The sequence below is a fragment of the Hemiscyllium ocellatum genome, chromosome 51 (assembly GCF_020745735.1).
Source record: "Hemiscyllium ocellatum isolate sHemOce1 chromosome 51, sHemOce1.pat.X.cur, whole genome shotgun sequence".
NCBI classification, from domain to species: Eukaryota; Metazoa; Chordata; class Chondrichthyes; order Orectolobiformes; family Hemiscylliidae; genus Hemiscyllium; species Hemiscyllium ocellatum.
In genome coordinates, this window is record NC_083451.1 from 2,470,400 (window position 1) to 2,542,488 (window position 72,089).

At 44.4% G+C, this 72,089-nt stretch overlaps 1 protein-coding gene and 2 long non-coding RNA genes across 4 annotated transcripts; 1 reads left to right on the plus strand and 2 right to left on the minus strand.

Moving 5' to 3' along the window:
• Positions 1 to 4,740: 4,740 nt before the first annotated feature.
• LOC132805663 (uncharacterized) lies at positions 4,741 to 35,895 on the plus strand. The gene is made up of 3 exons (XR_009640928.1): positions 4,741 to 4,903; positions 35,137 to 35,253; positions 35,391 to 35,895. It is a non-coding gene; the product is annotated as an uncharacterized LOC132805663 (long non-coding RNA).
• On the minus strand, positions 8,916 to 34,761 carry LOC132805664 (uncharacterized). Its single transcript, XR_009640929.1, has 4 exons — positions 34,503 to 34,761; positions 20,087 to 20,267; positions 17,401 to 17,476; positions 8,916 to 14,932 (listed from the first exon to the last, which is right to left on the minus strand). It is a non-coding gene; the product is annotated as an uncharacterized LOC132805664 (long non-coding RNA).
• A 3,535-nt stretch (positions 35,896 to 39,430) lies between the features above and the next one.
• LOC132805662 (zinc finger protein 271-like) lies at positions 39,431 to 55,311 on the minus strand. Of its 2 annotated transcripts, XM_060820851.1 has the most exons (3): positions 54,606 to 55,311; positions 49,356 to 49,518; positions 39,431 to 42,532 (listed from the first exon to the last, which is right to left on the minus strand). In XM_060820851.1, the coding sequence occupies exon 3, from the start codon at positions 42,154 to 42,156 to the stop codon at positions 40,936 to 40,938; it is 1,221 nt and encodes a 406-aa protein (XP_060676834.1). In that variant the 5' UTR covers positions 42,157 to 42,532; positions 49,356 to 49,518; positions 54,606 to 55,311; the 3' UTR covers positions 39,431 to 40,935. The 2 variants fall into 2 exon arrangements, with proteins under 2 accessions (XP_060676834.1, XP_060676835.1); XM_060820852.1 differs by lacking the exon at positions 49,356 to 49,518.
• Between the last annotated feature and the right edge of the window lie 16,778 nt (positions 55,312 to 72,089).

The following is a 72,089-nucleotide window of genomic DNA, read 5'->3' on the forward strand; positions in this document are numbered from 1 at the left end:
TTTTAATTTTTTGTCCTCTCACCTTCAAAATTTGTTCCCTAATCTTGAAACCCCATCCCAAGGGAAAATACACCTGCCATTCACGTCATCTATATCCCTCATGAATTTATCAACCTCAGTAAGGTCACCTCTCAACCTCTGATGCTCCATTGAGAAAGGTCCCAGCCTATCCACCTAGATGTCAGTAGATTCATATGCATTTATGATCTGTTCAATGCTGGTGCAGGCTTGAAAGACCAAACGGTCTTGTGTTGCCACCAATTCTCACACTCTGAGTCCAGGACAGTAAGAGACCATAAGACATAGGAGCAGAAAGTAGACCATTCAGCCCATCAGGTCTGCCAAGACCACACAGTTGTGTTAAGTTTCTCAACCCCATTCTCCCACTTTCGCCCCATAATCCTCAATCCCCTTGATACTCGAGAACCTACCTACCTCAGTGTTAAATACACTCAGAAACTTGGGCTCCACAGTCTTCTATGGCAATGAATTCAACGATTCACCACTTTCTGGCTGAAGATGTTTCTCCTTATCTTCGTTCTAGGAGGCGATCCCTTTACCTGAGGTTCCCTTTACCTGAGAACCCAGTGCCCTCAGGTTCTTGTCTCTCCTACCAATGGAATCATCTTCCCAATGTCCAGTTTGTCCAGGCCATTCAGTATTCTGTTGCTTCAATTAGATCCCCCTGAGTGTGGATATGTTAATCAGCATGAACCAGACCCTTCAGGATGAGGTACAGCAGGGATTAGCTTCAGTAAAGTGAGAATTGGAGGAAGAGTGTGTGGAATGGAGATTTTCAGCTTTGAATGAATAAGAGAGGGAAGAGACTTTGCTATAAATTAGAATTAATCAGTTGGGTTATTGGGCTGAGGAGTGGCAGATGGAATTTAATTTGGACAAGTGTGAGGTGTTGCATTTTGGTCAAGCAATCCAAGCAGGACTAACACAGTTAAGGGGAGTGTTGCAGAACAAAGAGACTTTGGAGTGCACATGCACAGTTCCTTGAAAGTGGAGTCGCAGGTAGCTAGGATTGTCAAGGCAGTGCTCGGTATGCTTTCCTTTATTGGGCAGAGCATTGAGTGTGGGAGCTGGGAGGTCATGTCACGGCTGTACACAAAATTGGTAGGGCCACTTTTGGAATACTGCATTCAGTTCTGGTCTCCTTCATATAGGAAAGATGTTGTGAAACTTTGAAAGAGTTGGAAAAGATTTACAAGGCTGTTGCCAGAGTTGGAGGGTCTAAACTACTGGGAGAGGCAGAATAGGCCAAGGATATCTTCTCTGGAGCATCAGAGGCTGAGGGGGGAGCCTTACATACGTTTGTAAGGGGCATGGATAGGGTGAATATCCAAGATCTTTTCCCCAGGGTAGGGAAGTCAAAAACTCGAGGGCACATGGTTGAGGTGAGAGGGGAATGATTCACAAGTGTAGTTGTGAAGACTGGACTTTCAGAGCAGCTTCCAAGGATGTTTTGCCCTGACTGGGATCAGAAGTTGTTACAATGAAATCTTTCATTTGTGAGCAAACAACTGAGTACATCCCTGATTTTGGTGGGAAGTGGGAATTCATTGCACTGTGGGGATGCAGCCCTCCCCTATCCAGTCACTTCTCTTGGTTGGTGAGACTAGGCCTCAAGATTAAGGGGAGCAGCTTTCTATAGAGATGAGGAGGAACTGATTTTCCCAGAGAGGAGTGAATCTATGTAATTCTCTGCTCAGGAAGGTATACACTTCATTAAGTATATTCAAGACACATTTGGATGGGTTTTTGCATGGTCAAGGAATTAAGGGCAGTTGGGACAATGCAGGGATGAGGAGCTGCAATGATGGTTTAATCAGCCCTGATCTTAATGAATGGCGGAGCAGCCTGGAGAGGCCAAATGGCCTACTCCTGCTTCTATTACTATGAAACTATAACCCTGCATTTCCCATGGTTAACCCAGCTAGTTTGCACATCCCTGGACACTATGGGCAATTTAGCATGGCCAATGCAAATCAAGGCAGGTGAGATATGCTGTGATGTGGAAAATGAACATCAGAGAATGATAGCAAGGGACAAGGAGAGTAAATGTCTCAGCAATCAAATCTGGATTCTGAAGATCACAAAAATGGAAACTAAACATGGTGTGTCTGAATGTGTGCTGCATTGTAACAAAAGTGAATGAATTGACTGCACACATTGAAGAGAATAATTATAACCTGAGACTCCTTACAGAGGCATGGCTTCTGGACGACAAGGATTGGATCCTGAATATTGAAGGGGTTGTCAAATGGGAAGCTAGGTAAAGCACTGCTAATCAAAGCACTGATCATAGGGTAGTCTGGTGTCAGCTAGGATTTCAGGTCTTGATTTCTCTAACCTCTGTTGATCTTCCTGTTCCCTCAGAATAAGATGTCAGTCTGTTCTAAGCTCTGATGGATTTCTGCTGAAGCTTTGAACCCAGTTCTCACACCATCTGGAATAATGCAATATTCAGTAAGTCGAGACCCAACCCACCATCTCCCAGCCTGTCAACCATCCAGATGGAGTGTAGTCATAGCAGGGAATCAAACAAGAAAAACGAAACAAAATTAGAAATAAATAAGTGCTCATGCTTAATGTTTGTTCATTAGTATGTAAATCAGAATAGGATTCTCCCAGGATTCTTATAGGCCCTATTTGAGGAATTCTCTGTCCCTTACATCTAACTATTAGGACCCAGCTATGATTTACAACAATATTTACATCAACAGAAATAAAGCATCTGTTATCTCTATATCTATTTGATGTGCAGCACTGAAATAGACCTTTTCTCTTTCATGCATGTGCACGCACACACACAAGTCCATGGCGGTGAATTTGTATTTGCAGCATTATATTTGCTGATACGTTCTATTTTGCTCCTAAAATGAACAATTTCCAGGCAGTCAATACATTTAGCATTATGTAACTACCACTTTGGAAGTAGAACCAGTATGACACAAGGTTGGGATACAGCAGACTCTGACCTCACACCTTTAATGCATTGTCTGAGCTGGGATAGAGTCGTAGAGATGTACAGTACAGAAACCATCTAGTCCCACCTGCCCGCACATGTCCCACATCCCTCCAAATCCTTCCTATTCATATGCCCATCCAGATGCCTTTTAAATATTGCAATTGTATTAGCCTGCACCACTTCCTCTGGCAGCTCATTCATGGCGCTGCATGAAAAGGTTGCCCCACAGGTCTCTTTTATATCTTTCCGCTCTGACCCTAAACTTATGCCCTGAGTTCTGGAATCCACCAAATCCTAGGGAAAGTTTCACGACATGTGGTAGGAAAGAGACCAGAATTGCATGCAGTGTTCCAACAGTGGCCTAACCAATGTCCTGTAGAGCCACAATATGACCTCCAACTCTTGTACTCAATACTCTGACCAATAAAGGAAAGCATACCAAATACCTTCTTCACTATCCTATCTACCAGCGACTCCACTTTCAAGGAGGTATGAATCTGCACTCCAAGGTCTCAACACTCCCGAGGACCATACCATTAAGTGGCTGAGTCCTGCTCTGATTTGTTTTTTTCCAAAATGCAGCACCTTGCTTTTAGGTAAATTAAACTCCACCTGCCACTCCTCAGCCCATTGGCCTATCTGATCAAGATCACGTTATGATCTGAGGTAACCTTTTTTTGCTATCCACTACACGAGTGGGCGGCACGGTGGCACAGTGGTTAGCACTGCTGCCTCGCAGCGCCTGTAGACCCGGGTTCAATTCCCGACTCAGGCGACTGACTGTGTGGAGTTTGCACGTTCTCCCCGTGTCTGCGTGGGTTTCCTCCGGGTGCTCCGGTTTCCTCCCACAGTCCAAAGATGTGCGGGTCAGGTGAATTGACCGTGCTAAATTGCCCGTAGTGCTAGGTAAGGGTATGGGTGGGTTGCGGGTCGGTGTGGACTTGTTGGGCCGAAGGGCCTGTTTCCACACTGTAAGTAATCTAATCTAAAAAAAAACCTCCAATTTTGGTGTCATCTGCAAACTTACTAACTATACCTCTTACGCTAACATCCAAATCATATAGTAGCAGATCCAGCACAGATCCTTGTGGCACTCCACTGGTCGCTGAGTCTACTGGTGAAAAATGTCACCTTTTGTTATAAAACCTGAAGTTATATCAAAGGTACCTTGTAGCGAGTTCTGGGAATTACATATTAATGATGCTTGCAACACATTGTAAAAGAAGAAAGGTTTAACAATCTAGGTTTGTTCAAAACATCATTTCAGTGGCATGACACAGTAATGTTCTTCCATAAATTCTGTGCTTTTATCCTCCACAACCACATGGAGGAGTAACGCTCCAAATGCTACTCCTTTCAAATAAACTTGTTGGATGACAACCTGGAGTTGTGTGATTTTTAACTTCGTCCAGGCTAGGGTGAATTGGCCATACCAAATTACCCATAGTGCCAGGGATGTGCAGGTTCAGGTGGATTAGTCAGGGGTCAATGTGGAGCAATAGGTATAGAGGAATGGGTGTGGATGGGTTGCCCTTCGGAGGATCGCAATGGACTCGTTGGGCCAAGTGGCTTGCTTTGATACCGTGGGAATTCTCTGAAGGGACTTTTCCCAACTGCGCAGAGCAGTGCCGCCGTCCGTCCGGAGCAGGCGTACTGAGGGCCAGCCGGACGCCGGCCATCCGGAGCAGGCGCAGTGCGGGTGCCGGGTGTCGGCCTCGCTCCGCCCTTTCGATTCGTTATTGGCGTCACAACGCGGAAGTGACCCAGTCAGTTCCAGAGTGAAACTCCCTTCCTCTGAGCAACTCTTCATCCTGGGGACAAGCAAGCGAGGGACATCTGTTCACTCTAACAACTGGAGTGACTCCAGGGAGGGAGCAAACTCAGCTGTGTCTAAGTTACCCGGGAGAGTGGAGATGGAAGTAAACGGTGAGGCTGTTTTTGTGAGGGGGTGGGGGGGTGCCCTTATAGATCTATATAAAACCATCAGTGGCATGGACAGGGTAAATAGACAACGTCTTTTGCCTGGGTTGGGGGAGTCCAGAACTAGATAGTAACAAAGTGTAGAGTAAGGGCGGGTGGGGTGGACCTTTAAAAGTATCCTTCGGCTCAACTTTTTCACGCAGAGGATGGTGCGAGTTTGCAATGAGCTGCCAGAGGAAGTGGTGGAGGTTGGTACAATTACAGCATTTAAAAGGGTGTATGAATAGAAAGGGTTCAGAGGCATATGGGCCAAGTGCTGGCAAATGCAACCAGATTAATTTAGAATACCTGGAAGAGTTTGGCTGAACGGTCTGTTTCTGTATTGTATATCTGTTATGACTCTGGCTTTCCACTAATGTTTGCCACATCTGTATGTTCAGTTTCTCTCTGGTGTCAGTGATGTCTCATTTTGCTCCCTACTTCCCAGGGACGTTAACCATTTCATGGCTGGTTGTTCCTCGAGAAGCACAGTGGCAAGCACTGCTGCCTCACAGTGCCAGAGACCCGGGTTCAATTCCCGCCTCAGGCGACTGACTGTGGGGAGTTTCTCCCTGTGTCTGCGTGGGTTTCCTCCGGGTGCTCCGGTTTCCTCCCACAGTCACAAAGATGAATTGGCCATGCTAAATTTCCATAGTGTAAGGTAAGGGGTATGGGTGGGTTGCGCTTCGGCGGGTCGGTGTGGACTTGAAGAGCGATACCGCCTGGAAAGAAGAATTAACAGCGGTGAGGGGTATACACATGTTTGTGTGCAGCTGAAGCTTCGACCATGGAGAAACCCGAGCAATCTCAACCCGTGGAGAAACCTTGAAAGAAGGGTGACTGTGGAAAAGGCTTGCGTGTCCCATCTGCCCTGGAGACTCATCAGCACAATCACACCAGGGAGAGGCCATTCTTCTGCAGAGGCTTCACCCAGGCCTCCACACCTGGCACCATCAGCAGGTCCACACAGGGGAAAAGGCCTTTCAGGTGCCGAGAGTGCAGGAAGGGCTTTACCCAAGCCTCCATCCTGCTGACTCAACAGTGGGTCCACACATGGGAGAGGCCCTTCGCTTGCCCAGAAAATGGGAAGGGATTCAGTCAAGTGGGCACCATTTGATTAGATTAGATTACTTAGTGTGGAAACAGGCCTTTTGGCCGAACTCCAGACCGACCCTCCGAACAGCAATCCACCCAGACCCATTCCCCTGCATTTACTGTTCACCGAACACTCTGGGCAATTTAGCACGGCCAATTCACCTAACCTGCACTTTTTGGACTGTGGGAGAAAACCGAGCACCCAGAGGAAATCCACGCAGACACTGAGAGAATGTCCAAACTCCACACAGACAGTTGCCTGAGGTGGGAATTGAACCCAGGTCTCTGCCGCTGGGAGGCAGCAGTGCTAACCACTGTGCCACCTCGTGGAAGCACCAGCTACTCCACACCAGGGAGAGGCCCTTCAGCTGCCCAGAGTGCAGTAAGGGCTTTAGCAATTCATCCAGTTTCCAGACCCACTGGCGGGTCCACACTGGGTCAGGCCGTTCAGTTGCCTGAGTGCAGGAAGGCCTTCACCTGCTCCTCCCTCCTACGGAGGAACCAGTGAGTTCACATGCCATTGCAGGGGGATTGAAGGAGTGACGGCAGACTGCCATTATCAACTGGACGAACAACCCAGTTCCAGGGACTCCCGGGTTCGAATCACACCGCAGCAGATGGCGGAATTGGAATTTGGTCAGACACCTGGAGTTCAGAATTTAACGATGAAACCATTTTTGGGGGTGAAGAAAACTCCCATCTAATTCATTCATGTCCTTTTGAGGGAAGAAAACTACTATTGGGGGAAAGAATTCATTCAGTCATCCCAGCTGCATTCTTTACCTGGGCAAAAGTGCGTACTGCAGATGCTGGAAACCAGAATCTAGATTAGGGTGGTGCCTAATCACCGGCACCAGCCCTCACCTCTTCCTCCACTACATTGATGACTACATTGGCGCCACCTCGTGCCAATTGAGCAATTCATCAACTTCACTAACATTGACCTAAAATTTACCTGGACCATCTCTGGCACCGCCCTCCCCTGCCTGGACCTCTTCATCTCCATTAATGACGACCGACTTGACACTGACACGTTTTACAAACCCACCAACTCCCACAGCTACCTGGATTATACCTCTTCCCACCCTACCTGCTGCAAAAATGCCATCCCGTATTCCCAATTCCACCGCCGTATCTGCTCCCAGGAGGACCAGTTCCACCACAGAACACACCAGATGGCCTCCTTCTTTAGAGACTGCAATTTCCCTTCCCACGTGGTTAAAGATGCCCTCCAACACATCTCGTCCACATCCTGCACCTCCGCCCTCAGACCCCACCCCTCCAACCGTAACAAGGACAGAACGCCCCTGGTGCTCACCTTCCACCCAACAAACTTTCACATAAACCAAATCATCCACTGACATTTCCACCTCCAAAAAGACCCCACCACCAGGCATACATTTCCCTCCCCACCCCTTTCTGCCTTCCACAAAGACCGTTCCCTCCGTGACTACCTGGTCAGGTCCACCCCACCCCCCACAACACACCCTCCCATTCTGGCACTTTCCCCTGCCAACGCAGGAACTGTAAAACCTATGCCCACACCTCCTCCCTCACCTCTATCCAAGGCCCTAAAGGAGCCTTCCACATCCAAAGTTTTACCTGCACATGCACTATTGTATTTATTGTATCCGTTGCTCCCGATGTGATCTCCTCTACATTGGGGAGACTGGGCGCCTCCTAGCGGAGCGCTTTAGGGAACATCTCCAGGACACCCACACCAGGGAGTCACCCACCATTTCAACTCCCCTCCCACTCTGCCGAGGACATGGAGGTCCTGGGCCTCCTTCACCGCCGCTCCCTCACCACCAGATGCCTGGAGGAAGACTACCTCATCTTCAGCCTCGGAACACTTCAACAGTTTCCTCATTTCCCCTTTCCCCCACCTCACCCTAGTTCCAAACTTCCAGCTCAGCATTGTCCCCATGACTTGTCCTACCTGCCTATCTCCTTTTCCACCTATCAACTCCATCCTCTCTTCCATGACCTAGCACCTTCATCCCCTCCCCCACTCAACCATTGTGCTCTATGCTACTTTCTCACCACTCCCACCCTCCTCCAGCTTATCTCTCCACGCTTCAGGCTCACTGCCTTCATTCCTGATGAAGGGCTGTTGCCCAAAACATCGATTTCGCTGCTCCTTGGATGCTGCATGAACTGCTGTGCTCTTCCAGCACCACTAATCCAGAATCTGGTTTCCAGCATCTGCAGTCATTGTTTTTACCTGGTGCCTAATCTGGTCTGGCCTACATCTGACTCCGGACCCACAGCAGTGTGATTATCTCTACACTGCCCTGCCCCCACCCACCTCTGCTAAGGAGCGGGGAGAAACTTGGATATAGGGTATGGGTTGAAATTGCCGAGTGAGGCAATACTTCCTACAGGTTAAGGCTGTACCAAGGTTCCAGTTACAAAGGATAATAATAAAGGAAGTGTGTAATGCGTTGGTTTTGACCTTGAGTTGTTTAAAAAAAAAATCAGTTATTTTTTTCTATGCCATTTTGCTGAGGGGATGTGAAGCTGTAACCAAGTTTGGTCACAGTAAAGGTTACCTGAACTTACCCCTGGGCTCAGACTCTCATTGAGGGCTTTGAGCTCAGAGATTTTTATTTTAAAGCTGCTCAATTCCTTCAGCCTCCTGCACTAAGTTTCCAGTGTCATCTAGCAAATGAAGCAGCGAATGAGGAGCTCGTGCCATTAGGAATTGTAAATTTTTTTTTAAGAGCGCAGGTAATGCATCGTTTCATTAGCATTGTAAAGTTTACTGGCAGCAGTGGGAGGTGTGGGCTGTATTGACTCGAAACGTGTGAAGCAGCAGATCTTGGACTGGAGTGGATAAAGTTAAAAATCACACACAAACACGTTATAGTCCAACATGTTTATTTGGAAACACAAGCTTTTGGAGCACAACTGTTCCTTCAGGCACCTGTGGAGCAGGATCATAAGACACAGATTTTATAGCAAAAGATCACTGTATTATGCAACTGATAGGATACATTGAACAAACCTAGATTGCTGTTAAGTCTTTCATCTTTTCAAATTGGTTGCAGGTTTCCTTAATATATAAATTTCAGAATTTCTTTTAAATCACATTCTCGTGATGACTTAAGGTGCTAATAAAAGTAGGTGACATCTCAGCTGAGACGATGCATGACAGGTGAGACTTGAGTCCGCATGCATCCTAATCCCGAATCAGACCGGTTCCACTCCCAAAGTAGGAGCTTATAACATACTACATGGATTGGCTGCCTGCATATTGTGTGCTATTTGAGCGAAATTGCATGTATCTGCAAATATAATTCAGCAAATGCCAATTCACCCCATAGACTTATGTATGTGTGCGTGCATGTGAGTTTGTGCATCAGAGTGCATGTAAGAGAGTTTGGTAAAGTGAGTTTGTTCGAGTACAAGCCTTAGAGGTCGAGGGTTTTGGGGGCGGGGTGAAAGAGAAGAGGATGTGTGTGTGTGTGTGTGTGTGTGTGTGTGTGTGTGTGTCTGACAGTGTGCGTATGTGAGAGGGGTATGGATAAAAGCAAGGGCTTGCATTTTGCTAAAACAAAGTAGTGTAGGACTTGTACAGTTAATGGGCCCTGGGTCATGTTATAGAACAGAGAGATCTGGCAGAGGTTCAGGTACATAGTTTGTCCTTCAGAGGAAGAATAATATTGGACGGGGTTTGGAAAAGATGTGCCAGGACTGGAGGGTTTGAGTTATAAAGGAGAGGCTAGGACTTCTTTCACTGGAGCGGAGGAGGTTGAGGCCTGTGCCCAGTGGAGTGACCTTATTGAGATATGCAAAATCATGAGGTGTAGGAAAGGAGATTAGCAAAAATAGCGAGGAGCATGCGTGGCTATGTCAAGCCACAAGGGGAAAAATTATGGCTTTACCTTTTATTCACCTATTGGCCTTTGGACAGATACCCCAGAACTCTGAGAAGCTAGGGAAGTGATTGTTGGACCCCTTGCTGAGATATTTGTATCATCAACAGTCACAGGTCAGGTATTAATATGGTGCCTTTTAATAAAGGTGGTAAGGATAAGCCAGAGACCGATGAGCCTGATGTCAGTGGTGGGCAAGTTGTTGGAGGGAGTCCTGAGCCTGGAATCAAACCTGGGACTCTGGTGCTGTGAGGCAGCAGTGTTAACCACTAAGCCACTGTGCCATGAATGTAGGGGAATAGATGATGATATCTTGAAAAATGTCCAAATTACAGATTAGGACATGTTGGATGTCTTGAAACCCATAAAGGTGGATAAATCCACAGGACAGGTTTTACACGTATTTGGACAGGCAAGGACAAATTGGGGATAGTCAACATGGCTTTGTGGGGGGGAAATCATGTCTCACAAACTTGATCGAGTATTTTGAAGAAGTAACGAAAACAATTGATGAGGGTAGAGTGGTTGACATGATCTATATGGAGTTCAGTAAGGTGTTTGAGGTTAGACATCATGGAATACAAGGAGAACTAGCCATTTGGATACAGAACTAGCTTGAAGGTAGAAGACAGAGGGTGGTAGTGGAGGGTAGATTTTCAGACTGGAGGCCTATGCCCAGTGGAGTGCCATAAGAATCAGTGCCGAATTCATTACTTTTCATCGTTTATATAAGTTATTTTGATATGAACATAGGAGTTATAGTTAGTAAGTTTGCTGATGACACAAAAATTGGGGGTGTAGCGGACAGCAAGGAAGGTTACCTGAGATTTACAATGGGCTCTCGATCAGCTGGGCCGATGGCTGAGGAGTCGCAAATAGGGTTTAATTTAGAGAAATGGGAGGTGTTGCACTTTGTAAAAGCAAATCAGAGCAGGACTTATACACTTAATGGTAAGATCCTGGGGAACAAAGAGACCTTGGAGTGCAAGTTCATAGCTCCTTGAAAGTAGAGTCGCAGATGGATAGGATAGTGAAGGCAGCATTTGGTATGCTTTCCTTTATTGGTCTGAGCATTGAGAATAGGAGTTGGGAAGTCATGGTGTGGCTGTACAGGATCTTGGTTAGGCCACTTTTGGAATATTGCATGCAGTTCTGGTCTCCTTCGTATTAGAAGAATGTTGTGAAACTCGAAAGCGTTCAGAAAAGATTTACAAGGATGTTTCCAGGGTGGAGGCTGAACTGTTTCCTCTGGAGTGTCAGAGACTGAGGGATGACTTTGTAGAGGTTTAGAAAATCGTGAGTGGCATGGATAGGGTAAATTAGACAAAGTCTTTTTCTTGGGTGGGGGAGTCCAGAACCGGAGGATTTTAGTTTAGGGTGAGAGGGCAAAGATGATAAAATTCCCCTACCATAACCACATTATTCTTAACAATAACTGAAATGTCCTTATGAATTTGTTTCTCAATTTCCCACTGATTCTTAGGTGGTCTATAATACAATCCCAATAAGGTAATTATCCCTTTCTTATTGCTCAGTTCCACCCAAATATCTTCCCTGGATGTATTCCCTGGAATATCCTCCCTAAGTACAGCTGTAATACCATCTTTCTATCCTCCCTATAGCATTTGTATCTTGGAACCTTAACCTGCCAGTCTTGTCCATTCCTGAGCCATGTTCCTATAATTGCTATGATATCGCTTGCCCCGAGTTAATCTGCATCCCAGGTTAGGCTTCTTGCTTTGAAGTAAATGCAGTTTTACTTACCAATCCTAACTTGTTCTCTGCTTTGTCCCTACCTACCCTGACTGTTAGACTGATTCATTTTCCCAACTGTACCAGTCTCAGATTGATCTCTTTCCTCACCTTAATGGTTTAACACCACCCAAGCAGCTCTCGCAAGTTTTCCTGCCAATATATTAGTGCCCTTCCAATTCAGGTGCAGTCTGTCCTTTCACAAGTCACTTCTACTCCAGAAGAGATTCCAAAGATCTAAAAATGTGAACCCTTCTCCCCCGCACAAGCTCCTCAGCCATATTCATCTGCCCTATCCTCCTATTCCTACCCTCACTAACTCAAAGCACTGGGAGTAACCCAGATATTACGACCCTCGAGGACTTCCTTATTTAGTTTCCTGCCTATTTTCTTTATTCTCCTTTCAGAATCTCACCCTTTTCCCTTCCTATGTCGTTGGTTCCAATGTATACAATGCTGGTCCCTCTCCACTTTGAGAGCATTCTGTACTCAGACATCCTTGATCCTGGCACCAGGGAGGCAACACACCATTCTGATTTTTCACTGCTGGCATCAGAAATGTCTATCCGTGCCCTATCACAATCGATCGCTTGGAACCCGACATACACCTCATTACATTAGAGCCTGTTTCAATACCAGAAACTTGGCTGTTCGTGCTACGTTCCAGAGAGTCCATCACCCCCCTACATTTTTCAAAACAGCCCAAGTGCTTGAAATGGGATCGCCACAGAAGACTCCTGCACTACCTGTCCACCTTTCCTACTTTTTCCGGAGTTACCCTATCCATCTGATTGCGGCTTTTCTCTCTTCCTAGTTCTTGTAAACTCCAAATTGCCTCTACCATCGCTCCAACTAACCCATTCGATCTGATGAGATTCGCAACCAAGAACACTTTGTGTAGACATAATCCTCAGTAACACGGAAACTATCCCTCATCTCCCACGTCTAATAATACGACCATATCACACTACTAAAGGCCATCTTTGCTCATTCATAATCTACAGAACCAGAAAATAGCACCGTCTTTTTGCTCTTTAATGTGCTCCAGGCTAACTTAGTACTTATAGTTTATATTTTCAAAATTTAATCGAGACAGATTTCAGTAAAACATATAATCAAGAAAGAACCCACTCTACACTCTACTGTAGACTTACAGCAAGGTTACACATTAAAAACTATACAATTATCTGTTCCTGTGCTAAGAGCTCTCCCACACTGGTTCCCCCAAGACCAGCTGTGAATTTCGCTGTTTGTTAATTTTTCTGAGGCGTACACCGATGTCCAGAGGTACGTGAATTAAAATAGCAAACGCAGTAACTACACAGATTCACTGTTGTGTCAGTTAGCAGTGTAGGCTTCTTTCTCTCTTTCCCTCACTGGCTTTGTGCTTGCTGCCTTTGTCTGCCTTGCTTCATTTTAAAAGGGTCTTGTTTTAATTTTTTTCTCCCCCAAATGTTTCAGAACAACTCAACATCACATAAACCAGTAATTGCTGTTCCTGGAATTAGAGGAAATCACCTCCTACACCCAAAATACCTCAAAGACACAGCAGCTCTTCCAGCCACAATGCTTTCCCGTTCTCCATCTTGAATGAGTTCTTGGTGAACATTCCCATCTCAGAGGTTACAAATTTATTATTCAAATCATCTGCCTTTCTATTTTTGCTACCAAAGTGGATCACCTCACATTGATCCACACTAATCTGCACCTATTATACATTTGCCCACTCACTCAGCTTGTCCAAATAACATTGCATCCTCTTCACAGCTCACCCTTCCACCCAGCTTTGTGTCGTCTGCACATTGGAATATTTCCAATTAGTTCTCTCATCTAAATCATTGGCATATATTGTGAATACCTGGGATCCTTATCCTAATCATAAATCATTATAAAACATGGATCTGACTGATTCTCCCTGACTGACCATACAAAATAGCAGATGCTAGCCTGATGTTCATAACTGACTGACATCCGATGAGCAATTATGAACCATTGAACTACTGAAGCACAGAAGCAGGCCATTCAGCCCACTGTGTCCTTCAGTTCTCAATGACCTTTCTGACCTGGTACCATTTTCCTGACTTTTCCTTGGAAGCTTGTACATTGCTTGTAATCAAATAATTATCCAATGCCCTTAATTGAACCTGCTTAAACTACTGTTCCATGCAATGCATTCCAGATCTAGTTACTCAGAAATTTCTTCCTATCATCCCATTTTCTTCCTTGTCATGTATTTGAAATCTGCATACTCATTCTCAATTCTTTCACCATGGTGAACAGTTTGTCTGTTCTGGGTAGACCCCTCGTGATTTTCAAAACTTCATTTAAATCTTGTCTCAGCTTTCTCCAATCTAACTTTAGGGCTGAAATTTTCTCACTGTTGGAACTATTCATGCGAAGGTGGTTTCCCTAAACCTCCCAATGTTCCTTGCTGAGGATGTGGTAGATGCAGATACAAGTTAGAGCATTTAAACAACATTTGGAAGGGAAAAAAATAGAAAGGTTTAGAGGGATATGTGCCAAATGCAGGCAAGTGGGACTAGTTTAGTCTGGGAATCCTGGTTGGACTAGTTGGAGTGAAGGGTCTGTCTCTGTGCTGTATACCTCTATGAAGCAGAAGTGACCTGATTGAAACCAGTAGAATTCTGAAAGGGACATGACAGGGTAGATGCAAATAAAACGTTCCTTTGTTTGAGGGGGGTGGGGGGGAAAAGAGTCATAGACTCTTGACAATGTGGAAGCAAGCTATTCGGCCCATCCATTCCACTCTGGCTCTCTGAAGAGCCACCCCCTTACTCTATTTCCCATGGCTAATCCATCCTGACTTGCACATCCCTGGCAATGGGACTCTGTGTGAGAACCTCTCCAGCTACATTGAAGGCTACAGATTTCTTACAGAAACTCAGCACCATGGACCAGTCAAATCGGAACATTCCTCGTCACAATGTTCATTTCAGCACTCTACACCAGCATCCCCCACAATGATGGCATCATGGCAACAGCCTCAGTACTCAAACCCAAGAACTGCCAATCTCGAAGAACCGCCCTACAACTCATTTGCTTTATCCTCGATCGCAACGTCTTCACCTTTGACAATCAGTTATTCATCCAGACACATGGAACAGCCACGGGGACCAAATTTGTATGTTAACATACCAACATTTTCATGCAGAGGTTCAAACAAGACCTCCTCTATACGCAGGAGTCCAACTGATACTACACCAAGTACATTGACGACATTTTCTTTTTCTGGACCCATGGAGAGGAGTTACTGAAAAAGATACACAGATATCAACAAGTTTCATCCCATCAAACACATCATGGACTAACTCTACTGTCTCATTCTTGGACACACGCATCTCCAAAAATGGGTAGCACCTCAGCACTTCACGTAACCGCAAACCCACAGATAACCTCACTATGCTACAGTTCTCCAGCTTCCACCCAAAACATATTAAAAATAGCCATCCCCTATGAACAAGCTCCACGCATATACAGGATCTGTTCAGATGAGAAGGAACATGACAGGCACTTGGAAGCACTCAGGGATGCCCTCATAAGAACAGAGTACGATGACCATCTCATCGTCTGCCAGATCCAACATGCCGTGGTGAACCATGAGAAATGCAGGGTAATAGTAATAGAAAGAGGAGTGCCATTTGGCTCATCCAGCTTGCTCCACCATTCATTAAGATCATGGCTGATCTATCCATTGTCTCAGCTCCTCCTCCTTGCATTGTCCCAACTACCCTTACCATGCAAAGGCCATCCAACTGTATCTTCAATATACTTAATGAAGCTGCCTCTACTGCTTCCTTGGACAGAGAATTCCATAGATTCACTACTCTCTGGGAATAGTGGTTCCTCCTCATCTCTGTCCTGAACCTACTCCCCCTAATCTGGAGGCCTGGTCTCATCCACCAGCACAAATGAGTGGATAGGGTAAGGCTGCATTCCCACAGTGTAATGAATTCCCACTTTCCACCAACATCCCGGATGTACTTACTTAATCTCACAAATGAAAGACTTTACTGTAACTACTTCTACTCCCAGTAAGGGCAAAGGCTCTTTGAAAGCTGTTCTTCATAACCACATTTCTACTTTCACCGAAGACGATTATAGAGTCATACAGCATGGAAACGAACCCTTTGGTCTAACTCGTCCGTACCAACCAAATATCCTAAATTAACCTGGTCTCGTTTGCTAGCATTTGGACCACATCCCTCTGAACTTTTCCTATTCATGTACTCAGCCAGATGCCTTTTAAATGTTGTAATGGTACCAGACTCCTTCACTTCCTCTGGTAGTTTGTTCCATATATGCATATATCTGTGTGAAAAAGTTGCCCCTCGGATCCCTTTCCCTACTCACTTTAAACCTATGCCCCTCTTGTTCTGGACTCCCTTACCCTGGGAATAAACCTTGGCTATTCACCCTATCCATGCCCCTTGTAAACGTCTAAGGTCACTTCAGTCTCCAATGCTCCAGGGAAAACATCCCTGGTCTATTCGGCCTCTTCCTGTAGCTCAAACTCACCAACTCTGGCAACAGCCTTGCAAATCTTTTCAGAACTCTTTCAAAGTTTCACAACATCTTTCCGATAAGAGAGACCAGAACTAAATGCAGTATACCAAAAGTGGCTTCCTGTACTGTCTCAACATGACCTCCCAACTCCTATACTCAATCCACTGACCAATAAAAGAAAGCATACCAAACACTTTCTTCACTACCATCTCTACTTGTGACTCCACTCTCAAGGAATTATGAACCTACACTTCCTGGTCTCTTGGTTCAGGAACACTCCCAGGACCTGACCAGTAAGTGTACACATCCTGCCCCAATTTGCCTTTCCAAATGCAACCCGTCACATTTCTCTAAATTAAACTCCATCTGCCACTCCTCAGCTCATTGGCCTATATGATCAATTCTAATTTATAGCGAACTCTGTTTCCTCTCTTATTCCCCAGAAGCTGAAAATCTCCAGCCCACACACGCTCTCTCCATTTTCACTTTGCTGAACCTCATCCCTGCTGTACCTCATCCTGAAGGATCTGGTTCATGCTACGGTCTCTATCATGCCGAAGACAAGGCCCACACTTAGGGGGATCTAACACTGAACAGCCTGGTCAGAGTGGACATTGGGAAGATGTTTCCATTGGTAGAAGAGATTAGAACCCGATGGCACAGCCTTAAGAGTAAAGGGAAAACAGTTCAGAATGGAGGTAAGGAGAAACCTCTTCAGCCAGAGAGTGGTGAATCTATTAAATTCACTGCCACAGAAGGCTGTGGAGGATAAGTCCTGAGGATATTTAAGACAGAGAGATTGGTTCTTGAGTATCATGGGGATTAAGGGTTACGAGGAGAAAGTGGAGGCCAAGTCATTGATTATATTTAAGAGTGAGACATATAGGCTCTTGAGTAATAAAGGGATCAACAGGGAAAAAGCATGAGAATGGGGTGAAGAAACTTATCAGCCATGCTTGAACAGTGGAGTAGACCCAATGGGCTGAATGGCCAAGTTTCTGCTCCACTGTCTTATGGTCTCTGACTGCCCTGGACACAGAATGAGAGAACTGGGAGCAGGAGTCAGCCATTTGGTCTTTCGAGTCTGCACCAGTATTGAATACATCACTCTTGCTCCCCCTCCGTTCTCACTCGGCTCTAACTACTTCGCCTGAAGGTGCAGATTCAGGATCTTACAGAGGCAGAAAAGCAAAAACATTAAGTCTGACAACTTACTGAATTTTGGAGAACTTCACATTTGAGTTAACATTTTGCACAACAGTGGGATACTGCTGAGTGAGCAGGTATGATTCTGGAAAACAAAAAAAAGTGTCAATTCAGGGTGAACCTGCCACGCAGCTTCTTGAGGAACAACCAGACATGACATGGTTAACGTCCCCAGGAAGGGGGAATCAAAATGAGACATCAAGGCATTAACACTGACACACTACAGTCAAACTCTTTGGCTCCCAGTAAGGGCAAAACATCCCTGAAAGCTGTTCTGAAAGCCCAGTCTTCACAACTAGATTTCTGCTTTCACCGAAGACATTAGAGTATACAACACGGAAACAGACCCTTCAGCCCAACTTGATCGTGCCAACCAGATATCCTAAATTAATCTAGTCTCATTTGCCTGCATGTGGTCCACATCCCTCTTAACTCTTCCTATTCATATACCCATCCAGATGCCTTTTAAACGGTGCCATTGTACCAGCCTCCACCACTTCTTCTGGCAGCTCGTTCAATACTAGCCCCTCAGATCCCTTGTATATCATTCCCCTCTCACCTCAAACATATGCTCTCTAGTTTTGGACTCCTGTACCCTGGGAAAAGACCTTGGGTATTCACCCAATCCATGCCAGTTATATCCATTAGGATATCCATTAGGTTACCCCTCAACCTCTGATGATCCATCAGTCCACCCTTCAGCCTCTCATGCTCCAGGGAAAACATCCCTATAGTTCAAATACTCCAACTCTGGCAACAGCCTTGTAAATAATTTCCAACTCCTTTCAAAGTTTCACAACATTTTTCGAATAGCAAGGAGACCAAAACTGAATGTGGTATTCCAAAAGTGGCCTAACCAATATGTTGTACAGCTGCAACATGACGTCCCAACTCCTATATTCAATGCTTTGACCAACAAAAGGAAAGCATACCAATGCTTTATTCACTATCCTATCTTCCTGAGACTCTGCTTTCAAGGAACTCTGAACCTGCACTCCAAGGTCTCTTTGTTCAGCAACACTCCCTGTAAACGATTCAGTTCTGTCTAGATTGCTTGACTGAAATGCAACACCTCACATTTGTCTAAATTAAACCCCAACTCCCACTCCTTGGCACATCTGCCCAATCAATTCTATTTTACATCAAACTCTTTCCTCATGCCCAAACAGCTGAAAATCTCCATCCCACACACTTTCCCTCCATTCTCACTTTGCTGAACCTCACCCCTGCTGTACTCATCCTGAAGGATCTGGTTCATGCTGATTTTCAGACCCACACTCGGAGATCGAATTGAAACATACAAAGTACTGAATGGCCTGGACAGAGTGGACATTGGGAAGATGTTTCCATTGGTAGGAGAGACTAGGACCCAAGGACACAGCCTTAGAGTAAAAGGAAGACCTTCAGAACGGATCTCAGGAGAAACGTCTTCAGGGAGCGGTGAATCTATGGAATTCATTGCAACAGAAGGCTGTGGAGGACAAATTACTGAGGACATTTAAGACTGAGACAGATCGGTTCTCGAGTATCAAGGGGATTGAGGGTTAAGGGGAGAAAGTGGAAGAATGGGGATGAGAACTCATCAGCCATGATTAAATGGTGGCTCAGAGCTGATGCGCAGAATGGCATAATTTCTGCTCATATGTCTTACGGTCTGTTGATGTCCTGGACACTGTCAGAATTGGGAGCAGAAGTGTGCCATTTCATCTTTCAAGACCAGCATTGAACAGATCCTAAGTGGATATGAAGCTACCTCCATCAAAGTGGATAGGCTGAGCTTTTCCACTGGAAGAAAGTGAGGGCTGAGAATGCTGGAGATCAGAGGTGAAAAGTGCGGTGCTGGAAAAGGAATGCAGGTCAGGCAGCATCCAAGGAGCAGGAAAATCGATATTTCGGGCATAAGCCTTATGCCCAAAACACAAATTTTCCTGCCACTCAGATGCTGCCTGACCTGCTGTTCTTTTCGAGAACCACACATTTCAGCTCCAATCTCCAGCATCTGCAGTCCTCACTTTTCCACATCACCATTTAAACAATGCACCTCCTTTCTGCTTTTTTTCCCCCCACGGCAAAAGCTTTAAACCTCTCAGAGTGGGACTGTATTTGCCATGTGTTTGCCAATTGTGGTCTTCTCTACACTGGGGAGACTGAGCGTAAACTTGGGGGAACAGTCACCACCCATTTTAATTCCCCATCCCACTCCCTTCCTGACATGGCCATCTTAGGCCTCCTTCATTGCCACAACGAACCAACCGCAAATTGAAGGAACAGCACCTCAGGCAGCCAAAAGCCAAAGGACTCAACATGGCATTTTCCAATTTCAAATAACCTCCCCTTCCACTCCTCCTTGCCATCAACCAGATTCCTTACACCCATTGACCAACCAGGCTATACCGTCTACCTGTCTCCACCTATCCCACGTCACCACCCTGTCCCCAGCACACCCTTGTTCTGCAGTTCTCCCTACATTCATAACATCGACTTCTCCACCTCCTGATGCTGCCTGGCTTACTGCGTTCTTCCAACCTCCTGCTGGTCTATTTTGCCAACTGAGACACAGACCTGGACCAGCACTTTCCGAGTCTGCCCCTCCCAAGATTTGCTCCATTTCCATTTGGTTCTGCAAGTCAACAATTGAACCCTAGAATGAAAAATAAATAGAAAAAGGGGTGAGAAAAGAGGATGTTGTACTCACAGACGTTAGACAGAAGAAGGAAGTCGCAGTCTGGGCTGAAGCTCAATCTTAATTCTGAGAGAGGGGAGCAACAGCAACTTCCGAAGCTCATGGTCCACCTTCCGCTTTCAGATAGGGGAGCTCTGATTGACAGGAGGACAAGTCTCCTTGCGGTCCTCCAAAAGAAGATCTCGCGTCTTTTCTGCTGACATCAAGATACATGCCTAATGTTTTGGTGACACCAGCAAACATGTGCCCTGCTTGTTGACACCAAGGAGCGCATGCAATATGCTCTGTTGTAATGCTAGTGTTATTGACAGATTTTAAGTGTTCAAATGCCAAGAGGAGAAAAAAGGGTGGAGCCACAGTTTTTTTTCCCACATGGCTTGACATATTATTACTTTCGCATTTTGTCTTGTTGCTCAACTTTTTTGTTTTTTACCCCAGCGTAGGGGTGAAGTTCAGAACATAGGTACTTTCTATATCTTTCTGCTCTCAACCTAAACCTAACAGGCAAAGTTTCCACGCTGTGTGGTGAGTGTATGGAAGGAGCTGCCAGAGGAACTGGAGGAGGCTGGTGCAATTACAACATTTAAAAGGCATCTGGATGGGTATATGAATAGGAAGGGTTCAGAGGGCTATGAGCCAAGTGCTGGCAAATGGGACTAGATAAATTTAGGATATTAGGAGAAAGTGAGGACTGCAGGTGCTGGAGATCAGAGTTGAGTGTGCTGGAAAAGCACAGCAGGTCAGACAGCATCCGAGGAGCAGGAGAATTGATAGTTTGGGCATAAGCCCATCATCAGGAATCTTTTGATTCCTTTTGGGCATAAGTCTGCCTGATGAAGGGCGTATGCCCAAAACGTCAATTCTCCTGCTCCTCGGATGCTGCCTGAGCTGCTGTGTTTTTCCAGCACTACACTCTCAACATTAATTTCAGATATCTGGTCAGCATGGATGAGTTGGACCAAAGGGTCTGAACAACATTATGACTCTAAAAAATAAGAAACATACTTTGACAAATAATCAACTACTGTATATCCAGGTTAACAAGCTTTAGTACTCCTCATGCTTGACAAAAGACTTTCAATGGGTCCTGGCCCTTCAGTGACTGAGGAACATATTCATGCTTGTGCATAATCTCCTTCACTAGTATTTACACACCAGCTTAAGCAATCGCACAAGCGACAGAAAGCGCAAAAAGCACAAGGATCTTGAAATGAAAAGTAAGAGTAGAAAGCACAAGGATTTAAACAAAAGTGAGGGCACAAAGCACAAGGTTTTTTAAAAATAATGGTAAAAAGCACAAGGATTTTAAATAAACAGTGATGGTAAAAAGCACAAAGATTTTTAAAGTGAGGGTTAGAAGCACAAGTATTTCAAAAAGTGAGGGTAAAAAGCACAAGGATTTTAAAAAAACAATGAGGGTAAAAAGCACAAGGATTTTTTAAAAAGTGTAAAAAGCCCATCGATTGTAAACAACACTGATGGGTAAAAGGGGAGGGTAAAATGCACAAGGATTTTAAAAAACAGTGAGGGCAAAGAGCACAAGGAGGTTTGAAAAAAACGTGAGGGTAATAAGCACAACGATTTGTTAAAACAGAGTAAAAACACAAAGACTTTCAAAAACTGAGGGTAAAAAGCACAAGGATTTTAAATAAAATTGAGGGCTAAAGCACAATGATGTTAAACAACAGCGAGGGCAAAAAAGCACAAGGATTTTAAATTAAACAGTGCGGGTAAAAGCACAAGGTTTTTAAAAAAAGGATTTTTTTTTAAAACAGTGAGGGTAAAAAGCACAAGGATTTTTAAAAAAACAATGAGGATAAATAGCACAAGGATTTTTAAAAAAGGGGATGGTAGAAAGCACAAGGATTTTAAAAGAAGAGGGTAAAAAGCACAAGGATATTTAAAAAAAACAGTGAGAGCAAAAATCCCAAGGCCTTAGAGTTTCATAAAATCATGAGTGGTATGGATGAGGTGAACGGTGGGTGTCGTTTCCCTAGAATAGAAAAGGGGCTGAGAAGAGGGTGCTGTACTCACAGATGTTCGACAGAGGAAGGAAGTTGCAGTCTGTGGTGAATCTAAATCTTCATTCAGAGAGAGGGGAACAGCAGCAGCTTCAGAAGCTCATGTCCACCTTCTGCATTCAGACAACAGGGAGATTCTGACCGACAGGAGGATCAGACTCCTTCTGGTTCTCCAGCACTCCTCATTGGCCCATCAAAAACAATGTAGTGCCATTTTTGCGGACAGCTACAAACCTGCGCGGTTTTTTGTTGACACCAAGGAGTAGTAGACTCTGTGGAGATGCTGGTGTTACTGACAGTTTCTAACTGTCCAAACGCCAATGGGTGAATAAAAGGTAGAGCCACAATTTTTCCCCCAAGTGGCTTGACATAGCCACGCATGCTCCTCGCTACTTTTGCTAATCTTCTTACCTACACCTCTCATGATTTTATAAATCTCAATAAGGTCACCCCTCAACCTCCTCTGCTCCAGTGAAAGAAGTCCCAGCCTCTCCTTCATAACTCAAACCCTCCAGTCCTGGCACATCTTTTCCAAACCCCCTCCAATATTATTCTTCCTCTAACATCATCCTGTACAACCGCAACATGATGTGCTGAAAATGTGTTGCTGGAAAAGCGCAGGTCAGGCAGCATCCAAGGAACAGGAAATTCGACGTTTCGGGCATAAGCCCTTCATCAGGAATGAGAAGAGTGTGCCAAGCAGGCTAAGATAAAAGGTAGGGAGGAGGGACTTGGGGGAGGGGCGATGGAGATGTGATAGGTGGAAGGAGGTCAAGGTAAGGGTGATAGGCCGGAGTGGGGTGGGAGTGGAGAGGTCAGGAAGATGATTGCAGGTTAGGAAGGTGGTGCTGAGTTCGAGGGAATCGACTGAGACAAGGTGGGGGGAGGGGAAATGAGGAAACTGGAGAAATCTGAGTTCATCCCTTGTGGTTGGAGGGATCCCAGGCGGAAGATGAGGCACTCTTCCTCCAACCGTCGTGTTGTTATGGCCTGGCGATGGAGGAGTCCAAGGACCTGCATGTCCTCGGTGGAGTGGGAGGGGGAGTTAAAGTGTTGAGCCACGGGGTGGTTGGGTTGGTTGGTCCGGGCGTCCCAGAGGTGTTCCCTGAAGCGTTCCACAAGTAGGCGGCCTGTCTCCCCAATATAGAGGAGGCCACATCGGGTGCAGCGGATGCAATAGATGATGAGTGTGGAGGTGCAGGTGAATTTGTGGCGGATATGGGAGGATCCCTTGGGGCCTTGCGGTTGCAGGGGAAGGTGCCGGGAGTGGAGGTTGGGTTGGTGGGGGGTGTGGACCTGACGAGGGAGTCACGGAGGGAGTGGTCTTTTCGGAATGGTGATAGGGGAGGGGAGGGAAATATATCCCTGGTGGTGGGGTCGGTTTGGAGGTGGCGGAAATGACGGCGGATGATACGCTGTATATGGAGGTTGGTGGGGTGGTAGGTGAGAACCAGTGGGGTTCTGTCCTGGTGGCGGTTGGAGGGGCGGGGCTCAAGGGCGGAGGAGCGGGAAGTGGAGGAGATGCGGTGGAGGGCATCGTCGATCACATCTGGGGGGAATCTGCGGTCCTTGAAGGAGGCAGCCATCTGGGCTGTACGGTATTGGAACTGGTCCTCCTGGGACCAGATGCGGTGGAGACGAAGGAATTGGGAATATGGGATGGCGTTTTTACAGGGGGCAGGGTGGGAGGTGGTGTAGTCTAGGTAGCTGTGGGAGTCAGTTGGTTTATAGTAGATGTCTGTGGTGATTTGGTCGCCCGAGATAGAAATGGAAAGGTCTAGAAAGGGGAGGGAGGAGTCTGAGACAGTCCAGGTGAATTTGAGGTCGGGATGGAAGGTGTTGGTAAAGTGGATGAACTGTTCAACCTCCTCGTGGGAGCACGAGGCAGCGCCGATACAGTCATCGATGTAGCGGAGGAAAAGGTGGGGGGTGGTGCCAGTGTAGTTGCGGAAGATGGACTGTTCCACATATCCAATGAAGAGGCTGGGGCCCATGGCAACTCCTTTGGTTTGGAGGAAGTGGGAGGATTGGAAAGAGAAGTTGTTCAGGGTGAGGACCAGCTCGGTCAGTTGGAGGAGGGTGTCAGTGGAAGGGTACTGGTTGGTACGGCAGGAAAGGAAGTGGATGGCTTTGAGTCCTTCATGATGGGGGATGGAGGTGTACAGGGACTGGATGTCCATGGTGAAGATAAGGCGTTGGGGACCGGGGAAGCGAAAATCATGGAGGTGGTGGAGGGCATGGGTGGCGTCCCGAACATAGGTGGGGAGCTCTTGGATTAAGGGGGACAGGACCGTGTCGAGGTATGCAGAGATGAGTTCGGTGGGGCAGGACAGGCTGAGACAATGGGTCGGCTGGGGCAGTCAGGTTTGTGGATTTTGGGCAGGAGGTAGAAATGGGTGGTGCGGGGGTGTGGGACTATGAGATTGGAGGCGGTGGATGGGAGATCCCCTGAGGTGATGAGGTTATGGATGGTCTGGGAGATGATGGTTTGGTGGTGGGAGGTGGGGTCATGGTCAAGAGGGCAGTAGGACGTGTCCGCGAACTGGCGTTTAGCCTCAGTGGTGTAAAGGTCGGTGCACCAAACTACTACCGCACCTCCCTTGTCTGCTGGTTTGATGGTGAGTTTGGCGTTGGAATGGAGGGAGTGGAGGGCTACATGTTCCGAGGGTGAGAGGTTGGAGTGGGTGAGAGGGGTGGAGAGGTTGAGGCGGTTAATGTCGCGGCGGCAGTTGGCTATGAAGAGATCGAGGGCGGGTAAGAGGCCAGCACGGGGCATCCAGGTGGATGGGGTGTGTTGGAGGTGGGAGAAGGGGTCGTCAGTGGGTGGGTGAGAATTTTGGTTGAAGAAGTAGGCACGGAGGCGAAGGCGGCGGAAGAATTGTTCGATGTCTCGCCGTGTGTTAAACTCGTTAATCCGAGAGCGTAGGGTAATGAAGGTGAGGCCTCTGCTGATCTTTCATCTCCGAGAGGGGGAGGTCTGGAGGGATGGTGAAAACAAGGCAGGGCTGGGAGCTAGGACCTGCTGTGGGGCTGGAACTGGGAGTGGGGTTAGGCGTGGGGGCGGGGTTACACGTGGTGAAGGAGATCGGCGTGGGAGCGGAGACACATGCGGCGCTGTGGTTGTGTAGATTAGGCACCACTCTAATCTGGATTCTGGTTTCCAGCATCTGCAGTACTCACTTTTGCCCAGGTAAAGAATGCAGCCGGGACGACTGAGTGAATCCTTTCCGCTAATGGCAGTTACCTTCGTTAAAAATAACATGAATCAATCAGATGGGAGTTTTCTTCACCTCCAAAAATGGTTTCATCGTTAAATTCTGTACTCCAGGTTTCTGATTCAATTCCAATTCCAATCTTCTGCGGCAGGATTCGAACCTGGGAGTCCCCAGAACTGGGTTGTTAGTCCAGTTGATAATGGCACTTGGCCGTCACTCCTTCAATCCCCCTGCAATGGCATGTGAACTCACTGGTGCCTCCGCAGGAGGGAGGAGCAGGTGAAGGCCTTCCTGCACTTGGGCAACTGAATGGCCTGACCCCTGTGTGGACCTGCCAGTGGGTCCGGAAACTGGAGGAATTGCTAATGCCCTTCCCGCACTCTGGGCAGCTGAAGGGCCTCTCCCGGGTGTGGGAGCAGCTGGTGCTTCCACAAGGTGGCACAGTGGTTAGCACCTGCTGCCTCCCAACGCCTGAGACCTGGGTTCAATTCCCACCTCAGGCAACTATCTGTGGAGTTTGCTCATTCCCTCCGTTTCTCATGGGTTTCCTCCGGCTTTCTCTCACATTCCAAAAATTTGCAGGTTAGGTGAATTGGCCGTGTTAAATTGCCCTAGTGTTAGTTGAAGGGGTAAACGCAGGGGAATGGGTCTGGGCTGTTTGCTGTTCGGAGGGTCAGTACGGACTTGTTGGGCTGAAGGGCCTGTTTCCACACTAAGTAATCTAATCTGATCTGATGTTAAAACAGTAAGGGCAAAAAGCACCAGGTTTTTTTTAAAAAAAGTGAGGGTAAAAAGCACAAAGATTTTAAAAACAAGTGAGGGTAAAAAGCACAAGGATTTTTAACCAACGTTGAGGGTAAAAAGCACTACAATTTTTTTTAAAAAGTGCAAAAAGCACAATGATTGAAAATAAAACTGAGGGCAGAAAGCACAAGGGTTTTTTAAAAGGTGAGGGTTACAAGCACAAGGATTTTGAAAAGGTGAGGGTTAAAAATCACATGGATTTTTAAAAAAGGGTAAAAAGCACAAGGGTTTTCAAAAAACTGAAGGTAAAAAGCACAATGATTTAAAAACACAGCGAGGGAAAAAGCACTAGGATTTTTCCAAAAAAAATGGTGAAGGCCAAAAGCACAAGGATTTTAAACAAAGCAGCGAGGGTAAAAAGCACCAGGATTTTCAAAAAAAAACAGGGTAGAAAGCACATGGAGTAAAAAGCACATGGATTTAAAAAAAGAACCGAGGGCATAAAGCACAAAGATTGTAAACGCAACAGTGAGGGCAAAAAGCACAAGGAGATTTCAAAAAAAGGGTAAAAAGCACAAGGATTTTAAACAAAGCAGTGCGGATAAAAAAACACAAGGATTTTCAAAAACACTGATGGCAAAAAGCACCAGGATTTTTTAAAAAACAATGAGGGTAAAAAGCACAAGGATTTAAAACAACAGTGAGGGTAAACATTTAGCACAAAGATTTTTTTAAAAAGGGTAAAAAGCACAAGGTTTTTTTTAAAAACTGAGGGTAAAAAGCACAAGGATTTTAAAAAGAAAGCAGTGATGGCAAAAAGCACAAGGATTTTTTTTAAAAAGTGAGGGTTACAACCAACAAGGATTTTTGAAAAAGGGTAAAAAGCACAAGGGTTTTCAAAAAACTGAGGGTAAATGCACAATGACTCAAAAACACCGAGTGAAAAAAAGCACACGGATTTTTCAAAAAAGGGTAAAATGCACAAGGATTTTAAAAACAGAGGGTAAAAAGCACAAGGATGTTAAATAAAAACAGGGTAGAAAGCACAAGGATTCTAAAAAAACCAGTGAGGGGAAAAGCACAAGATTTAAAACAACACTGAGGGTAAAAAGTGTAAGGATTTTTCAAAAAAGAAAGAGAGGGTAAAAAGCACAATGATTTTAAAACAGAGGGCAAAAAGCACAAGGATTTTAAATAAAACTGAGGGTGAAAAGCACAAAGATGTTTCAAGCAAGGATAAAAAAACACAAAGATTTTAGAAAAAACACGGTAAAAAACACAAGGATTTTAAAAAGAACCGCGGGGAAAAAGCACAAGGATGTTTCCAAAAAAAGTGGGGGTAAAACCAACAAGGATTTTAAAAACCACTGAGGGTAAAAAAACACAAGGATGTTTTTAAAAAGGGTAAAAAGCACAAGGATTTTTTTAAAAACCGAGGATTAAGCGCACAAGGCTTTTTCAAACACTGAGGGCAAAAAGCACAAGGAATTTTACAAAGAACCGTGGGTAAAAAGCACAAGGATTGAAAATAAACAGAGTAAAAAGCACAAAGATGTTTGTTCACAACATCTTTATGATAGGAAGGAAACCAGAACTGCACGCAATATTCCAACAGTGGCCTAACCAATGTCCTGTACAGCCACAGCATGACCTCCCAACTCCTGTACTCAATATTCTGACCAAGAAAGGAAAGCATACCAAATACCTTCTTCACTATCCTATATACCTGCGACTCCACTTTCAAGGAGCTATCAACCTGCACTCCAAAGTCTCTTTGTTCAGCAACACTCCCTAGGACCTTACCATTAAGTGTATAATTCCTGCTAAGATTCGCTTTCCCAAAATGAAGCACCTCGCATTTATCGGAATTAAACTCCATCTGCCACTTCTCAGCCCATTGGCCCATCTGGTCCAGATCCTGCTGTAATCTGAGGTAACCCTCTTTACTGTCCACTACACCTCCAGTTTTGGTGTCATCTGCAAACTTACTAACTGTACCTCTTATGCTCGCATCCAAATCATTTATGTCAATGACTAGAAATAGAGGGCCCATCACCAATCCTTGTGGCACTCCACTGGTCACAGGTCTCCAGTCTGAAAAACAACCCTCCACCACCACCCTTTGTCTTCTACTTTTGAGCCAGTTCTGTATCCAAATGGCTAGTTCTCCCTGTATTCCATGAGATCTAACCTTGCTAACCAGTCTCCCATGGGGAACCTTGTCGAACGTCTCACTGAAGTCCACATAGATCACATCTACTGCTCTGCCCTCATCAATCTTCCTTGCATGTTTTAAAAAAAAACAGTGAGGGTATAAAGCACTAGGATTTTAAAAAGTACCATGGGTAAAAAGCACAAGGATGTTAAATACAAAAACGGTAGAAATTACAAGGATTCTAAAACAAACAGCAAGGGGGAAAAGCACAAGATTTAAAACAACAGTGAGGGTAAAAAGCATAAAGATTTTTCAAAAAAGGTTAAAAAGCACAAGGATTTTAAAAAGGTGAGGGTAAAAAGCACAAGGATTTTAAAAACTGAGGGTAAAAAGCACAAGGATTTTAAAAACAGTGAAGGCAAAGAGCACAAGGATTGTAAACAACACATTAAGGACAAAAAGCACAAGGAATTTAAAAAAAAACAAAGGATTAAGCGCAGAAGGATTTTTCAAACACTGAGGGTAAAAAGCACAAGGATTTTAAAAACAAAACAGTGTGGGTAAAAAACACTAGGATTTCAAACAAAGCAGTGAGGATAAAAAAAACCCAGGATTTTAAAACAAAAGGGAAGACAAAAAGCACAAGGATTTTAAAAAGAACTGTGGGTAAAAAGCATAAGGATTTTTTAAAAAACTGAGGGTGAAAAGCACAAGAATTTAAAAAAGAAAGGGTAAAAAGCACAAGGATTTTAAACAAAAACATGTTAAAAAGTACAAGGATGTTTTAAAAATACAATGAGGGTAAAAAGCACAAGGATTTAAACAAAGCAGTGAGGATAAAAAACACCAAGATTTTCAAAAACACAGCAAGGGCAAAAAGCACAAGGATTTTTTTTAAAAAGTGAGGATTACAAGCACAAGAATTTCAAAAAGTGAGGGTAAAAAGCACAAGGATTTTAATAAGAACCATGGGGAAAAAGCACAAGGATGTTTTTTTAAAAAAAAGCGAGGGTAAAACCCACAAGGATTTTAAAAACAGTGAGGGCAAAGAGCACAAGGATTGTAAGCAACACATTATGGGCAAAAAGCACAAGGATTTTTTAAAAAAAGGGTAAAACACACAAGGATTTTTTTAAAAACAGAGGATTAAGCGCAGAAGGATTTTTCAAACACTGAGGGTAAAAAGCACAAGGATTTAAAACAGTGAGGGTAAGAAGTATAAGGATTTTACAAACAACCATGGGTAAAAAGCACAAGGATTTTTTCGAAAGCGAGGGTAAAAAGGCACAAGGATTTAAAACAGTGAGGGTAAAAATTGTAAGGATTTTACAAACAACCGTGGATAAATAGCACAAGGATTTAAAATAAACTTAGGGTAAAAAGCACAAGGATGTTTAAAAAACAGTGAGGGTAAAAAGCACAAGGATTAAAATAAACATTGCGGCTAAAAAGCACTAGGATTTTAAAAGAACCATCGGTTAAAAACAACAAGGATTTTAAAAAAAAAATAGGGCAAAAAGCACAAGGATAAAAAGCGCAAGCATTTTAGAAATGTGAGGGTAAAAAGCATAAGTATTTTAAAATTCAGTGAGGATAAAAAGCACAAGGATTTTTTAAAAAGTGAGGGTAAAAAGTGTAAGGATTTTACTAACAACCGTGGGTAAATAGCACAAGGATTTAAAATAAACAGAGTAAAAATCACAAGGATGTTTAAAAAACAGTGAGGGTAAAAAGCACAAGGATTTTTCAAACAACAGTAAAAAGCACAAGCATTTTAAAAAAGTGAGGGTAAAAATCACAAGATTTGAAACAACAGTGAGGGTTAAAAGCATAAGGATTTTTCAAAAAAGGTTAAAAAGCACAAGGATTCTTTTAAAAAGGGCAAAAAGCACAACAATTTAAAAAACAGGGTAAAAAGCACAAGGATTTTTTTTAAAAAGAGAGGGTAAAAAGCACAGGGATGTTAAAAATGTGAGGGTAAAAAGCGCAAGGATTTTTTAAAAAGTGAGGGAAAAATCAAGATTTAAAACAACAGTGAGGGTAAAACACACACGGATTTTTCAAAAAAGGTTAAAAAGCACAAGGATTTTTTTAAAAAGTGAGGGTACATAGCACAAGAATTTTACAAAGAACTGTGGGCAAAAAGTGCAAGGAATTTTTAAAACACAGTAAAAAGCACAAGGATTTAAAATAAACTGAGGATAAAAAAAACCCACAAGGATGTTTTAAAAGCAGTGAGGGTAAAAAGCACAAAGATTTTAAACAAAGCAGTGAGGATAAAAAGCACCAGAGAGTCATAGAGATGTACAGCATAAAACAGACCCTTTGGTCCAACCCGTCCGTGCCGACCAGATATCCCAACCCAATCTAGTCCGACCTGCCAGCGCCCGGCCCCTATCCCTCCAAACCCTTCCTATTCACATACCCATCCAAATGCCTCTTAAATGTTGCATCTCACTCCATACACGTGCCACCCTCTGCGTGAAAACGTTGCCCCTTGGGTCTCTTTTATATCTTTCCCCTCTCACCCTAAACCTATGCCCTCTAGTTCTGGACTCCCCGACCCCAGGGAAAAGATTTTGTCTATTTATCCTATCCATGCCCCTCAATTTTGTAAACCTCGACTAGGTCACCCCTCAGCCTCCGACGCTCCAGGGAAAACAGCCCCAACCTGTTCAGCCTCTCCCTGTAGCTCAGATCCTCCAACCCTGGCAACATCCTTGTAAATCTTTTCTGAACCCTTACATGTTTCACAACATCTTTCCGATAGGAAGGAGACCAGAATTGCATGCAATATTCCAACAGTGCCCTAACCAATGGCTGCAACATGACCTCCCAATTCCTGTACTCAATACTCTGACCAATAAAGGAAAGCATACCAACTGCCTTCTTCACTATCCTGTATACCTGCACCTGCACTTTCAAGGAGCTATCTATCTGCATTCGAAAGTCTGTTTGTTCAGCAACACTCCCTAGGACCTTACCATTAAGTGTATAAGTCCTGCTAAGATTTGCTTTCCCAAAATGCAGCACCTCGCATTTATCTGAATTAAACTCCATCTGCCACTTCTCAGTCCATTGGCCCATCTGGTCCAGATCCTGCTGTAATTTGAGGTAACCCTCTTTGCTGTACACTACACCTCCAGTTTTGGTTTCATCTGCAAACTTACTAACTGTACCTCTTATGCTCGCATCCAAATCATTTATGTAAATGACAAAAAGTAGAGGACCCAGCACCGATCGTTGTGGCACTCCACTGGTCACAGGCCTCCAGCCTGAAAAACAACCTTCCACCACCACTCTGTCTTCTACCTTTGAGCCAGTTCTGTATCCAAATGGCTAGTTCTCCCTGTATTCCATGAGATCTAACCTTGGTAACCAGTCTCCCATGGGGAACCTTGTCGAAAGCCTTACTGAAGTCCATATAGATCACATCTACTACTCTGCCCTCATCAACCTTCTTTGCAGTATTTAAAAAAAACAGCGAGGGGGGAAAAGCACAAAATTTAAAACAATTGAGGGGAAAAAGCATGAAGATTTTTCAAAAGGTCAAAAAGCAGAACGATTTTAAAAAAGTGAGGCTAAAAAGCACAAGGATGTTAAATAAAACAGTGAGGGTAAAAAGCACAAGGATTTTAAAAGAATCGAAGCTGAAAAGCACAAGGATTTAAAAAACAAAATGGAGCGCAAAAAGCACAAGGATTTAAATAAACAGTGTGGATGAAATCCTAGTGCTTTTTCAAAACAAAACGTTGAGGGCAAAAAGCACAAGGATTTTAAACAAAGCAGTGAGGATAAAAAACACCAGGATTTTCAAAAACACAGCAAGGGCAAAAAGCACAAGGATTTTTAAAAAACTGAGGGTAAAAAGCACAAGGATTTTTTTTAAAAAAACACTGAGGGCAAAAAAGCACAAGGATTTTAAAAGAACCGAGGGTAAAGTGCACAAGGATTTTAAAAGAACCGAGGGCAAAATGCAAAAGGATTTTAAAAGAAAGGGTAAAAAGCACAGAATTTTTTTAAAAAGGTAAAAAGCACAAACATTTTTTGAAAAGTGAGGGCAAAAAGCACAAGGATTTTTTTTAAAAACTGAGGGTAAAAAGCACAAGAATTTTAAAAAATGTGAAGGTAAAACGCATACGGATTTTTCAAATTAGGGTAAAAAGCACAAGGATTTTTTTTAAAAAGTGAGGGTAAAAAGCACAAGGACTTTAAACAAAGCTGTGAGGGCAAAAAGCACAAGGATTTTTAAAAATGTGAGGGTAAAAGGCATAAGGATTTTTCAAAATAGGGTAAGAAGCACAAGGATTTTTCAAAGTAGGGTAAAAAGCACAAGAATTTCAAAAACAGTGGAGGGCAAAAAATACAAAGATTGTAAACAACATAGTAAGGACAAAATGCACAAGAATTTAAAAAAGTGAGGGTAAAAAGCACAGGGATTTTTTAAAAAATGGTAAAAAGCACAGGAATTTAAAAGAAAAAAAAGGGTAAAAAGCAAAAGGATCTTTAAAAAAAAGGCTGAAAAGCACAAGGTTATTTTAAAAAACAGTGAGGGTTAAAAGCACAAGGATTTTAAAAATGTGAGGGCAAAAAGCACAAGGATTTTTTAAAAAAACAGGCTGAAAAGCACAGGACTTTTAAAAAAGTGAGGGTAAAAAGCACAAGGATTTTCAAAAAACAGGGTAAAAAGCGGTGATTTTAAAAAAGAATTGAGAGTAAAAAGCAACAGGATTTAAAAAGCTGAGGGCAAAAAGCACAAGGATTTAAAGTGAGGGTAAAAAGCACAGGGATTTTTTTTTAAAAAAGATTGGAGGGCAAAGAAGCACAAAGATTTTAAAAGAACGGAGGGTAAAATGCACAAGGATTTTTTTTAAAAAGCTAAAAAGCACCAACATTTTTTAAAAAGTGAGGGTAAAACGCACAAAGATTTTAAAATCCAGTGAGGGCAAAAAGCACAAGGATTTTAAACAAAGCAGTGAGAAAAAAAGCACCAGGATTTTCAAAAAACAGTGAGGGTAAAAAGCGCTACGATTTTAAAAAGAATCGTGGGCAAAAAGTACAAGGATGTTCTAAAAATGAAGGTAAAAAGCACAAGGACTTAAAAGAAAAAAAGAGGGTAAAAAGCAAAAGGATCTTTTTAAAAAAAACAGGCTGAAAAGCACAAGGATTTTTTTTTAAATGTGAGGGTAAAAAGCACAAGGATTCTAAATAAAAGTGAGGGTAAACCACAAGGATTTTCAAAAACACTGAGGGCAAAAAGCACAAGGATTTTTTTTAAAAACCGAAGGTTAAAAGCACAAAGATTTTTTTTAAAAACGGAGGGTAAAAAGCACAAGGATATTAAATAACAGTGAGGGTAAAAAAGCACAAGAACACTTTTAAAAAGCGAGGGTAAAAAGCACCAGGACTTTAAACAAAGCAGTGAGGATAAAAAGCACAAGGATTTTTAAAAACAAAGAGTGAGGGTAAAAAGCACAAAGATTTTAAAAAATGTGAGGGTAAAAGGCATAAGGATTTTTCAAAATAGGGTAAAAAGCACAAGAATTTCAAAAACAGTGGAGGGCAAAAAATACAAGGATTGTAAACAACATAGTAAGGACAAAATGCACAAGAATTTAAAAAGTGAGGGTAAAAAGCACAGGGATTTTTTAAAAAATGGTAAAAAGCACAGGAATTTAAAAGAAAAAAAAAGGGTAAAAAGCAAAAGGATCTTTAAAAAAAACAGGCTGAAAAGCACAAGGTTTTTTAAAAAAACAATGAGGGTAAAAAGCACAAGGATTTTAAAAGTACCAAGGGTAAAAAGCATAAGGATTTTTTTTAAAAACAGAGGGTTAAAAGCACAAGGATTTTAAAAATGTGAGGGCAAAAAGCACAAGGATTTTAAAAATGTGAGGGCAAAAAGCACAAGGATTTTTAAAAAAAACAGGCTGAAAAGCACAGGACTTTTAAAAAAACAGGAGGGTAAGAAGCACAAGGATTTTCAAAAAACAGGGTAAAAAGCGGTGATTTTAAAAAAGAATTGAGAGTAAAAAGCAACAGGATTTAAAAAGCTGAGGGCAAAAAGCACAAGGATTTAAAAGAAAGTGAGGGTAGAAAGCGCAAGGATTGTTTTAAACAAGGTAGAAAGCACAAGTATTTTTAAAAAGGGAGGGTCAAAAGCACAAGGATTAAAAGAAACAGTGAGGGTAAAAAAGCACAAGCACCAATAAAAGCAGATGGAAAGTCAGTGTAAGATGTCAATTTGACCGGATAGGCCATACATGCTTTCCCCTCCATCCCCCAGCCTGCCTCACCTTTCCCGTCCCGGGCCCAGTACCTTCAAGGTGGCCGCCCCATCGTCATGGAGTAGGACTCCACCACCCAGGCGGCGGACGAGTCCCCAAGCAGGCCCTTAACCCCAGCCGCCTCCAGACCCGGCTCCTGGCGCTGTGCAGCCGGGCGGCGTGGCCGTGACACAGCAGCTGCACCAGGGGAGGCGGCGGTGACCAGTGACGGGAGCCTGCCCCGCGGCCGCACAACACCACGGTCCTAACGGCCGCTTCCCCCGCTCGAGCGACTTCTCCCAACTGCCTTCGCCCCCACGTGACGTCAGCTCGCGGAAAGGACGGGCTGGGGAAGCCTGAGCGTCACCAAGCAACAGCCACCTCGCGCTACAACTGCTCATTCACAAAAAACCAACTCTCCTGGAGGGGGGACACTGCCACGTTTCGAGAAAGCCTTCCCTACATTGTGGAAGCTCACGGCTCAATTTAGAGATATTCCGACGTATAACGAAACATCGTCATATCTAAAGGGAGAAATCTGCATTTTAAAGGGACTTTTAACGGGCTATTTCTGCAAATAAAGAGATTTAATGGACAAGAGCTCGTGGGACCACAGTTAAAATGCTTTTAATAACCTTTTTTTTTAATTTCCCTGCCTTCCCAGGATACAGAAAAACTCTGGTGCCCTGACAAAAATCCAGCAGGAAGATGATTATGGAGCTATCAGTAAAAATGTTTCATTTGGGTAACCAACGTTATTAATGGAAGGACATAGCTCAAGGTTACAGTTCGATTTTCCCTTTCAATATTCCTTGAAATTGTGATGTTCAATTGTAGTGTTCAATTATGATCCATTAAAAGCAGTATCCAGTTTCATCTGACTGAACAACCGAAACAACTTTTCTTTCTGCTCTTTAGATGTGAAATCCTCGCTCCCTCTCTCTATTGACCCAACAGGATTACCAGGGCTGGAAGTACCACTCTCAAAATACGATTGCTGACCTACAGTTTTCTTGTGCTGCTGAATATAGGATTTAAAAGCTGCTGGCCTGATCTCGCACAAAGCACAGACTGTTCACCCGAGCCTGCACAGAAGATAAATTTCACTTGGAACAGAGCAAAAAATAACAACTGTTACCAGTCCCACAACTCATGTGTTTCCTATGGACAAAGTTAAAAATCACACAACACTAGGTTATTGTCCAACAGGTTTATTTAGAAACACTAGCTTTCGAGCGCCGTTCCTTCAGCAGGTAGTCTTGGAGAACAAGATCATGATTCCGGAATGTGTAGCAAAGGAGTCCATTGTCATGGAAATGTGATACGTTAAACAATTTTAGATTAAATCTTTCACCTTTTAGAATGGGTTTCTGGTCTTTTGTATATTAATCCCAGAAGTAACAATAGGTGTGAATTCTGTCTGTGTCCCACTGTTGAGTCAGACTGACATTTCTGCATTTCAATAACATACTAGAGACGGTCATTTATGAATTAAGGATTGGTGAGCTAAATTACCCATAAACCTCAGGGATATGCAAATTAGGATGGATTAGAGTCACAGAGATGTCCAGCATGGAAACAGACCCCTCAGTCCAACCTGTCCATGCCGACCAGATATCCCAACCCAATCTAGTCCCATCTGCCAGCACCTGGCCCACATCGCTCAAACCCTTCCTATTCAAATACCCATCTAAATTAGTCTTAAATGTTGCAATTGTACCAGCCTCCACCACTTCCTCTGGCAGCTCATTCCATACATGTACCACCCGCTGCGTGAAAAAGTTCCCCCGTAAGTCTCTTTTACACCTTTCCCCTCTCACCCTAAACCTATGCCCTCTAGTTCTGGACTTCCCAACACCAGGAAAAAGACTTTGCTTATTTACCCTACTCATGCCCCTCAATTTTGTAAACCTCTAAGGTCACCCCTCAGCCTCCAACGCTCCAGGGAAAACAATCCCAGCCTGTTCAGCCTCTCCCTGTAGCTCAGATCCTCCAACCCTGGCAACATCCTTGTAAATCTTTTCTGAACCCTTTCATGTTTCACAACATCTTTCCGTTAGGAAGGAGACCAGAATTGCACGCAATATTCCAACAGTGGTCTAACCAATGTCCTGTACAGCTACAATATGACTTCCCAACTCCTGTACACAATACTCTTCACCAATAAAGGAAAGTATTCACTAAACTATATACCTGCGACTCCACTTTCAAGGAGCTGTGAACCTGCACACCAAGGTCTCTTTGTTCAGCAACATTCCCTCGGACTTTACCATTAAGTGTACAAGTCCTGCTAAGATTTGTTTTCCCAAAATGCAGCACCTCGCATTTTTCTGAATTAAACTCCAACTGCCACTTCTCAGCCCATTGGTCCATCTGGTCAAGATTCTATTGTGGGCGGCACGGTGGCACGTGGGCGGCACAGTGGCACAGTGGTTAGCACTGCTGCCTCACAGCACCTGAGACCCGGGTTCAATTCCCGACTCCGGTTTCCTCCCACAGTCCAAAGATGTGCGGGTCAGGTGAATTGGCCATGCTAAATTGCCCGTAGTGTTAGGTAAGGGGTAAATGTAGGGGTATGGGTGGGTTTCGCTTCGGCGGGTCGGTGTGGACTTGTTGGGCCGAAGGGCCTGTTTCCACACTGTAAGTCTAATCTAATCTGAAGTAACCACTTCGCTGTCCACTACATCTCAAATTTTGGTGTCATCTGAAAATTAATAACTGTACCCCTTATACTCTCATCCAAATTCAATTATGTAAATGACAAAAAGTAGAGGACCCAGCACCAATCCTTGTGGCACTCCGCTGGTCACAGGCCTCCAGTCTGAAAAACACTCTCCACCACCATCACCATCTGTCTTCTATCTTCAAGCCAGTAATATCCAAATGGCTAGTTCTCCCTGTATTCCGTGAGATCTGACCTTGCTAATCAGTCTCCCATGAGGAACATTGTCGAGCACCTTACTGAAGTCCATATAGATCACATCTACTGCTCTGCCCTCTTCAATCCACTTTGTTACTTCCTCAAAAAACTCAATCAAGTTTGTCAGACATGACTTCCCACACACAAAACCATGTTGACTATCCCTAATCAGTCCTTGCCTTTCCAAATACATGTACATCCAGCCCTTCAAGATTCCCTCCAACAACTTGCACACCACCGACATCAGGCTCACTGGTCTATAGTTCCACGGCTTATCCTTACCACCTTTCTTAAACAGTGGCACCACGTTAGCCAATCTCCAGTCTTCTGGCACCTTACCTGTGACTATCGATGATACAAATATCTCAGCAAGAGGCCCAACAATCACTTCTCTATCTTCTCACAGAGTTCTAGAGTATGTCTGATCAGGTCCTGGGGATTTATTCACCTTTACCCGTTTCAAGCACTCCAGCCCTTCCTCCTGTGTAATATGGACATTTTGCAAGATGTCACCATCTATCTCCCTACAATCTTTATTTTCCATATCCTTTTCCACAGAAAATACCGATGCAAAATACTCACTTAGTATCTCCCCATTTTCTGCAGCTCCACATAAAGGCCGCCTTGCTGATCTTTGAGAGGTCCTATTCTCTTCCTAGGTACCCTTTTGTCCTTAATGTATTTGTAAAAACTCTTTGGATTCTCCTTAATTCTGTTTGCCTAAGCTATCGCACGTCCCCTTTTTCCCCTCCTGATTTCCCTCTTAAGCATACTTCCTTTATACTTTTCGAAGGATTCACTCAATCTATCCTGTCTATACTTTACATATGCTTCCTTTTTTTTTCTTAACCAAACTCTCAATTTCTTTAGTCATCCAAAACAATGCAACAGCATATGAAACAGTAATTGCTGCTCCTGCAATTCGAGGAAATCACCTCCAGCACCTAAAATACTTCAAAAAAAAGGAACAGCTGTTACAGCCAGAAATTTATTTTTTCCCTCATGGGAAATACAGAGTAAGGGGGTGGGTATGGGTGAGATGCTTTTCAGAGGGCCAGTGTGGAAAAGATGGACGGAATATTCTGCTTCCACGTCAGAGTCACAGAGATGGACAACATGGAAACAGACCCTTCAATCCAACCAGCCCATGAAGGAACATTTTATCTGCATTTATCCTTCCAAGCCCCTTTCAGAATTCTACTGGTTTCAATAAGATCACTTCTTCCAACTGCTCCATGCTAAACAGGATTCCCAAACTAAACTCGTCCCACTTGCCTGCATTTGGCCCATTTCCTTCTAAACCTTTCTATTCATCTACCCATCAAATTGGCATTTAAATGTTGTAACTGTACTTGCATCTACCACTTCCTCAGCAAGCTTATTCCACAGGCAAACCACCCTCTGACAAAACGTTGCCCCTCAGGGTCCTTTTAAGTCTCTCTCCTCTCACCTTAAAAAAAAGGCCCTTAGTTTCGAGCTCCCCTACGCCAAGTAAGAGCCCTTTGCTATTCACCTTACCCTCCACTCCTCATGATTTAATAAATCTCAACTTCCTGTGCTCCAGTGAAAAAGGTTCCAGCCCGAATCATTGGAATTTCTTCTGGGATAGAAGTGACCTGTAGAAGAAGGTCGGATTGCACCTAAATTGGAAGGGGACGAATATACTGGCAGGGAAATTTGCTAGAGCTGCTTGGGAGGATTTAAACTAGTAATGTGGAGAAGTGGGACCCAGGGAAATAGTAAGGAGAGAGATCGATCTGAGACTGGTACAGTTGAGAATGGGAGCGAATCAGTCAGGGCAGGCAAAGAACAAGGTAGGATTGATAAATTAAACTGCGTTTATTTCAATGCAAGAGGCCTAACAGGGAAGGCAGATGAAGTCAGGGCATGGTTAAGAACATGGAGCTGGGATGTCATAGCAATTACAGAAATATGGCTCAGGACAGGACTGTCAGCTTAATATTCCAGGATATAAATGCTACAGGAAGGACAGAAAGGCAGGCAACAGAGAGTGGGGGGGGGGGGGGGGGGGGGGGGGGGGGGGAGCGGAGGGTAGCACTTTGATAAGGGATAGCATTACAGCTGTAGTGAGAGAGGATATTCCCAGAAATACATCCAGGGAGTTTGTTTTGATGGAACTGAGAAATAAGATACAGATGATCACCATTGATTATTGTTGTATTATAGACCCCATAATAGTCAGCAGGAAATTGAGAAACAAATTTGTAAGGAGATTTCAGTTATTTGTAAGAGTAGGGTGGTTATGCTAGGGGATTTTAACTTTCCAAACATAGACTGAGACTGCCATAGTGTTAAAGGTTTAGATGGAGAGGAATTTGTTAAGCATGAACAAGAAAATTTTCTGATTCAGTATGTGGATGTACCTATAGAGAAGGTGCAAAACCTGACCTACTCTTGGGAAAAAGGCAGGGCAAGTGACTGAGGTGTCAGTGGGGGAGCATTTTGGGACCAGAGACCATAATTCTATTAGTTTTAAAACAGTGATGCAAAAGGATAGACCAGATCTAAAAGTTGAAGTTCTAAATTGGCAAAAGGCCAATTTTGACGGTATCAGGCAGGAATGTTCAAAAGCTGATGTCCGCAGGTAAAGGGATGGCTGGAAAATGGGAAGTTTTCAGAAATGAGACAACGAGAGTCCAGAGGTAGTATGTTCCTGTTTGGGTGAAAGGAAAGGCTGGTAGGTATAGCGAATGCTGGATGATGAAAGAAATTGAGGGTTTGGTTAAGAAAAAGAAGGAAACGTGTAAGGTATGGACAGGATGGATCAAGTGAATCCTTAGAAGAGTATAAAGGCAGTAGGGAAATCAGGAGGGCAAAAAGGGAACATGAGTTAGCTTTGGCAAATAGAGTTAAGGAGAATCCTAAGGGTTTTTCCAAATACATTAAGAACAAAAGCATAACTAGGGAGAGAATAAGGCCCCTCAAAGTCAGCAAGATGGCCTGTGTGTGGAGATGGGGGAGATACTAGGCAAGTATTTTGCATCAGTGCTTACTGTGAAAAAGGATATGGAAGATATAGAATGTAGGGAAATGGATTTGGAAAGGCAAGGACTGATCAGGGTTCGTCAATGTGGTTTTGTGCGTGGGAAGTTATGTCTGACAATCTAACTTGATTGAGCTTTTTGAAGAGATTGATGAGAGAATTTGAGAGAGCAGAGAGGTGGATGTGATCAAAATGGACTTCAGACAGGCTTTCGACTGGTTAGCAAGGTTAGATCTAATGGAGTAAGGAAAAACTAGCCATTTGGATGCAGAATTAGCTCGAAGATAGAAGACAGAGGGTGGTGGTGAAGGGTTATTTTTCAGATTAGAGGCCTGTGATCAGTTGTATGCCACAAGGATCGGTGCTGGGTCCAATAGTTTTCCTCATTTATATAAATGATACTAACGATACCTCTTAAACTCATATCCAATTCATTATGAAATTCCAATTCCACCATCTGCCACAGTGGGATTTGAATCCGGGAGGTCCAGGAACTGGGTTGAAAGTCCAGTCAATAATGGCACTCGGTGATCGCTCCTTCAATCCGTCTGCAATGATGCGTGAATTTGCTGGTGGCTCCGCAGGTGGGAGGAGTGGGTGAATCCCTTCCCACATTGAGAGCAGGTGAACGGCCTTTTCCCCGTGTGGACCCACTGGTGTCTTAGCAGAGAGGAAGTATCGCTGAAGGCCTTCTCGCACTCAGGGCAGCGGAAGGGCCTTTCCCCTGTGTGGACCCGCTGATGCCTCAGCAGGGTGGAGGAATCGCTGAACGCCTTCCCACACTCGGGGCAGCTGAAGGGCCTCTCTCCTGTGTGGACCCGCTGGTGCTTCTGCCTATCAGAGGAATTGCTGAAGGCTTTCCCGCACTCAGGGCAGCTGAAGGGTCTTTCTCCCGTGTGGACGCGCCGGTGAGTCCGCAGGGCGGAGGTATTGCTGAAGGACTTCCCACACTCGGGGCAGCTGAAGGGCCTCTCCCCTGTGTGGACCCGCCGGTGCTTCAGCAGGTTGGAGGAATTGCTGAAGGCCTTCCCACATTCGGGGCAGCTGAAGGGCCTCTCGCCCGTGTGGACTCGCCGGTGCTTCAGCAGGTTGGAGGAATTATTGAAGGCCTTCCCACACTCGGGGCAGCTGAAGGGCCTCTCCCCACTGTGGATCCGCCGGTGGGTCAGCAGGGCGAAGGCCTGGGTAAAGCCCTTGCCGCACTCAGGACAGGTGAAGGGCCTCTCTTCTGTGTGGACCCGCTGGTGCCTCAGCAGGTTGGGGGAATTGCTGAAAGCCTTCCTGCACACGGGGCAGCTGAAGGGCCTCTCCCTCGTGTGGACCTGCTGGTGCCTGAGCAGGTTACGGGAATTGATGAAAGCCTTCCTGCACACGGGGCAGCTGAAGGGCCTCTCCCCTGTGTGGATCCACTGGTGTCTCAGCAGGGCAGAGGAATTGCTGAAGGATTTCCCACACACAGGGCAGATGAAGGGCCTCTCCCCCGTGTGGATTCGCTTGTGGGTCAGCAATGCAGAGGAATTGCTGAAGGCCTTCCTGCAGATGGGGCAGCTGAAGGGCCTCTCCCCCGTGTGGACCCGCCGGTGGGTCAGCAGGGCAGAGGAATTGCTGAAGGCCTTCCCACAGATGGGGCAGGAGAACGGCCTCTCCCCGGTGTGACTGCGCCAATGAGTCTCCAGGGCAGACGGAACACGGAAGCCTTTCCCACAGTCACCACACTTCCATGGTTTCTCCAAATGGCAGGGTTCCTCAGGTTTCTCCATGGCCAAAGTTTCAGCCGCACATCAATGCATGTGGAGCCCCCTCCCTGCCGTGAATTCCTCTTTCCGGGTTGTATATCTCCACAGTTAGTGCGCTGCAACAGTAGGGTCTCTCACTGATGACAAAACCGTACTCAAACTGGAGCCAAAAAGCTTCGCTCCTTCTCACAGAATCATAGTTGAAAATTGTTGTGATCCCAATGGCTTGAGTGACTGTCAGACATTGACGTCAAAGTGAAGACTGCAGGCGCTGGAGAGTCAGTCGAAAAGTACGGCGCTGGAAAAGCACAGCGGGTCAGGCAGCATTCTAGGAGGAGTGTCAACATTTTGGGCATAAGCCCTTCATCTGTTCATTTTAAAACATCCATCTTCAAATGCTCTGTAAAAAGAGATTACAAAAGTCATCACTGTCAATGAAAGGGAAAAATTCAGAACCAGCAATTCTACTTTCTGCAGAATATTCTTTTCTTTTGTTATTCCACAAAATTGAAAGTACCATTCCTCTCTCTCTCTCTCTCCCCCCTCTGTTCTCACTCCGCTCTAAGTATTTCTCCGGAAGTGCTGATTTAGGATCTTACAGGGGCAGAAAAGTGAAAGAGTCAAGACTGACATCTCTCACCTGAAAGTTAATATCTTTCACAACACAGGTATACTACTGAGAGTGAACAGGTTTGATTTTGAGAAGCAAAACAAAGTGTGCCAACTCAGGGTGAATCTCTCATGCAGATTCTTGAGGAACAACCAGACACGAAATGGTTAACGTCCCCAGGAAGGGGGACACCGACACACTTCAGTCAAACTCTTCTGCTCCCAGTAAGGGCAAACGTCCTTGAAAGCTGCTCTGAAAGTTCAGTCTTCACAACCACACGTCTGCTTTCACCGAATACGATTAGTCATACAGCGTGGAAATAGACCCTTTGGCCCAACTCATCCGACCAGATATCCTAAATTAATCTAGTCACATTTGCCATCACTTGGCCCCTAATATGGTGCTGGCAACTGGGACAAAGTTGTATTGGCTATCTGGTCAGCATGGACGAGGTGGACCAAAGAGTCTGTTTCCTTGCTATACATCTCTATGACTCCAGTCACATTTGCCATCACTTAACCCCTAAGTGTCTGAACCCTTCATATTCATGCACCCATACAGATGCTTGTTAACTGTTGTAATTGTACCAGCCACCTCCACTTCCTCTGGTAGCTCATTCCGTGTATGCACCACCCTCTCTGTGAAAACGTTGCCTCCGAGGTCTCTTTTGAATCTCCCCCCTCTGCCCTCATGCTAAACCAATTACCCTCTAGTTCTGGACTCCAAGGACAAGACTTTGTCTATTTACCCTATCCATGCCCCTCATGATTTTTAAAAAGTCTGTAATGTTACCCCTCAGACTCTGGCGCGATGGGGAAAACAATCCCACCCTATCCTTTCATCCCTCCTCACCCGGGTAATTAAGACACCCGAGTTTGCAGAGTCTGTTCCCTCCCTGGATTCATTCCAGTTGCTACAAGTAAACAGATTCATTTCACTCAGAAGGCATTTCACTCAAACCGACAGGGCCACTTCCACATTGTGACACCATCAAAAGGTCGGAGGAGAAGCAGGGTTGGGAGATGGGGCAGGAGAAAGGAGTAGGGTGAGATGCAGGGCTCGGCCAGCAGAGTATTGCACCTGCGCTGCCTTGCATAGTTTGCAGAAATCCGTTCCCTTCAGAGAATTCCCAGAGTGTGGAAGCAGGCCATTCGACCCAAGGAGTTCACACCGACCCTCCGAAAGGTAACCCACCCACACACATCCCCCTACCCCTATTGCTCTATATTTACGTCCTGACTAATACACCTAACCTGCACATCCTTGACACTATGTAATTAAGCATGGCCAACCCACCCCCAACCTGGACAAAGTTAAAAATCACACAAACATGGATGCGGGGGAGAAATGAGCACTACCGCTGTCAGGCGGTCGTGTGGGGATAGAAGAAAAAGAAAAAAGTCATAACACCAGGTTATAGTCCAACACGTTCATTTGGAAGCACTAGCATTTGGAGCACTAGCATTTGGTGGTTGCAGAGAATAAAATCATAAGACACGGAATTTATGGAAAAACATTACAGTGTCTAGCAACTGAAATGATACATTGAACAAACCTGGATTAATAAGATTTCATCTTTTCAAATGGGTTGCAGGTATCGTTACTATGTAATTAATTATAAGTGACTGGTAAACAAACAGAACTGCGCAGTTCGATGGTTGGCTTTAGTTTTAACGTGGGAGACAATGATAATTCGGATTTAGATGAGTGGTGTTCCTTTTTTGCGGCTCCCATTTCAAACGCTTCCTTACAGGCTGGTCAGTCTTTGGAATGTACAGCTGTTCAAATAATTCTTAAATTCCCATCGCTCCCCCACAGCCCACTTCTACGTCTTCCCAGTTCAGACTTGTAAATGATCCTTCTACTTCTAACTCTCAGGCTGTTGTAAGTTCAGCAGTTACACCCCAACCTAAAACACGTGCTACGGTAGCTACACAGTCTCTTGTTCCTCCTTTCCCTTTTCAGGATACAGATCACATTTCTGACTGCGAGTATTATAAGCAAAGATTAAGGCTGTCTAGACCTTTTAGAAAGCGTCATATTCCGCAATCAAACTTTTTCAAATTCCTCTTCTGAAGATACAGAAGGTGAGACACGCACATTAAGAATGTTCGCTGGAAGGGAATTACCGAACCCACAAACTGCTGCCCCTAACATCCATATCCGTGTTTATTGCCCATGGAAGCCCCATGAAATTATATCTATCATCAGTAATGCTCCGGACCACCACAAGGTGCCACAGGAATTTGTCGATTTCTTAAATACTACAATTAAGGTTTATGATGGTAATGCAAAAGACCTTTGGTCTCTCTTACAGCAAATTTTTACCTGCTCTGACTATGCCCATTTTATTGAACACATTAATCATGACAATTTTACTGATTTTGCCAATGCAACAGTCCAGGAAGAACAGAGGCAAGAGAAAATTCGAGCTGCTACATCTTTTGTATTGGCAAAACCTATCGACCTTGCTCATATTCTGAAAAATAAAGAGACTGCTGAGGATTTTCTTTAAATGTTTTATAGAATGTTATGAATCTTATTCTGGAGATCAAGATTGAAAATTCAATGCTGTTAATATTCAGTATAACTATGTTGTTATTAAACTGTTTGCTGTCCTCTGTAGCCACAGCAGTCAAGACAAACAACTTGGAAGGGGTTGAAGCCACTCCTAATCAACTCCATCATTCCATTAGAGTTCTATGGAAACATCAAAGTGAAGAAAAACCTCAAGTTTGTGTAAAATCAGAATTTGTTGTTCAAGAAGGATCTTCCAAGCAAACATCTGTACATAATAATAGAGGCTCTGCAACTAGCCGAAACAACAGTCATGGGCTTGACCGAGGGTCTCCACCCCCCCGCCCAGAAATGCGCCACATGGCTGTTTTAATTGTAACAGTCAATATCACTGGGTTCATGACTGCCCGACTCAAGGCTGCTCTATTCGTGGCAGTACATACCATTGGGGCACTGCTTGCCCTAAAAAGGCATCAAAGGAAGATCAAAAAGGACAATTCACCAATTTTTCTCAGAATACTCCTTTTTCACAATGACCAAATAATTTTCTTTTATGTTTCCTGTCTTCTAAGCAGGAACCCACAGTCCTACTGAAAGTAGACATCAGATGGTATCCTTTTCTAACTGACACAGGAGCTTCAATGCCTTCTGTAAAATCTGACATGGACTTAGCAATTTCAAAATGGACAAAGAGTTTGTCTGTTCTTCAAGGAGCAAGCAAAGAATTTTCGCTTTCTGAACCAGTTCCCTTTTATTTTCAAGGTTATTCCCAGTTTCATCATTTTGTAATTACAAACAAAATATCATGCAACTTGATGGACGAGACTTGCTGTGCACCTTTAAAATAAAACTTGCATGCTCCCCTGATGGTGTCCAGCTTGATTCGGACTCATCTGAACGTCAATTGTACGTATCCACTAAACCACAATGGTGGTCACTTGATATTGATCCTCAAAATTCTGGAGATCACATTAATCTTGCTTATGATCAAACAGGCCAAGATAAAATTCTTGAAGATTTCTTCACAGATTTAGTTGGAACCAAATTGCATGTGCAGATTTTGGCCCACGTCACCAGTCAAGAATGAGAGGCAGATTTTGTTGAAATACTTTCTCATCTATGGAAGCAAGGGGACTTATCAGCATCTCACGTCTCTCGAAAAGTCAACCCACCTCACCATGCTAAAGAATTTGGCTTTATAGTTCACTGTGCAATTTCCAAAGCTTTTTGCAAGGTTTGTAGCTCAGGTTGAGGTTTAGGGTGTAGGTTTGCTCGCTGAGCTATAGGTTTGATATCCAGAAGTTTCATTACCTGGCTCGGTAACATCATCAGTGGCGACCTCCAAGTGAAGCGAAGCTATTGTCTCCTGCTTTCTATTTATATGTTTGTCCTGGATGGGGTTCCTGGGGTTTGTGGTGATGTCATTTCCTGTTCATTTTCTGAGGGGTTGATAGATGATATCTAGATCTATGCATTTGATTATGGTGCTATGGTTGGAGTGCCAGGCCTCTAGGAATTCTCTGGCATGTCTTTGCTTAGCCGGAGTCGTTGGATAGATATGTTGTCCCAGTCGAAATGGTGTGTTTTTTTCCTCCGTGTGAAGGGCTACGAGGGAGAGAGGGTCGTGTCTTTTTGTGGCTAGCTGGTATTTGAGTATCCTGGTGGCTAACTTCTTATTGTTTGTCCTACGTAGTGTTTGTGGCAGTCCTTGCAGGGAATTTTGTAGACAATGTTGGTTTTGTCCATGGTTTGTACTGGGTCTTTTAAGTTTGTTCGTTTCTGTTTGAGAGTGTTGGTGGGTTTGGGTGCTACTTAGGATTACCAAAGCTGACACACACTGCTACATGCTGCAGACAATTCAAGAAGATATGACTGTTCTATATTATTCGACTCCTGCTTCCTGCAATGCTACACTTCAGCATCATGAGAGTCGGAACATCCTCGATTTAGTCAGCACAGATGTATGGACTGAGACATCCTCTCATGTTGGACTTACAGACTGTGAACCCATCCAAGTTGCTTTAAAGCCAAATATTATTCTGCCATCCATTCGCCAGTATCCACTGAAACAGCAAGCTAATCCAAGCATTACTGCTTTAATTGAAGACTTCATCTATCAAGGCATTTTAGTCCCATGCCAATCACCTTGTACACTCCAATTATGGCTATCCTAAAGCCGGGAAAACCAAATCAGTATAGGATGGTACAAGATTTAAGAGTTATCAATGCCATTGTTCAACGACTTCATGCCTTGATTCCAAACCCAACTCATATTTTATCAACAATTCCTGCGGATGCTAAATATGTTGCTGTTGTTGATCTTCAACATGAATTTTTCTCATTGCCCCTTCATGAGAACAGTTAGTACTTATCTGCCCTCACCTTTCATGGACAGCAGCTAACTTGGACTCAACCAACCCAGGGCTTCGTTCGTTCGCCAACACGTTTTTCTCAGATCTTACAGAAACAATTGAAATGTCTAAGCTTCCACACTGTAAGTAATCTTAACAAGTGGATCTACATTAGTTCAATATGTGGACAACCTCCTTGTAACCAGCATTGATGAAGAAGCAAACTTATCTGATGTCGTCCTTCTCCTTAATTACTTGAAGCACTTGGGATGTGTAGTTTCCTCACAGTTTCCATAGCACTACGCCAAGTCAAGTTCTTGGGTTTTATTGTATCAGCTGATTCATGCTCCCTGGAATAGAGCTGCATCACTCCTATTGTCAACTTCCCAGCCCCAACTACAGTGAGGCAGATGCGCCAATGGCTGGGTATGGTCAACTTTCGCAGATAATGGATTCCCAATGCAACTCTCCTCATTAAGAAGTTGACCCCATATACCTCCAACGAGGGTACATTCACCCTTTCCTCAGAAGCAATGCAAGCCTTTAATGAACTGAAACAAGCTTTATCACAAGCTCCAGCTCTTGGAAGACCTCTTTACGATAGACCTTTTCAATTATACTGTACCATTTTGGATGACTGCACCTCCTCAGTGCTTACTCAACTCCATGGAGATAAACATCATCCAGTTGCCTATTTTTCTACTAAGCTTGACCCTGTTGCTTTGGGACACCTAGTTATACTCAGATTTTAACTGCCATTTACCTCAGTTTTACAATCGGCAGAGAACCTTACACTGCAACAAGACATTGTCATCTACAGTACACATTCAGTCAGTAATTGCCCTTTTAGGGAATTTGCAGACACAGCATTTGACAGCAGCCCGACAAAACTGTTATGAGATTTATCTTTTGAATAACCCTCAACTTTTAAGAATTGCACTACCATCAATCCAGCCGATTTCTTAGCTCATCCTTCTTCAACACTGTTAACTCCAGAACATGATTGTTTTCTCCTCATTAATGAGGATGTCCAAGTTTGGCCAGATCTCTCTGACATTCCAATCTCCAATCCTGAAATCAATATGTTCACTGATGGAAGTTCCCTTATCAACCACACAGGAACTCGCCTTTCAGGTTATGCTATAGTTGATGACTATGGCTCTATCTTAGAGACAGCTGCCTTTGATAACCCTTTTTCAGCTCAGCAAGCCGAACGTTTGCTTGTTCTAGGGACAGGACTCCGCACTAACATTTATACGGATTCCCAATACGCTTTTTGTGTTGGACATGATTTTGGGCAACTTTGGAGTAACAGGGGACTCTGAACATCTGGTACTCCCATTTCACACCGACAGTTAGTATCAGACCTTTGAACAGCGTTCTTGCTCCCAAAACAGGTATCTGTTATAAAGTGTACTGCTCATGGAAAAGGCCAAAAGGCCAACAATGCTGCTGATATGGCTGCAAAACAAGCAGCTTGTAACCATCTAAAGATTGTGCCTAAAATGGTGAGCCAGACTGAAAACTCTAACAAGAATAAGTCTACCTTTAATAAACTAATGCCAACCATTCAAGATGTGGTTACCTTACAGAGGGATGCCTCTGAATCTGAAAGGCAGTAGTGGTCTAAAGCTGGCTATTATTGAAATCCTGTTACTAAACTATGGACCACTCCAGCTGGACAGATTTATACATCTGATGAACTTGCTTTATGGGTAATTGATTGTATTCATAATGCTACTCACTGTGGTGCTCGCTCAACATCTGACTTGCTTTTGAATGCCTGGTGACATCCGCGCATACAGCAGATGGCTCAACAAGTAAGTGATGGATGCCTCACTTGTCAGGAACACAATCCTGGAAAAGATATTCCTTGCCCTATGGGTCAGTCGCCCCTCCTTGAAGGACCTGGTTTTAGAATTGAACATAAATTGGAGACTTAGATGAGGGGAATGTTTAAGAAAGAAACGTTTTAAAAACTATAAGTTTTGAATTATATGTAGTGTGTAAATTGAGACGATTGAAAAAAGGTGGTTCGGGTTCCGAACCGGAAGTCTGACGGGACACCGCTCAGTGGTTCAGATTCTGAAATGGAATGCTGACGGGCACACTGACTTTGTGATAAACAGATTTTATATTATTGCGCGAGAAAGGAGAGGTCAAGAAATATATGGTAATGGTATGGTAAACTGAGAGACTATACAAAAGGTATTCTACAAAAGGTGGTTCAAGTTCCAAAACAGAAGTCTGATGGGTTACTGGTCGGTGGTTTAGCTTCCGAAATGGAATGCTGATGGGACACTGACTCTATGATAACTTATTTATAAAGGAATTAAGGGCTACGGGGAGAATGCTGGTAAGTGGAGTTGAAATGCCAATCAGCCATGATTGAATGGCGGAGTGGACTCGATGGGCCGAATGGCCTTACTTCCACTCCTATGTCTTATGGCCTTATGGACTGAGAAGTTGTAACTTTTGTTCATTAAAGGCAGATTGCCGAGAGAAAACCGTGTAGGGACTGACTTACTTAGACGAATAGGAATATAAAGGTAAAATTTGTAGGTCCCAAGGACATACATATGTAATTGAAGAAAACAAAATCAATATAAATTTGGGAAGAAACTTGTGTGTTTGGGGATAGAGTTAAAATAAATACCACTTGTATATTTTCCTGCATTGCAGACTAATGAAACATTAAAAACTTGTCCTGAATTAAACAGTGAAAGAAGAAAAAAGTTAGAGAGAGTGTGTATGCGTTTGGGAGAGGGGGGGGGAGGGGGGGAGAGAGAGGGGGAGGGGGGGAGAGAGGGGGAGGGGGGCGAGAGAGAGGGGGAGGGGGGCGAGAGTGAGGGGGAGGGGGGGCGGGGGATTGGGGGAGGGGGGGGAGAGAGGGAGGGGGGGGAAGAGAGGGGGGGAAGAGGGGGGGGAAGAGAGGGGGGGGAAGAGAGGGGGGGGAAGAGAGGGGGGGGAAGAGAGGGGGGGGAAGAGAGGGGGGGGAAGAGAGGGGGGGGAAGAGAGGGGGGGGAAGAGAGGGGGGGGAAGAGAGGGGGGGGAAGAGAGGGGGGGGAAGAGAGGGGGGGGAAGAGAGGGGGGGGAAGAGAGGGGGGGGAAGAGAGGGGGGGGAAGAGAGGGGGGGGAAGAGAGGGGGGGGAAGAGAGGGGGGGGAAGAGAGGGGGGGGAAGAGAGGGGGGGAAGAGAGGGGGGGGAAGAGAGGGGGGGGAAGAGAGGGGGGGAAGAGAGAGGGGGGGAAGAGAGGGGGGGGAGAGAGAGGGGGGGGAAGAGAGGGGGGGGAAGAGAGGGGGGGGAAGAGAGGGGGGGGAAGAGAGGGGGGGGAAGAGAGGGGGGGAAGAGAGGGGGGGGAAGAGAGGGGGGGGAAGAGAGGGGGGGGAAGAGAGGGGGGGAAGAGAGGGGGGGGAAGAGAGGGGGGGGAAGAGAGGGGGGGGAAGAGAGGGGGGGGAAGAGAGGGGGGGGAAGAGAGGGGGGGGAAGAGAGGGGGGGGAAGAGAGGGGGGGAAGAGAGGGGGGGAGAGAGGGGGGGAAGAGAGGGGGGGAAGAGAGGGGGGGAAGAGAGGGGGGGGAAGAGAGGGGGGGGAAGAGAGGGGGGGAAGGGGGGGAAGAGGGGGGGGATGAGAGGGGGGGTGAGAGAGGGGGTGAGAGAGGGGGTGAGAGAGGGGGTGAGAGAGGGGGGGAAGAGAGGGGGGAAGAGAGGGGGGGAGAGGGGGGGGAGAGAGAGAGAGAAGGGGAGAGAGAAAGAGAAGGGGAGAAAGAGAGAGAGACAGAAAGAGAGAGAGAGAGAAAGAGAGAGAGAGAGAAAGAGAGAGAGAGAAAGAGAGAGAGAGAGAGAAAGAAAGAGAGAGAGAGAGAAAGAGAGAGAGAGAGAAAGAGAGAGAGAGAGAGAGAGAGAGAGAGAGAGAGAGAGAGAGAGAGAGAAAAAAAGAGAAAGAAAGAAAAAAAAAGAAAGAAAAGAAAGAAAGCAGTCACTCCGCACATTTCTTATGGTGCTCAAATCACACCTCTTGCAAAATGTCGGCCTTTTACTGCTCTAGGCCTGACCCAGAACCCCTGCTAGAATATTTCAGAAACCTATATACACCAAATACTCCCTCATATACACCAAACCAGGCTGTTAGTTCCTCAGCCAAGGTAAAGCTACGAATTTCCTTGTCCTTGATAGTAAAGATGTTCCCTATAAGGTTGCTATTGGAGCGCTTGTTCCCACAACAGTACCTTGTCCTGGCCAGTGGATAAGTCGATGGAACCTTCACCTAAGGAGGACGCAGCGGTCAGTCTCAGCTGACTTTTGCTCCTGTGGAAGGATCTCAATGGACTAGGGGACAATTCAGGACACTCAATAGGCTGAGGAATCCTGAATACCCTGAGTTTAGGAGGATCGGCGGGGATAATAAGACCATGAGACATAGGAGTGGAAGTAAGGCCATTCGGCCCATTGAGTCCACTCCGCCATTCAATCATGGCTGATGGGCAGTTCAACTCCACTTTCCCGCATTCTCCCCGTCGCCCTTAATTAATAAGTCAAAAGAACCACAATTACCTCATCTGCAGCCTGAGCATTATAGGAAATAAGACCAAAGAGGCTCTGGAACAGACTAAACTGGGATTACCAGATCTGCATCTTCACTCTATGCAGAATAGTATGCCTTAGACTAAATACTAGCCCGAGATGGTGGGGTCTGTACAATTGCCCAAGACAATGCATTATGAGCATACCTGACCGCACTGGCAATATTACTAAGGTACAAGATGAGATCCAGGTGCCCCTTGATGGGATGACTGAAGGGACCAGTTGGGAAACTGGGGATTGGGCTTATCAATTTAGTTATGTATATCGGGATTATTCTCCCCTGTCCGTTTACAGGCATCGCTATTGTTAAGTGTTCAATTGCTAAACTTATGAGCTCCCTCAGTGATATAGACTCACCCCAGAACATACTCCTTTTGCAATCAGGTGGCCCACCCCCATGTGTTAATGGCAATGGCAATATGACCAGGTGAACGGAGAAGAGGAGGACGGTAATGGCTGGAATGCCTGGGGTGGGGGGGGGGGGGGGGGGTGAATGAGGATATGGGCCTCTGCAAGCTAGGACAAAATGGATAAAGGAGTTGCACAAAATAGCGTCTGTATTGCTAAATTAGATTACACTGAACCAGACAGAAACAAGAAACTGCAGGCTGATGTAATTCCAATAAAAAACAGAAATAATGGTTAACTCTGAATTGCAGTTACAGCCAAAATGGCTCCCAGTGCCTACGTGACGACCTACAGCTAGTCTCTAAAGCTATAAAACTAACTAATCACATTTTGCAAGCTGCGAGTTCCTCATAAAAGGAAATATTAAACCACATTTTGTAAGCTGCGAATCTTTGTAAAGGTGACCTAAAACATTACGAAATAATCAATATCATTGGTTCAAACAACTACCCATGAATGCTCCATGTCTGACGATGAACAATGTATATAAACCTTATGCAAACTCTGTAAGGTTGTTTGATTCTTTTGATTGCCTAGAAGTTTTCATACTTCGGGACAAGTCAGTCTGCCAACCCAGAACTGTAACATATAATAAATGATTTTTTGCATGTTAGACAAAGAGTCATTTACAGGTGTGTTAATTGACCGATCGTGGAACCGAGATACCTATAGATCATCACCTATTGCATTTATTTCTGGGAATCAGGCGCATGTTAAAAATAAAAAGAGAAAAGATGTCTACCACTCCCCTTTCCCAATCTATCCTTCCATGTTTCCAGAGACTGCTCCCTCCCTGAATTCACTCCAGCTGCTACAAGTGAACAGATTTTCCACCATCTCTCCCTCCCAGGACGAGGAGTGGCCCAGAGAGAAGGGCTGTCACTCTGAAACTGATAGGGCTACTTCTGCGTCATGATGTCGAAAATGGGGAGCGGGTACGGGGTGAGTCTGACAGCAGGCCCTGCACTGTACCTGCTCTAGACAGTCAGCTGCCTGGCGCACACTGCACCTGCACTGCCCAGCAAAGGGCAGGAGAGTTGCAAATATCCCTTCCTTCTTAGAATCCCTACAGTGTGGCAGCAAGCCAATTGGCCCAACAGGTCCAACCCAACCCTCCAAAAGGCAACCCACCCAGATCCATTCCCTACCACTATTGCTCTACATTTACCCGTGACTAATGCAGTTAGCAGGGCAGCACAGTGACTCAGTGGTTAGCACTGCTCCCTCACAGTGCCAGGTCCCAGGTTCGATCCAGCCTTGGGCGATTGTATGGCATATTCTCAGACTGTCTGCATGGGTTTCCTCCGGGTACTCCGGTTTCCTCGCACAGTCTAAAGATGTGCAGGTCAGGTGAACTGGCCATGCTCAACTGCCCATAGTTGCTAGGTGCATTAGTCAGAGGGGAGTGGGTTACTCTTCAGAGGATCAACGTGGGCTTGTTGGGCCAAAGGGCCTGTTTTCACACTAATCTAAACATCCCTGGACACTAATGGGACAATTTAGCATGGCCAATCCACCCCAACCTGGACACAAGGGGTTATTAGACACGGCCTATCTACCCTAACCTGTATATCCCTGGATACTATGAGTAATTTAGCATGGCTATTCCACTCTCATCTGCATATTCCTGGACACTATGGGTCAGTTAGAATGGCCAATATATACTAACTAGAAAATCCTTGGGCATTATGAGTCATTTAGCATGGCCAAACTACCCTGACCTGCACATCGCTGCACAGTATGGGTAATGTAGCTTGGCCAAGGCTGATACTGCCAGAAATGACAGTTGGTGTTGCCCTCAGCAAGATGGCCGTCCGCGCTCCCCGTCCCAAGACAACATGGGCTTTACCCTCACAAAGATGAAGGCCGGTTGCCCGGGCAACCCGAGAGGGTCTTCCCCAGTGAAGTAAACACTGGGCCTGTCCAGCTTTTATTCGAGGCCTCAGACCTCCCTGAGGAACTTATAAACTCCCCGGTCTCCTTCCTCCCGCGGTTTCCAATCCTACCCTGTCTCACTGTCGTTTCTCCCCGGGGGCTGGAGCGAGGGCTTGGCGCTCGCACCCGGTGACCTCCCCGAGATGTTTCTGAAATCTGCTCCTGTTCTGAAGAAGGATCACTCGACCCGAAACGTTTCCTCCGCTTCCTCTCGACACCTGCTGCCAGACCTGCTCAGCCTTTCCTCTACTCTTGTTCCTTCAGCCGCCAGCACCCACACTCAGTCACACTGCCTTTGTCCCGCTCCAGGACCGACACTGCACATGCGCCAGCACCCACACTCAGTCACACTGCCTTTGTCCCGCTCCAGGACCGACACTGCACATGCGCCAGCACCCACACTCAGTCACACTGCCTTTGTCCCGCTCCAGGACCGACACTGCACATGCGCCAGCACCCACACTCAGTCACACTGCCTTTGTCCCGCTCCAGGACCGACACTGCACATGCGCCAGCACCCACACTCAGTCACACTGCCTTTGTCCCGCTCCAGGACCGACACTGCACATGCGCCAGCACCCACACTCAGTCACACTGCCTTTGTCCCGCTCCAGGACCGACACTGCACATGCGCCAGTACCCACACTCAGTCACACTGCCTTTGTCCCGCTCCAGGACCGACACTGCACATGCGCCAGCACCCACACTCAGTCACACTGCCTTTGTCCCGCTACAGGACCGACACTGCACATGCGCCAGCACCCACACTCAGTCACACTGCCTTTGTCCCGCTACAGGACCGACACTGCACATGCGCCAGCACCCACACTCAGTAACACTGCCTTTGTCCCGCTACAGGACCGACACTGCACATGCGCCAGCACCCACACTCAGTCACACTGCCTTTGTCCCGCTACAGGACCGACACTGCACATGCGCCAGCACCCACACTCAGTAACACTGCCTTTGTTCCGCTACAGGACCGACACTGCACATGCGCCAGCACCCACACTCAGTCACACTGCCTTTGTCCCGCTGCTGGACCGACACTGCACATGCGCTAGCTCGCAAGGGGTGGGGGTCCTGACGTGATGTCAGGTGGGAGAATGGTTGCAGCTAGGTAAAAACAATGACTGCAGATGCTGGAAACCAGATTCTGGATTAGTGGTGCTGGAAAAGCACAGCAGTTCAGGCAGCATCCAAAGTGCAGCGAAATCGACGTTTCGGGCAAAAGCTGCACTTTGGATGCTGCCTGAACTGCTGTGCTCTTCCAGCACCACTAATCCAGAATGGTTGCAGCTGTCCTCCAAAGAATCGGAGACGCTGGGGGCAAGGTGATCGTTTTGCGTGAAGGTGTACTTTAAAAAAGTTTTAACGTAGTTTTTAAAAAACTTTTCAGCCTGTTCAGAAATGCTATTCCAGATCTCTGGAAGACTCAAACATTGGAAAACGTTCAAACATAAACAAAGGGATACCCACGAATGAATTAAAATAGGTAAGATAAATGATGAAAGAAACCTAGCACAAAATATCAAAAAGCTTCTGTTGGTATGCTTAAGGAAAAAGAGTCACGAAGGTAAGTGTTGGTCCCTTGGAAGATGAAAACAGTGAGTTAACGGGGGAACACTGAAGTGGCAGTTTTCCCGTTGGACGACCGTAGTGCCATTCCTATTGGAACGGGTAAGTGAGAGGCTTTAGAAAGGGTCGAATGTAAGGGAAAAGGTACACTTCAGGTCGGCACGGTGGCACAGTGGTTAGCACTGCTGCCTCACAGCGCTAGAGACCTGGGTTCAATTCCCGACTCAGGCGACTGACTGTGTGGAGTTTGCACATTCTCCCCGTGTCTGCGTGGGTTTCCTCCGGGTGCTCCGGTTTCCTCCCACAGTCCAAAGATGTGCAGGTCAGGTGAATTGGCCGTAGTGTGGGGTAAATGTAGGGGAATGGGTGGGTTTCGCTTCTGTGGTGTCGGTCCTGTAGCGGGTCGGTGTGGACTTGTTGGGCCGAAGGTAAGTAATCTAATCTAATCTAAAAAAAAAGCACACTATTAGGATTAAGGGCAGGTGAGTCCCCTGGGCCAGATGGCCTACATCCAAGGGTACTAAAGGAAGTAGCGGCTGAAATAGTAGATTCATTAGTTACAATATTCTGAAAATCCCTGGTCCTGGGAAAGAAGCATTGAGTTTATTTAAGGCAGCAATAGATAGGTTCTTGAGGGGATCATAGCTTGCAGGGAAAAAGCGGGAGGATGAAGTTGAGAAATTTACCAGCCATGATTGAATGATGGAGCAGAACAGGCTGAATTATCTAATTTCTGCTCCTATGTCTGATGATCTTATAGTTCCAGGAGATTGGACAATGCTATTGTAACACCTGTATTCAAAACGGGAGACAGGCAATATGTGGGAAATTGTAGACCAGTTAGTTTAACGTGTTGTTAGGAAGGTGTTAGAATCAGTAATCAAGGAAGCAATATCAGAACATTTAGAAAGTCAAAACTCTATCTGTCAGATACAGTATAGTTTTATGAGCCACAAATCATATTTGACTAATTTGCTAGATTTCATCAGTGATGTAACAAAGTAGATAATGGGAATTCTACAGATGTAATATATCTGGCCTTCTAGAAGGCATTTGCTAAAGTACCACATAAGAGGTTGCTTCATGAGATTGGATCATATGGGATTAGGGGTGATTTATCAGCTTAGCTAGCTGATGAGCAGAAGAAAGACAATCCAAATCAATGGCTTTTTTTTTCTTGGATAGCAAGATGTAACTCGTGAGGTGGCACAGGGTTTAGTCTTTGGACCCCAGCTATTTACAAATCTACATTTGCAACTTAGATGCAAGAATAAAAGGCTCAATATCTAAATTTGCAGATGACACAAAAATAGGTGGGATGGTAAATTACAATGAGGAAATAAGAACCATACAAATGGATATAGATAGGTTAGGAGAGTGGGTCAAAATGTGGCAGATAGAGTTCACTGTGGATAAGTGTGAGGTCACACATTTTGGTCGACAAAACAGGAAGGCAACCTATTACCTAAATGGGGAGAGAGACATTGGGGCACAGAGGGATCTTCGTTCATGAGTCACAGAAAACTAGCATGCAGGTATAACAGATAATAAAGAAAGTGAATGGAACATTGACTTTTATAAATAAAGTAATACGATATGAAGGTAACAAAGTGTTGCTGCAACATGGCATTGCTGAAAGATTGTGCTCAGTTTGAATCCCCTTATTTGAGGAAAGATGTAGAGACAGTTCACAGGAGGTTCACTAGATTGATCCCAGAGATGAGGGTTTTGCCGTATGAAGAGAGATTGAACAGTTTAGGCCCAAACTCTCTTGAATTTAGAAGTATGAGGACAGATCAAATTGAGATGATAAAATGTATGGATAAAATAGACGTGTAGTGCATGGTTCCACTTCTGGGGCATTATGGGATGAGAGGTCATAGATTTAGAATAAGGGGTAACAAATTTAAAACAGAATTGAAACTACTTCGCCCGAAGAGTTGTGGATCTGTGGAATTCACTACCCCAAAGTGGTACATGCTGGGGCAGTAAGTAAATTTAAAGAGGAGTTAAGACAGATTTTTAATTGGTGATGGGTTGAAGTGTTATGGGGAGAAGGCAGGAAAATGGGGTGAGAAGCATTTTAATCATGATCAAATGGTGGAGCAGACTCGATGGGCCAAATGACCTAATTCTGCCCCTATATCTGATGAACTTAAGAACTCTGGAGCAGGCAGGACTTGAACCCGATCCACACTTCTGTGCTACAAGACACCTGTAAAAATATCAAATCCTCCCCGGTGGGGAATTGCATCTCCGGTCTCCTGAGTCACAAGTAACCACTATACTACCAAGAATGCTGGTCAATTGTAAGATGATGGAGAATGGGTTGGTGTTTCGGGAATGATTATAGATATGATAGTCTGAATGGCCTCCCTAAGTACTGTAACATTTGTAAACATTCTAAATCAGCCAATAATCTGTGCCATGCCACACAAGCACAGTCCCACTGGGGTGTGTACGGCTGGATGAAGTGATCCAATTCGGTGTATGACCTGGAACTAAATCCCCAGAGGCACACCAGGGAACAGTGGTCCACTTGCTCCACATGTGGGAAGGGATTCACTGAGTCATTCAATCTCAAATACATCAGTGACTGTCTACAGGACAGAAAGGATTGAACTTCTCAGCAACAACTGCTTTAACAAAACATGTTCCCTTTTTATAGTCGTAGTGAGAATCACAATTTTTAAAACTGTGGGCTGATATGAGTGATGTTGAGAGACCAGGTTTTGAATGCATGACTGCTCAGGTAACAATGGTTGCTGTGCGGCGCAGTGTGATGACTAAGGGGTCGTACCTTTAGATGCTCAGTTGTTTCTGTGTTGTTGACGGGCTTGACCTCATGGACGGACACAATGGGTTGAATGGCCTGCTTATGTGCTTTAGTAACTCATTGAAAGAATGATAGAAGCTTGATGAATTGAATGAATGACTGAAGTTTGCCTCATGCAATGAATATCTGCAGCTTGTTTGTTGAATCATTGAATGAAGTTAGATTCATTGAAATAATGACTGCAGTTTAAGTTGAAGTTTAACTTGAATGAGTGAAACTCGTTTCTTTGATTCAACGAAAGTAGTTTGATTCATTGAATGAAAGAGTGAATCTTGATTCATTGTATCAAAAAATATTGTTTTTATTCACTGAATGAATGATTACACTTTGTTTCATTGAATGAATGTGTTAAGCTCGTTTCATTGAGACAGTGAATGAAGTTTGACTCATTGAATGAATGAGAGTAGTTTCATCCATTGAATGAATACTGAAGCTCGTTTTTTGAATCAATGAATGGAGTTTAATTCGTTGAAATCATGACTGAAGTTTGGTTCACTGAATTAATGAACGTGGTTTGATTCGTTGAGTGAATGAGTTAAGCTCTTTTCATTGAATCAATTAATGAAATTTGATTCATTGATTGAATGCGTGAAGTTTGAATCATTGTATGAATGAGTGAAGCCCCTTTAGTTGGATTAAAGAATATAATTTGAATCATTGAATAAATGAGTTACGTTTGTTTCACTGAATGAATACAGTTCGGTTCATTGAATAAATGAGGAAACTCGTTTCATTGAATGCAATTTGACACAATGAATGAATAAGTGAAGTTTGATTCATTGAATGAGTGAGATAAGCTCGAGATTTTGAATGAACTGGCGCAGTTTAATTCATTGAATGAATGAGGTTTGATTCATTGAATCAAAGAGATAAACTCGTTTCATCGAATCAACAAATGAAGTTGATTCATTCAGTAAAGGAGTTGCGCCCTTGTCATTGAATCAATGAATGAAGTTCAATTCATTGTGTCAATGAATGAAGTTTGAAACTTTGATTGAATGAGTTATGCTCGAGTCATTGGTTTGCTTCATTGAATGTGGTTTGTTTCATTGAATGAACGAGATAAGAGTGAGTCCTTGATTAAATGAATGGAGCACGTTTCAGTTATTCAACAAATAAAGCTTGATTCATCGAATGATTGATTGAAGTTTGGTTCCTTAAATGAGTGCATTTTGAGTCATTAAATGAATGAGTTAAGCTCGTTGCATTGAATCAATGAATGAAGTTTGATTCATTGAATGAATGAGAGAATTTTGATTCATTGAATGAGTGAGATAAGCTCGAAACTTTGAATGAACTAGTTTGATTCTTTTAATGAGTGAGTGAATCTCGTTTCATTGAATCAAAGAATATAGTTTGATTCATTGAATAAATCAATAAGCTCATTTCACCGAATCAGTGAATGATGTCTGACTCATTGAATGAATGTGAAAAGTTTGATTCATTGAATGAATGACCGAAGCTCGTTCATTTTTTTGAATCAATGATTTAAGCTTGACTCATTGAAATAATGACTGAAGTTTCTTTCAGTGAATTAATGAATTAGGTTCTGAACTCCGGATTTCTGACCGAATTCCAATTCCTCCAACTGCCATGGTGTGATTCGAACCCAGGAGTCCAGTGAACTGGGTTTTGAGTCCAGTTGATAATGGCACTCGGCCATCGTTCCTTAAATACCCCTTCAATGGCACGGGAACTTACTGGTGCTTCCACAGATGGGAGGAGCAGGTGAAGCCCTTCCTGCACTGACAGCAGGTGAGTGGGCTGTCCCTTGGACAGACCTGCTTGTGCGTCAGCAGGCTGGAAGAATTGGTGAACCCCTTAACACACTCGGAGCAGGTGATTGGCTCCCTCTTGTGAACGTGCTGGTGAGCTTCTAAAATCTCAAGACATGTAATCAAGAAAGATCGCACTCTATTCACTACTCCAAACTTACACCAAGATTACACATTAAAAGCTATGTACTTAACTGTTCCTGTAAGCTCCCGCACACAGGTTCCTCCAAGATCAGTTGTGAAATTTTCTGTTTATTAATTTTCCTCGGTGCACTCTGTTGTCCAGAGATACATGAATTGAGACAGCAAAGGCAGTAACTACGCAGATTCACTGCTTTGTCAGTTAGCAGTGTAAGTTTCTTTCTCTCTCTCTGTCCGTTACAGAACATGTCCTGTGGTGGTCTTTCTCCCTTATAAAAGTGCTGTTGTTTTGACTTTTTTAGTCCGAAGTTCCAAAACAATGCAACAGCATATAAAACATTAGTTGCTTCTCCAGGAATTCAAGGAAATCACCTCCAATAGCTAAAATACCTCGAGAAAGGAGCAGCTCTTACAGCCGCAAGTTTTCCCATCATCCATCTTGGATTTGTTCTTGGTGAACATTCCCATCTCCCAGGTTACAGTTATTCAAATAATCTGCCCTTCTATTTTTGCTACCAAAATGGATGACCTCACATTTAGCCACACAATACTGCACCTGCCATGCAATTTTCCACTCAATCAGCCTGTCCAAACAACATTGCATCTTCCTCACAGCTCGCCCTTCCACCCATCTTTGTGACATCTGCAATTTGTGACATATTCCAATTAGTTCTGTCATCTAAATCATTGACATATACTGTGAATACCTGGGGTCCTACTCCCAATCCCTGCAGTTCTCCAATCATGAATCATAAAACGTTGATCTGACTGATCCTCCCTGACTAACCATACAAAATAGCAGATGTTAGCCTGATGTTCACAGCTGACAGAGATCTGATAAACAGTTATGAACCAACCTGCTCAAAACTAAGACCCCTCATCTTAGCCATTTCTGCCCTGGGAAATACTCTCTGGCTATCGACTCTATCTATGTCTCTCATTATGTTGTATTAATGCACATTAACCTAGAGGATTGTTAGTTTGGGTTGATCCCTGAAGGGAGCTGGACCCATCAATAATCTCGTTCAGGCAGTGAATTGCATTATTTCCTCTAGCAGCCAGAGTACAGAATGTAAGAGCAGAAGGTTATGATGGAACAGTGTGAGTAATGAGTTCAGTCACAAATTGCATGCTCTGTGCACAACATCGTATTAGAGGAATGGAATTGGAAAGGAGAGACAACAGAGAGAGATTCGTTATTCTGCGAAAGTGGAAGTGCCGTTATGAGGAAAGTTTGGAACAATGGATGCTGATAGGAGATTTGATTAGGGTGCATGTTGTCAGGGGCCTGGATACAGAGGGAGCAAACATCTGTTCATGTTGGAGAGATCAGTTACCGGATGCAAATATTTAATATAGTTGGCTGAAATGTTTGGGAAATGGTGAGGAAAGTTGTTATTTCACAAAGATTATGGTCGGTATTTGGAAGTCACACATCGAAACAGAGCAGAGGCAGAAACTCTCACACCATTTTAAAAAGTGCCTAGATCTGCACATGAGGTCCTTTAGTCTCCATGGAGTCAGAACAAGGAACCATTGCAGACAGTGCACGGAATAATCTCAATTTTATTTTCTTAAGTTATCATAGATTAAGAATATCTGATAGTATCAATATGCATTGATGAGTGGAGAAGGCAGGAAGGAGCTGTGTATAAATTAATTATCATAAGAATTATACTGAACCCATCCTTTATCTACATAGCTACTTCACTTTTTTGGCCTGTTTATCCTTCCTGCAAAAAATATTGTAAATCTTTGATTTTCCAGTTCGCAGTCCTGGTCACAATGCAGCCACATATCAAGAATGATATACATAATAAAGTGGTTCGTGCTATTTGTTCTGTCATTTAATTTGCCTTGGTGAAAAGTTATGAAGAAATTCTGGAATGACAGCAAGAACCAGAGACCCGATAGCTTGAGATTCCAGTGGAGGTTACAGAGAGATGAAGGCAGATGCAGACTGGTGTATATCACAGCTTTATTGGTTATTCTAGTTGTTGGAGGAGGTTACAACAACAAGGATAGTTTTAAACGTTTTGTGAAGTGAAAACGGAACTGGACCAGTCAGATCAATATATTGGTTAAAAGAGGCTTGTCGAGAGTAGCCCTCCACAAAACCTGACGAAAATGATACCTGAACAATTTTTCACATAATTTAGCTTCCTGTGCCTTTCTGCAAAGTAAATGAAACGGGGACAGGGACATGGGAGTTAGGCACATGAGTAGATGAAGCTGCAAAAGGGGAAGTGAACTGTCTATCGACACGGATGCAGATTCAGTTCACACCTATTGAAACAAATCTTTCTCACTGGAACCTGGAGGTTGACAGGTGACTTTGTAAAAGTTTATAAAATAATGAGGAATATTGATATAGTTAATATTCTTTTTCTTTTCCTAGGACGTGGGAATTTCAAGAGAAGGGGTCACATTTTTACCATGACAGGACAGAGTCTTTTTTAACAAAAAAAAGTGAGTTTGAAATTGTTACACAGAGGGTGCTTTGTGAGTGGAATAAACTTCTCTCGGAGGGGGTGGTTGTGCGTACAATTACAATCCTTAAAAGACATTTTGATGAGTACGAGAATAGATAAGGTGTGGAGGGAAAAAGGCGAGTATAAGGCAGTGGGCCGAGTTTACGTTTAGATTATGCTTAGTATTAGCTGAAGGATGAAAGATCGCCATTCCTGACGTTATGAACGAGAGAAGATCACTGCTGAAGCAGATTATGAAATTTGGGCAATATAAACTACCCTTAGGAACATTTGCAGAACTGTCCTGAAGCTGGAAAAGTGACTTTTGATAACAATACTTATCGACCTGTAGACCAAATAAGACGCGAATCAATCGAGAGCTCCCTCAAATTGTAAGATCCGTAAGATACAGGGACAAGTGTTGGATGGTTTGCTTGTCAAGCCGAATCCTCCATTCAGAAGCAATAGGATCTGCACAGTGTGCAATCTTAAGCTGAAAAGTGCAAAATAATATTTTTACCTAGCATTGATAATCATCAGCAACAGACAGCCTAACCACTGACTCGAGAATTTCAACGGTGTTGCCATCACTGAATCCACCATCATCAACATCCTATGGACTACCGGTGGTGTGAAACTCAACTGGACTGACCACACACACACATAATGGCAGGTCAGAAACTTGAAATATTGAAGCGAGTAACTCACCTCCTGACTCCATAAGTCGTGTCCATTATGTACAAAACATGAGTCTGGAATGTGCTGGAAAAGTCTCCAAATGCCTGTATTGATGCAGTTCCAACAACACTCAAAAAGATCAACATCATCCAGGAGAAAGCAGCTACGTGATTTGACATTAAATTCACAAGTACCCATTCCTCCTACTGCCCATACTTAGTAGTAGCAGTGTTTGCCAAATTCAAGAAGCAAACACTCTGAGCACATTCCAAACGTACGACCACTTCTATCTGGAAGGTCAAGAGCAGGGGATATATGGCAACACCACATCATTGGAAGATTCTACAGAAGCTACTTGCCATCCTGACTTCGAAATATATCACCATTTATTCACTGTTGATGAGTCAACATCCTGCTATTCATTACTGGAATGTATTGCTGCTCATCCCACAACCATTGGACAGCACTGGTTCTGTCAGACAGCTCACCATCGCCTTCTCAAAGCAATTAGAGACACGTTGTAAATGTTGACAAGCTAGCGATGGCCACATCCCATGAATAAATTAAAACAAAGAATCCATTGTATTTTCCTGAACCAAAGGTGGTAGTAAGGCTGACCTTAGTAAGGTGGAGAAGCATAGGGATCTTGGGGTCTATGTTCATAGATCTTTGAAAGTTGCCACTCAGGTGGATAGAGCTTGTAAGAAGGCTATGGTGTATTAGCATTCATTAGCAGAGAGATTGAATTCAAGAGTCGTGAGGTGATATTGCAGCTGTATAGGAACTTGGTAAGGCCACATTTGGAGTACTGTGTGCTGTTCTGGTTGCCTCATTTTAGGGAAGATGTAGAAGCTTTAGGGAGGGTGCAGAGGAAATTTACCAGGATGTTGCCTGGTATGGAGAATAGGTCCATACGAGGATAGGTTGAGAGTGCTAGGCCTTTTCTCATTGGAATGGCGAAGGATGAGGGGTGACTTGATAGAGGTTTATAAGATGATCAGGGGAATAGATAGAGTAGACAGTCAGAGACTTTTCCCCCGGGTACAACAAAGTGTTACAAGGGGACATAAATTTAAGGTGAAGTGTGGAAGGTATAGGGGGATGTCAGGGGTAGGTTCTTTACCCAGAGAATGGTGGGGACATGGAATGCGCTGCCTGTGAGAGTGGCAGAGTCAGAATCATTGGTGACCTTTAAGAGTCAATTGAATAGGTACATGGATAGGTGCTTAAGCTTGGACAAATGTTTGGCACAACATCATGGGCCGAAGGGCCTGTTCTGTGCTGTATTTTTCTATCTTCTATGTTCTATGTTCAAAGAGAACGAAAGTGAATTTAAGGATAATTCACAGCACCAGGCATCCAGGTTCTATTCCCTTCTCAGGACATTCTCCCAGAGTCTGCATGGGTTTCTTCCGTGTGCTCTGGTTTCCTACCATTGTCCAAACATATACAGGACAAGTGAATTGGCCATGCTAAATTTCCCATAATGTTATGGTCATTTAAGCGGGCATTTTATGGTCATTTAAGCGGGCATTGGATAGGCATTTGGAAGTTATTGGGCTAGTATAGGTTAGGTAGGATTCGGTCGGCGCAACATCGAGGGCCGAAGGGCCTGTACTGCGCTGTATCCTTCTATGTTCTATGTTAGGTGTATTTGTCAGGTGTAGAGTTTGGGGGTGGTGGGTTCCCTTCGGAGGGTTGCTGTGCCGAATGGCCTGTTTCAATACTGTAAGGAATCTTATATTAGTTACCTCTACTGCTCAAAAATCTGTCTCACCTTCAACATGCACAAGGGCTCTGCCTCTGTTCTTTAAATGATTTGGATGTGGATGTGGTTGGGGAAGGGTATGTTAGCATGTTTGCTGATGACATGAAGTTTGTGGAGTGGTAGATAGTGTGGCTGAATATTGGAGTTTGCAATGGAAAATTGACAGTGTGAAGAACTGGACTGAGAAGTGGCAGATGGATTTCAACAATGAATTTTTGGAAGGTCAAATTTGATTGCAGTATTCATGGTTAAAGGCAGGATTTTTGGCAGTGTGAAATAACAGAGGGATTTTGGTGTCTATGTCCGCAGATCCCTCTCACTTGCCAACAAAATTGATAGGGTTTTAAGAAGGCTTATGCCTTTTTGGCTTTCATTAGCAGGAAGATTGAGTTTAAGATCCCCGAGGATATGCTGCAGCTGTATTGAGCTGTGGTTAGACTACACTTGGTGTATTGCACTCTGTTCTGGTCCCCTCATTATCAGAAGAGTGTGGAAGCTTTAGAGCGGGGATAGAGAAGACTTAACACGATGCTGCCTGGACTGGAGGACATGACTTCAGAAGAATAGTTGAGGGAGCTAAGACTTTTCTCATTGGAATGAAGAAAGATGAGATACCTAGGTAGAGTGGATCGACAGAGTCGTTTTCCCGGGGTAGAAATTGCTATCACAAGGGGGCATAACTTTAAAGGGATTGGAACATGTGGAGATGTCAGAGGTAGGTTATTTACACAGAGAGTGTTGGATGAGTAGAATGTGCTGCCAGGAATAGTAGTAGAGAGAGATACTTCAGAGACATTATACAACACTTAGATAGACACATGAATGATAGTAAAATGAAAGGTATGTAGGTTATTAAAATCTAGAATAGAATAAAAACTCGGCGTGATATCAGGGGCCGAAGGGTCTTGTGCTGCACTGTTTTATGTCCTGTGTTCCATGTGGTAGACAGGATAGTAAGATCATATCAATGTTAAATGATATGACATCCACGAGGAGCTAGTCAATTGCATATACAAATAGCTTGATGGCAGTAGCGAGAATGTGGTGGGAAATTTTCTGTTTCTCTGATTGGAGGCATGCGATCAGCGGTGTAGTGGTTCCCCTGTTGTTTGTCATTTAGATAAATGCTTCGCATTAGAATGTTGGATTTCAGGTAACTAAGATTTTAGTTGATACTGAAATTGGTGGTACAGTGGAAAATAAAGGTTATCTGTCATACAACAGCGATATTGTTGAAATAGTGGACTGAAGAATAGCAGATGGGGTTGAATTAAATCAATGCGAGGTGTTGCATTTTGTTTAGACAAATCCAGGTGGGGCATGCACAGTTATTGTCCGGGCTCTGGTTCTTGTGGTCAACCGAAGTCCCAGGGTGCAGGTACACAGTTATTTGGAAGTGGTGTCACAGGTAGATCAGCTGGTGAAGCAGGCATTTGGGACACTTGCCTTCATTGATTAGAGCACTGAGAATTGGGATGTTGTGTCATGGCTGTGCAAAACACTGTGAAGGCGACAATATTAAAAGAAAATTGCTGATCAGTAGGAAGAACTCATCTGGCTCACTTCTGTCTATTAGGAAATGATATCTAACATTATTACCTGATCTAACTCACGAAACTTCAGACACACAGAAATATGGCTGTCTCTGAACTACTGTCTGAGCGATCAGCAGTGAGTCAATATTTCAATCAATGACATCAGCATCCCATGAATGAATACCTACATGTAAATATTACCCTCCTTCCTCAGCAAGCACCCCCAGCTGCAGAAGTTCATTCTGGCTTTTTAATACTGTCCAGATCCTGGCCACTCTCTGTAACACAGTTTCCACCTCCATCGCCTTCAACTCGCCCTGTTCCTATCATGTCACTACATCCTGGCAATGTTCCCTTTCCAACTGCCCAGCTCCTGTGACGACACCCTTTGCAATCGCTTTAAAGCTTACTGTGTAAACCCTCCCTTGATTCAGAATTGTTAGTAACTTTTGGTGATCTTCGAAGCCACATAAACTTTTCCAGATATGATTCCAGATATAATATTTTGTCCCGAGTGAAGGAGAGGTGGGGATTTCTTCTGATGTTTTGTCTGTTTTACAGTCTACCTTCGAATATTTTTCCAATGTTCATTCACAATTATGTCAGGTCTGTGCAGACTTAGTGAGGGTCAGTACAACAGAGGACAAAGCCGTCTTCCCACGTGAGGGCGGTAATGATGCCTGGAATGTTTCTGTTCTGTGTCCCCTTTCCAGCACTTTGTCTATGGCGTGTCCTGAAGACTAGTGTCTTCAATTGTTCAAACTCCCGTAGCAGTTCCTGTATGTGTAACCTTCTCCCTACAATCCCTCCACCTATTTGAAACTGACGCCATTTGAAACAACCATCATCAGAAATATACACATAGACAAGGAAGAAACTATGGTCTCATTCGATGTAACGGCACTATTCACCTTTATTGACAAAACCCTAGCCAGATAAACAATAGCCAACCTGCTGGACAGACAACAAGACGGGGAACCTATCAACAAAGACTGCATATTCAAAATACTGGACCTGTGCCTCACAACACACTTCACATTCAACAACCAAATATATGAACAAATCAATGGCACACCCATGGGCTCACCCATCTCTGGACTCATAGCGGAAGCTATAATGCAAAGATTAAAACAAACAGTCTTACCGCAAATTCAACCCAAACTCTGGGTCAGATATGTAGATGACACCTTTGTAATCATTAAAAACACAGAAATAGAAAACACACACCGGACCATCAACGCCACACTCACAGGACTCAGATTCACTAGAGAGGAAGAAAAGGACAACCAACTGCCATTCCTAGACGTGATGGTACAGAGAACACCGAATGGAGAATTCACCACCTAGATAGGGGACGAAATGTCTGCAACACAAATTCCCAGCTCGGCGAACAGAACTACAATAACCAGCACCCGAGCTACAAATCTTCCCACAAACGTTGGGATAATTAAGTTTTAAAGTGATCCTCATAAAGGACAAACAATAATTGGGAACCAGAAACAAAGCCTTTGATAAGGTTCAATATCTCTGAAAGGTTCGATCTAATGAAATCCAGAGCAAGCTGGCAATTTGGATACACAATTGGCTTGAGAGTAGGAAACAGAGGGTAATAGTCAAAGATGCTTGTCCGATTGCAGACCTGTAACTATTGGAGTCCCTCAGGAGTCGTTGCTGGGTCCATTGCTGTTTGTTGTCAGTGATTTGGATGAGAGTGTACAAGGTCAGTTTGCTGATGACACTAAAATAGGTGGTATCGTGGACAGTGAGGGAGATTATAGAAAATGCAGCAGGACCTTGATCAGCTGGGGAAGTGAGCAGAGAAATGGCAAATGGAGTTTAATATACATAAGTAAAATCCCATGGCACAATCAGGTGTCCTCTCGAACTTGAGAGGAAGTTTGGGAAATGATTGCTGGGCCTTTTGCTCAGATAATTGCCTTATCGATTGTCACAGGTGAGGTGCTGGAAGACTGGAATTGGCCAATGTGGTACCACTATTTATGAAAGGTGGTAAGGACAAGCCAGGGAACTGTAGAACGGTGAGCATCACTTCGGTGGTAAGCAAGTTGTTGGAGGGAATCCTGAGGGATAAGATTTACACGTATTCAGAAAGTCAAGGATTCATTAGGGATAAACAATATGTCTTTGTGTGTGGGAAATTATGTCTCAAGAATTTATTTGAGGTTTTTGAAGAAGTCACAAAGAGGATTGATGAGGGCACAATGGTGTACGTGATCGATATGGACTGCAGTAAGGGATTCGACAAGGTTCCCCATGAGACACTGGTTTGCATTAGAGACTGGTTAGCAAGGTTAGATCTCATGGAATACAGGGAAAACTAGCCATTTGGATACAAAACTGGCTCGTAGGTCAAAGAGAGATGGTGATAGGGGAGTTTGATTTTCAAACTGGAGACCTGTGACCAATTGAGTGGCACAAGAAATGGTGCTGGGTCCACTAATTTTTGTCATTGTATGAATAATTTGGATGTGAACATTGGACATATAGTTAGTAAGTTTGCACATGATACCAAAATTGGAGGTATAGTGGTCAACAAAGAAATAGCAAATTTGCTGATAATACAAAGCTGGGTGGCAGGGTGAAATGTGATGAGGATGTTAGGAGATTACAGGGTGACCTGGACAAGTTAGGTGAGTGGTCAGATGCATGGCAAATGCAGTTTAGTGTGGATAAATGTATGGTTATCCACTTTGGGGCAAGAACAGGAAGGCCGATTACGACCTAAATGGAATCAATTTAGGTAAAGGGACAGTACAGAGAGATCTGGGTGTTCTTGTACACCAGTCAATGAAGCGAAACATGCAGGTACAGCAGGTAGTGAAGAAGGCTAATAGCATTCTGGCCTTCATAACAAGAGGGATTGAGGTTGTTCTGCAGCTGTACAGGACCCTGGTGAGACCACACCTGGAGTACTGTATGCACTCTGGTCTCCAAATTTGAGGAAAGCCATTCTGGCTATTGAGGGAGTGCAGCGTAGGTTCACGAGGTCAATTCCTGGAATGGCGGGATTACCTTGCACTGAAAGACTGGAGCGACTGGGCTTGTATACTCTTGAGTTTAGAAGCCTGAGAGGGGATCTGATTGAGACAAAAAAGATTATTAAAGGATTGGACACTCTGGAGGCAGGAAACATGTTTCGGCACACAGTCTCCCAGTGAGACTGGCCTCATCGACACACCTCCCAGTAAATATACAGTCACTGCACACAGTCTCATAGAGAGCCTGTTCTCACCTACACACCTCATAGTGACCAAACAGTCATTGCAAACAGTCTCATGGAGAACCTGCCCTCATGTAAACACCACCCTGTAAGCATACAGTCACTGCAAACAGTATCATAGAGAGCGTGCCCTTATCTCCATGTCTCCCAGTGACCATAGAGTCATTGAAAACAGTCTCATGGTGAACCTGCCCTCATCTAAACTCCACCCAGTAACCACACAGTCACTGCAAACAGTCTCCCAGTGAGATGGCCTCATCAACACAGCTCCCAGTTACCATACAGTCACTGCAATCAGACTTAGAGAGAACCTGTGTTCATCCACACACCTTCCAGTAAACATATATTCATTGCAAAGAGCCTCATAGAGAGCATGTTCTCATCTACACATCTCGCAGTAACCATACTATCACTACAACAGTCTCACAGAGACCCTTTCCCTCAGCTGCAGACCTTCCAGTAACCTCCCCGTAACCAGTCATTGCAAATACTATCCCAGTGAGACTGGCCTCATCCAACCACCTCCCAGTAACCATACAGTGACTGTAAACAGTTTCCCAATGAGATGGCCTCATCAACACGACTCCCAGTTACCATACTGTCACTGCAAACTGTCTCATAGAGAGCCTGTCTTCATCCACACACCTTCCATGACCACATATTCACTGCAAAGAGCCTCACAGAGAGCACGTCCTCATCCGCACACCTCCCAGTAACCATACAATTACTGCTCACAGTCTCCCAGTGAGACTGGCCTCATCAACACAACTCCCAGTAACCATACAGTCATTGCAAACAGTCTCATACAAAGCCTGTCTTTATCTACACACCTCACAGCTACCACAGAATCAATGCAAACAATCTGCCACTGAGACTGGCCTCATCTACCCACCTCACAGTAACCATACAGTCATAGAGATGTACAGCATGGAAACAGATCCTTCAGTCCAACCTGTCCATGCCGACCAGATATCCCAACCCAATCTAGTTCTACCTGCCAGCACCCAGCCCATGTCCCTCCAAACCTTCCTATTCATGTACCCATCCAAATACGTCTTAAAAGCCTCCACCACTTCCTCTGGCAGCTCATTCCATATAGGTTCCACCCTCTGCATGAAAAAGCTGCTGCTTAAGTCTCTTTTATATCTTTCCCCTCTCACCCTAAACCTATGCCCTCTAGTTCTGGACTCCCCAACCCCAGGGAAGAGACTTTGCCTATTTACCCTATCCATGCCCCACATAATTTTGTAAACATCTATAAGGTCACCCTCAGCTTCTGACACTCCAGGGAAAACAGCCCCAGCCTGTTCAGACTCTCCCTGTATTTCAAATCCTCCAACCCTGGAAACATCCTTGTAAATCTTTTCTGAACCCTTACATGTTTCATAACATCTTTCCGATAGGAAGGAGACCAGAATTGCACACAATATTCCAACTGTGGCCGAACCAATGTCCTGTACAGCCACAACATGACCTCCCAACTCCTGTACTCAATACTCTGACCAATACAGGAAAGCATACCAAATGCCTTC

Bases quoted from the DNA above. Each gene is read 5' to 3' on its own strand.
- LOC132805662 (XM_060820852.1), bottom strand. From the start codon at position 42,156: ATGGAGAAACCTGAGGAACCCTGCCATTTGGAGAAACCATGGAAGTGT.